The sequence below is a fragment of the Salvelinus namaycush genome, chromosome 38 (genome assembly GCF_016432855.1).
Source record: "Salvelinus namaycush isolate Seneca chromosome 38, SaNama_1.0, whole genome shotgun sequence".
Taxonomy (NCBI): Eukaryota; Metazoa; Chordata; class Actinopteri; order Salmoniformes; family Salmonidae; genus Salvelinus; species Salvelinus namaycush.
This window is the reverse complement of record NC_052344.1, coordinates 3164942-3222829: the sequence shown is the minus strand read 5'-3', so window position 1 is coordinate 3222829 and position 57888 is coordinate 3164942. Positions and strand designations below refer to the sequence as shown.

The following is a 57888-nucleotide window of genomic DNA, read 5'->3' as shown; positions in this document are numbered from 1 at the left end:
ATTGCCCTACCTGTTTAGCCAATATATATATATATATATATATTTTTTTTTGTTACCTGTTTTGCATGTTATTTTGGCATTAATACATGTCACATATCAGTTTGCAAACTATGTAAAAAAAATAAATGTATTGAGTTAATAAAGCTGCATACAAACATGGTCTCTTTTTTGCTTTCTTGTGTAAGGCAGCTCCAAAATGCAGGTGTTTAAGCCTAGCTCAGTGCTTTCTGTGGTAGAGGGGCAGCCAGAGAAAATATGTGTAGGAGTAGGTAATCTTCTCTAGTTGAGCCATGATTGGCTCAGTGTTCTGTCACTCATGCGGACACTATGTCACCGCATAATCTACAGGGAGAGCTAGAAAATTCAAGCCCCCTTGGGTGCTGTCATATATTTACTTTAGAAATTCCCATCCAAGAAGGCTCAAGGTCATTGGTCACAGATAAAATGACGCCAAATCACGTTATATCTACCGTAGTTTTGATTGGACTGATCATGCCAACATCATACTTTCAAAAGCTTACCTAGCAAGCTAGACAAGTAGTCATCATCATGAATCACGTCAACAATCTAGTGGAAAACCATTTTCAATCCAACATTGGAAATCGCAAATTCAACAATGAGTAGATTATAAGGAGTCAGTGGCTAACTGCAACGGTTGCAAAGCAATCTCTAGCCTGCTATTCAGTGGAGAGGGTGTGTGGTCCACGTCTGGGTTTAAAGGTCTCTTTTACAAGCTTAAAAGGATAAACATTCACACGCAACACCATGGGCCAGAAAAGGTTGAATACAATTGGCCATGCTGTCAATCCAGCATGACTTCTGTCGCGATCAAAACAACTAGAAACTCGGAACTGGGAAATCTCAGACTTCAGTGAGTTCAAGACAACTGGGAACTCAGGGAAAAAACGAGCTCTGACTAGGAAAATACATTTTGAACGGTCATCCAACTCGGAATTCCAGTTCGGGAACTCGGGCCTCTTTCTAGAGCTCCGACCTGAAAATCACTGACGTCATGATTCAACCTTGTTTTTTTCAGAGTTCCTAGTTGTCTTGAAAGCACCATAAATCCAGAGAATGCCAGACTTTGATGACAACATTTGCCCACAAGAAGGACCGTCGCGCAACCTTCCTGTTCAAGTGAGCACAGTGTAACAGTATAACTTTAAACCGTCCCCTCGCCCCGACCCGGGCGCGAACCAGGGACCCTCTGCACACATCAACAACAGTCACCCACGAAGCGTCGTTACCCATCGCTCCACAAAAGCAGAGCAAGGTGCAACACTACTTCTAGGTTTTAGAGCAAGTGACGTAACTGATTGAAACGCTAGTAGCGCGTACCCGCTAACTAGCTAGCCATTTCACATTCGTTACAACAGCACAACGATGAGTCCTAAAACGCCTTGTATACTGCTGCATAAATTATGTAATATGCCAGGGAGATATGTATACTGTAGCTAAGAAAGTAATACTAAGTGTAGTAAGATGTTAATAGCCCATGTGCCCCACCCTAATAATTTGGTCCCTTTCCCCCTCATAATTTAGCCTACTGTTCAGATTTGGTGGTGCATGTACAAGATTTACATGCTAAAATCGCCACTGATCACCGCCCTCTAGTGGCCCCAACAAATTAATGCATTTTCTTCTCATTATTTTGTTTAGGGACTCAGTGGCGATTTTAACATGGAAATCTTGGTGGGGTAAAGTCAACTTTTTTTCTTTTGGGATTACATGCCAGCAAAGCCACTGCACAACACTAAACAATACATTAATTGCACTATAACGGTGACAAACAGTGCATACAAACTGTTAGGGCCTACATAAAGCTGTCCCAACAGCAGAGCTTTCTTTTCAGCACCATGGAGTGAATCCTTACCACCGCTACACCTGGTTATCAGCAGAGACTTGTCTGGCAGCGACACAGTTCATTCAGCCTCATTTACTGCCTTTTTAAAAAGACATAGCTGATATGGCTGACTTGCTTAAACAAATGGGGCTTCTACTGATAATTGAGATGTACAAACTATGGCATAAGGGAACGACGAGCAGATGAGAGGCAATCCGTAATTTCGATTAAGACCTTAATGAGTGAGCTAAGACGGTCGTAGTCAATAACTATTTGTTCAGCACTTTTGAATGGGCCGTTCTTACATTTTGCCAAAAGGCACCTAAAGACTCTCAGACCATTAGAAACAAGGTTCTCTTGTCTGATGAAACCAAGATTGAACTTTGGCCTGAATGCCAAGCGTCATGTCTGGAGAAAACCTGGCAACCAACCCCACAGTAAAGCATGGTGGTGGCAGTATCATGAGGTGGGGATGTTGTTCAGCAGCAGGGACTGGGAGACTAGTCAGGATCGAGGGAAAGATGAACAGAGCAAAGTACAGAGAGATCCTTGATGAAAACCTGCTCCAGAGCGCTCAGGTTGGGGCGAAGGTTCACCTTCCAACAGGACAACGACCCTAAGCACACAGCCAAAACAACGCGGGAGTAGCTTCGGGACAAGTCTCTGAATGTCCTTGAGTGTCCTATGCATTAGAATCATCCACTTTGTCACATATGCATTATTTGAATCGAGCATTGACGACTAGCAGTTTTTTCCTTGAAGAGATTTACTTTGGTATTTTGGTAATGAGTAATGGTAATGCCCTTTATTTACTTCTCCAGGGTCAGATAAACTTGTGGATACCATTGTTATGTCTCTGCGTGCAGTTTGAAGGAAGTTGCTCACTAGCGTTAGCTTAATTGCTAGTTAGCATTGGCTCGCAAAACTACCTCTAACTTCCTTCAAACTGGACACAGATACATAATGGTATCTACTGAGTTTGCAATACTAAGTGTAGTAAGGTTTTAATAGCCCATGTGCCCCACCCTAATAATTTGATCCCTTTCCCCCTCATAATTTAGCCTACTGTTCAGACTTGGTGGTGCATGTACAAGATCTGACTCTGGGGAAGTAGATAAAGCCTCATTGGCAAAATCCTGAAGTATTCCTCTAACAAAAAAGCTTGACACGAGGGGGCCTCACACCTTTTAAGAAGGAGAAGAAGTCTAAAAGTAAAGTTTTTTTTAAATGTTCGCAAGTATGTTCCTGCTATGTTAGTTTCCCTGGCACCGTTTCCATATGCTAACGTTTTAGCATTTGTGGCAAAAATTCTATCTCAAATTTTATTTGTCACATTCGCCGAATACAACAGGTGTAGTAGACCTTACAGTCATGGGACCGATATTAGCATTTTTTACTCATCATGTCCAAATCATCCAAAACTATATAAAATGGATTGTGAAGCTCAATAAAATCACTTATAGATGATTTGAACATGATGCAAAAACAATTATAATATCGGTCCCATGACTTAAATGGGAAAGCATGTCATACCTTGTCCTTAGACTGCTTACATGGAAGTAAACCCAATATGACATTTTGTAATTTGGGTGAATTATCCCTTTAATATCTTTGACTGTGGGGGATGAAAAAATGATTGGCATCTGCAACAATTATTATTTGAAAAATTCAATGGATGTTTTGTGCATAAAATGATGATTAAAGTGTCTCCATGTCTATGGGAATTGTCTTCCTGGGCCGGACTATAGTTAAACTGCAATATCGAAAGTGTCCTCAACATCAGCAAGAGAAAGTAGCTGATCGTGAACTACAGGAAACGGACGAGCGAGCATGCCCCCATCCACATTCTTTGGAGCTACAGTGGAATGGGTCGAGAGCTTTAAGTTCCTCGGTATCCACATCACTAAGGAATTAACATGGTCCACACACACCCACACAGTTGTGAAGAGTGCACGACAGCACCTCTTCCCCCTCAAAAGAGTCTGAAAAGATTTGTCATGGGCCCTCAGATCCTCACAAAGTCCTACAGCTGCACCATTGAGAGCATCTTGACTGGCTGCATCAGGTCTTGGTACATCAACTGTAAGGCACCCGACTGCAAGGCTCTACAGAGGGTGATGAATACGGCCCAGTACATCACTGAGGCCAAGTTCCCTGCCATCCAGGACCTCTATACCAGGCAATGTCAGAGGAAGGCCCCAAAAAATTGCCAAAGCCATATGTTCTCTCTACCACCACATGGCAAGCGGTACCAATGCACCAAGTCTGAAAACAACAGGACCATGAACAGCTTCTACCCCCAAGCCAATAGACTGCTAAACAAGACTGCTAAATAGCTAATCAAATGGCTACCCGGACTGCCTGCATTGACCCCTTTTTGCACTAACTCTCTTGGACCCACTGGACTACCCAAACACTGACACACACACACACACACACACACACACACACACACACACACACACACACACACACACACACACACACACACACACACACACACACACACACACACACACACACACACGCATACTGATGCCACACACACACTCATACACGCACATTTTCACACTCACCACATATGCTGCGGCTACTGTCTTATCTATCCTGTTGCCTTGTCACTTTACCTCTACCTATACACTACCGGTCAAAAGTTTGAGAACACCGACTCATTCAAGGATTTTTCTGTATTTTTTTCTACATTGTATTTTCTACATTGTAGAATAATAGCAAAGGCATCAAAACTATGAAATAACACATATGGAATCATGTAGTAACCCAAAAAAGTGTTAAACAAATCCAAATCTATTTTATATTTCAGATTCTGCAAATAGCCACCCTTTGCCTTGATGACAGCTTTGCACACTTGGCATTCTCTCAACCAGCTTCACCTGAAATGCTTTTCAAACAGTCTTGAAGGAGTTCCCACATATGCTGAGCACTTGTTGGCTGCTTTTCTTTCACTCTGCAGTCCGACTCATCTCAAACCATCTCAATTTGGTTGAGGTCTGGGGATTGTGGAGGCCAGGTCATCTGATGCAGCACTCCATCACTCTCCTTCTTGGTAAAATAGCCCTTACACAGCCTGGAGGTGTGTTGGGTCATTGTCCTGTTGAAAAACAAATGATAGTCCCACTAAGCCCAAACCAGATGGGATGGCGTATTGCTGCCGAATGCTTTGGTAGCCATGATGGTTAAGTGTGCCTTGAATTCTAAATAAATCACAGACAGTCACCAGCTAAGCACCCCCACACCATCACACCTCCTCCTCCATGCTTACGGTGGGAAATACACATGCAGAGATCATCCGTTCACCCACACCGCGTCTCACAAAGACACGGAGGTTGGAACCAAAAATCTCCAATTTGGACTCCAGACCAAAGGACAAATTTCCACCTGTCTAATGTCCATTGCTCATGTTTCTTGGCCCAAGCAAGTCTCTTCTTCTTATTGGTGACCTTTAGTAGTGGTTTCTTTGCAGCAATTCGACCATGGCAGTCCTCATGAGAGCCAGTTTGAGCCAGTTTCATCATAGTGCTTGATGGTTTTTGCGACTGCACTTGAAGAAACTTTAAAAGTTCTTGACATTTTTCAGATTAATTGACCTTCATGTCCTAAAGTAATGATGGACTGTCGTTTCTCTTTGCTTATTTGAGCTTTTCTTGCCATAATATGGACTTGGTCTTTTACCAAATAGGGCTCTATCTTCTGTATACCCCCCTACCTTGTCACAACACAACTGATTGGCTCAAACGCATTAAAAAGGAAAGAAATCCCACAAATTCACTTTTAAGAAGGCACACCTGTTAATTGAAATACATTCCAGGTGACTACCTCATGAAGCTGGTTGAGAGAATGCCAAGAGTGTGTAAAGCTGTCATCAAGGCAATAGGTGGCTATTTGAAGAATCTCAAATATAAAATATATTTTGATTTGTTTAACACTGTTTTGGTTACTACATGATTCTATATGTGTTATTTCATAGTTTTGATGTCTTCATTATTATTCTACAATGTAGAAAATTGTAAAAAATAAAGCAAAACCCTTGAATGAGTAGGTGTTCGAAAACTTTTGTCCGGTAGTGTACATAGCTATCTCAATTAACTGTAAGTACTACTTAAGTTGTTTTTTAGGGTATCTGTACTTTACTTTACTATTTATATTTTTGAAAACTTTTACTTTACACCCAAAAGTACTGGTTACATTTTTTATGATTAACAGGACAAGAAAATGGTCACACACTTATCAGGAGAACATCCCTGGTCATCCTTGCCTCTGATCTGGCGGACTCACTAAACACATGCTTCGTTTGTAAATGATGTCTGAGTGTTGGAGCATGCCACTGGCTATGCATAAATAATAAAAGATTATACCGTCTGGTTTGCTTAATATAAGGAATTAGAAATTATTTATATTTTTGCTTTCATTTTTGATACTTAAGTATATTTTATCAATTACATTTACTGTTGATATTTAAAACCAAATACTTTAAAACTTTTACTCAAGTAGTATTTTACTGGGTGGCTTTCACTTTTTATTGAGTCATTTTTTATTAAGGTATCTTTACTTTTACTCAAGTATAACAATTGGGTACTTTTCCCACCACTGGTGGAAAGTGTGCTTCTAGACTAGAACCCTGGGGGCCTTAATCCTCTTTCTACCTCTACGTTTCATGTACAATCTGTGTGTGGCAAACCCATCTAAGGCAAGTCTACATGTTATTTTCAACATCATAGAGCTCTAAGAGCTTTCTTTGCACAAATTGTACCCCTCACACTCCTGATGCTCTAGATTTACACATGTCCCCTCAAAAAGTTCTGTAAATTTTACAATGTTATACTATTCAATGTAGCACGTTAAAATATGAGTCTTGATGATACCAATAAATACAGACAGGATGATCAATCATTTGGAGTCTAAATGTAATTAATCAAATATTATTCGAAAAAGTTGGTGGACACGTTTAAAATATTTGACAAAGTGCAAAATTATAGATGATTTCATTGTACCAGCAATGATCTTAAGTCTTGACCATTAACTTAGATCTGGGACTTTTATTTAGAAAATTACGTCAGCGTTCATGATACCGGAAGTATTTCTATATTTACAATGTTTTTTAAATACCTAAGGCCGCTTACTGCACGTTGCTAGTTAGTTGCAATATTGTAGCTATTAGCGCTCTTTCCTAGCTGGGAGAGAAGCCCTTTGCCTTCACTGAAACATCAATATCTTCGCTTAATTCCTTCTCTTTTTTTCATAAAATCTAGTTAACGGTGGTTGCGTTATCTTCAAACTATCTTGAATCGTTGGCTAGCTAATGTCTGTCAAGCTAACTTTGGTTCCATTGGAAGCTAACGTTAGCTATTCAGCACGAGCCAGAGTTTTAGCAATCTCATTCCACACATTAGCTAGCCAGTTGCAAGCTGTCATTTATATTCATTAACTAGCTCCATACTTTTGGTGATATTATTTAACAGTTTGTATTGTTTACTAGCTAGTCAGTCTGAAACAAAGGTGAGCATGGCAATGAGACAGACACCACTCACTTGCTCTGGCCACACAAGACCTGTGGTGGATCTAGCCTTCAGTGGAATCACCCCATACGGGTATTTTCTCATCAGTGCCTGCAAAGGTAAGACATATTTGCTAGATAGTCCTTGTTGTAATAGATAACCATAGATCATTGTTTAGAAAATATTGAATGTGAAGTAGAGGTAAACAAAGTTCCATCACACCTTTTCCTCAGGTGGGAGTCAGAATAGAGAGGGGAATTGAATAGATGTATTTTGAAAATGATCATCAGACTATTTCACTTATGTATGTGCTACAGTTGGAGGAACTGTAGTTGTCTAACCACTTGTGAATGTACTAACCACTTATGAATGTTCCTTCTTGTAGATGGCAAACCCATGTTGCGCCAGGGAGACACGGGGGACTGGATCGGAACGTTCCTGGGTCACAAGGGTGCTGTTTGGGGGGCCACTCTGAATAATGAAGCCACCAAGGCAGCCACTGCTGCTGCAGACTTCACTGCGTATGTATTTAGGCCTACAACATAGCCTGGCCATGACCATGTTATGACAACAATATAGAGAGCAATAGTAATGGTGTCTTTTTGTAATGGAGGCTAGCCCTTGATCATGACTCCATTACACATAGGAGTCATTGGACGAAGGCGTTTTGTTAAGAGCAGCCACGCTCAATCTGAACAGTAACACGTGTCGCTTGCAGTACAGTTTTGGAAGAACAGGGACCTTAACTTTCATATCAGCAAGAAATAGTTTTCAAAATACAAAAAGTTAAATTGATACACCTTGATAGGGTTAGTGTTGCTGCACGGCCATATCCCCATGTTACAGCGCTTGCTTATGGGAAACAGATGGAAGACAAGCAGCGACCACCTGTACTAATTGGCTATCTAGCATTCTCCAAACACTTGTGTGTAGATTAACTCGCCAGTTGTGGGCGCAGCTGTTGGCTGAAAACTGTAAGGAGAAGGCAGAATGCCGACTAGAGTTTGCGGGCTATAACGGAGGTTAACTTTGCCATGGCTCATTGGCCAACGCCTATGGGGAAATTTGTGTTTTTAGGTGGATAAACGCCGAAAATAAGGTCTGCGGTAAACAAGGGCTTATGAGATAATTATGAAGCATTTATGTAATCCAAACAAGTAAAAAGTTAGTGACTTGTTAGCAGCGTACTTATTTTGAGCACATAAGCTTTATAATTCATAAAGGTCATGGTAACTGACTGATATTATCTCCTAGAACAAAACATATAAGATCTCCTAAGCCTGTGTTAACCTTATTTTTGGCGTATATCCCAAACCCCCATTATTTTCCCCATTTAATTTCCCCCATAGGAATGGTGAACGAACCACAGGTAGAAAATGCCAACCAATTTCAGATTTTTAGGACTACAAGCTGGTGGGCTCTATAAGTCTCCTGAGTGGCCCAGTGGTCTAAGGCACTGCATCCCAGTGTTAAAGGCGTCACTACAGACACCCTGGTTCGAATCCAGGCTGTATCACAACTGGCAGTGATTGGGAGTCCCATAGCGCAGCGCACAATTGGCCCAACGTCGTCCGGGTTTGGTCGGTGTAGGCCGTTATTGTAAATAAGAATTTGTTCTTAACTGACCTAGTTAAATAAAGGTAAAAAATTATTAATAAATGTTGGCTACTGCACATACAGTATAGAACCAGGCTATAAATCCTATACTGTACTTCAGAACAGAATGAGTGTTAAATCTTCCAATTCTTCAATGAGAGATCTCCAAGATTTCTGACAATAGCTTATTACTCTCCTAGCCTAGGCACTAGTCTGTCTGCTTTAGCCAACTCATTTGTCGTTTCAACAACAGAGTTGGTGAAAGCAAACGCATGTCTGGCAGGTGGTAACTAGGCTACTGTATTATTTTTCTTGGCTGACATACTGATGATGACTATCTATTTGCTCTTCAGGAAGGTGTGGGATGCCGTGACTGGAGATGAGGTCCTCACGCTGGCACACAAGCACATTGTCAAGTCAGTCAATTTTACTCAGGTACTACAGTTACTTGGTACTGATTTGGGTTTTACTTTATGTGTCAAATGTATGAGATTGGGGACTTAAATGCTCCCTGTCATGACAGTGTAAACCTGTTTACATGTCTTGCGTATCTTTTTTGTTCCGATACATGGGACTTTCAAGTATTGGATATTTGAGTCAACTTCTTCCCCCCTCTATTTCTCTCTGACAGGATAGCAGTTGTCTGTTAACAGGAGGGAATGATAAGATAATACGCATCTACGACCTCAACCAACCGGAAGCAGGTTCGTACCAATGCAACCCCTCGTTTAATTGTTTGCGTCAACGTTTGGTTGGTTGTTTAGATATGTATTGTGTTTTGTTTCCCTCAGAACCGCAAGAGATTACAGGGCACACGTCTGCCATAAAGAAAGCCCTGTGGTGTAACAACGACACACAGATCCTCTCTGCCGCTGATGACAAAACCGTACGGTCAGTGCTCTTTGATCTACCTGGTTCTACATTTGTCATGGATATTATTATGATGCCAAAAGGCTGATAGGATGACCACACACCTTATATACTATTGGGAACATTTGGAGTGATTTCCAGTCATTTTCCTTTGCAGCAAAAAGTCTCTGCCCGCTATGAACACAGGAGGGCAGTGTGGCATTATCAACATTGAAAGGTCATTAATGTACTATGGTCATACGAGTCTGGCCGTCACTCTCGCTTCGATTTTTGCTGTCATTTCTTGATGACTTTTCAATCAAGAAGGTACTGTATCTATTGATCTAAAATGGGTATTGCTATATACGCACTCTGTTCCCTTGTGTAGACTGTGGGACAGGAATTCCACTGAGGTTGTGAAGCAGCTCTCCTTCGACATGTCAGTCAGCAGCATGGAGTACATCCCTGACGGAGAGGTTTTGGTCATCACCTATGGAAAGACCATCGCGTTCTACAATGCCCTCAGGTACAATACACAAAACCAAGGCATTGCCCTCAGGCATAGCTCGAGGTAGACATTGCCACTAACCACAGATCTAGGATAAGATTTTCCCACTCCCAAGCCTAGCCTAAACCATTAGGGGACTGATAAAATATCTGACCCTGTATCATTGGTTAGGGACTACTTCTACCTAATCCTCAGGGTCAGTCATAGCATACAGTATATGACATCCATTATAATTTGATTTCTCTCATATTTGATTGTGGTGGCTAGTGCTAAAGCTGTGTGTGTTTCCTTACTCTGATTTGTGTTTCTCCCTAGCCTTGACATGATCAAGACTGTGGATGCCCCTGCCTCCATTCACTCTGCCTCGCTGCATCCAGATAAGGACTTCTTTGTTGCCGGGGGAGACGACTTCAAGCTCTACAAATTTGACTACGGCACCAAGGAGGAGTTGGGTAAGCAGCAGCTTACACTACAAAAAACTTCACAAGGAGTCATATAAAATCACACCAATTTGCAGTGCCTTCAGAAAGTATTCAGACCTCTTGACTTTTTCCACATTTTGTTACTTTACAGCCTCATTCTAAAATTAATTAAATTGTTTCCCCCCATCAATCTACACAACAGCCCATAATGACAATAGCAAAAACAGGTTTTTATAAATTTTTGCACATTTATAAATAAATAAAAAAACACGTAAATACCCATTTACATAAGTATACCCTTCACTCAATACATTGTTGAAGCACCTTTGGCAGCGATTACAGCCTCGAGTATTCTTGGGTATGACGCTATAAGCTTGGCACACCTGTATTTGGGGAGTTTCTCCCATTTATTCTCTGCAGATCCTCTCAATCTCTGTCAGGTTGGATGGGGAGCGTTGCAGCACAGTTCAAGTCTGGGCTCTGGCTGGGCCACTCAAGGACATTTGAGACTTGTTCCGAAGCCACTCCTGCGTTGTTTTGGCTGTGTGCTTAGGGTCGTTGTCCTGTTGGAAGGTGACCCTTTGCCCCAGTATGATGTCCTGATCGCTCTGGAGCAGGTTTTTATCAAGGATCTCTCTGTACTTTTCTCCGTTCAACTTTCCCTCGATCTTGACTAGTCTCCCAGTCCCTGCAGCTGAAAAACATCCCCACAGCATGATGCTGTCACCACCATGCTTCACCGTAGGGATGGTGTCAGGTTTCCTATAGACGTGACGCTTGGCATTCAGGCCAAAGAGTTCAATCTTGGCTTCATCAGACCAGAGAATCTTGTTTCTCATGGTCTGAGAGTCCTTTTAGGTGTCTTTTGGCAAACTCCAAGCGGGCTGCCATGTGCCTTTTACTGAGCAGTGGCTTCCATCTGGCCACTCTACCATAAAGGCCTGATTGGTGCAGTGCTGCAGAGATGGGAGAACCTTCCAGAAGGACAACCATCTCGAGGAACTCTGGAGCTCTGTCAGAGTGACCATCAGGTTCTTGGTCACCTCCCTGACCAAGGCCCTTCTCAACCCGACTGCTCAGTTTGGCCGGGCGGCCAGCTCTAGGAAGAGTGTTGGTGGTTCCAAACTTCTTCCATTTAAGAATCATGGAGGCCAATGTAGTCTTGGGGACCTTCAATGCTGCAGAATGTTTTTGTTACCCTTCCCCAGATCTGTGCCTCGACACAATTCTGTTTTAAGTAAATAATGTATTTTTGTTTTATTTTTAATACATTTGCAAAATTTTCTACAAATCTGTTTTTGCTTTGTCATTGTGTGTAGATTGATGAGAAACAAGTAATGCATTTTAGAATAAGGCTGTAACGTAACAAAATGTGGAAAAAGTCAACGGGTCTGAATACTTTCCGAATGCGCTGTATATAAGAGAATGCTCACTCAATCCTAACCAACTCGCTGACATTGACCGTATACTGTTGGACGATAGTGGCTGCCTCACATGTATGGCTTTATAACCTGTGTGTGAACATGTTTAGGGTTAGGGTCATGTTTAACACTGCTGTGGCTCTCTCTCCACTCCTGTAGAGTCGTACAAGGGCCACTTTGGGCCAGTACACTGCGTGCGGTTCAGTCCAGACGGGGAGCTGTATGCCAGTGGCTCTGAGGACGGTACGCTCCGGCTGTGGCAGACTGCGGTCGGCAAAACCTATGGCCTGTGGAAGTGTGTTCTTCCTGGTGAGTTTTGACACTTAATTACAAATTAATAGGGATTCCTAGAAACTTTAGTATCTGAAATGACTGGGTAGGTATAAGTAATATGGCATGGTATTGGCCATGTGATGAGCGGTGCCTGGTTTCCTCCAGACGTGACAATTGGCATTAAGGCCTTAGAGTTCAATCTTGCTTTCATCGGTCTGAGAGTCCTTTAGGTGCCTTTTGACAAACTCCAAGTGGGCTGTCGTGCCTTTTACTGAGGAGTGGCTTCTGTCTGGCCACTTTACCATAAAGGCCTGATTTGGTGGCGTGCTGCAGAGATGGTTGTCCTTCTGGAAGGTTCTCCCATCTCCACAGAGGAACACTGGAGCTCTGTCAGAGTGACCATCTGGTTCTTGGTCGCCTCCCTAACTAAGGTCCTTCTCCCCTGATTGCTCAGTTTGGCCCGGGCGGCCAGCTCTAGGAAGAGTCTTGGTGGTTCCAAACCTCTTCCATTTAAGAATGATGCAGGCCACTGCGTTCTTGGGGACCTTCAATGCTGCAGAAATGTTTTGGTACCCTTCCCCAGATCTTTGCCTCGACACAATCCTGTCTCGGAGCTCTACGGTCAATCCTTTGACCTCTTTGCTTGGTTTTTACTCTGACATGCACTGTCAACTGTGGGATCTTATATAGACAGGTGTGCCTTTCCAAATCATGTCCAATCAATAGAATTTACCACAGGTGGACTCCAATCAAGTTGTAGCAACATCTCAAGGATAATTTTTTTTAATTTTAAAAATGTATTTCACTTTTATTTAACTAGGTAGGCCAGTTGAGAACAAGTTCCTATTTACAACTGCGACCTGGCCAAGATAAAGCAAAGCAGTGCGACAAACAACACAGAGTTACACATGGGATAAACAAAAGTACAGTCAATAACACAATAGAAAAATCTATATACAGTTGTGTGTAAATGGAGTAAGGAGGTAGGCAATAAATAGGCCATAGTAGCAAAGTAATTACAATTTAGCAAATTAACACTGGAGTGATAGATGTGCAGATGATGATGCGCAAGTAGAAATACTGGTGTGCAAAAGAGCAAAAAAGGTCAATAAAAACAATATGGGGATGAGGTAGATAGTTGGATGGGCTATTGACAGATGGGCTGTGTACAGCTGCAACGATCGGTGAGCTGCTCAGATAGCTGATGCTTAATGTCAGTGAGGGAAATGTAAGTCTCCAGCTTCATTGATTTTTGCAATTCGTTCCAGTCATTGGCAGCAGGGAACTGGAAGGAAAGGTGGTCAAAGGAGGTGTTGGCTTTGGGGATGACCAGTGAGATATACCTGCTGGATCGCGTGCTACGGGTGGGTGTTGTTATGGTGACCAGTGAGCTGAGATAAGGCGGAGCTTTACCTAGCAAAGAATTATAGATGACCTGGAGCCAGTGGTTCTGGCGACGAATATGTAGCGAGGGCCAGCCGACGAGAGCATACAGGTCGCAGTGGTGGGTGGTATATGGGGCTTTGGTGACAAAACGGATGGCACTGTGATAGACTGCATCCAGTTTGCTGAGTATCAATGGAAACAGGATGCACCTGAGCTCAATTTCGAGCTTCATAGCAAAGGGTCTGAATACTTATGTAAATATGGTATTTCTGTTAGTAAAAAAAAAAAAATGTTTTCGCTTTGTCATTATGGTATATTGTGTGTAGATTGATGACAAAATGTTTTAAATACATTTTAGAATAAGGTTGTAACGTAACAAAATGTGGAAAAAGTCAAGGGGTCTGAATACTTATCGGAAGGAGTACTGACTTCGTTAAGATGCTGGAAACCGAAATGGAACGAACCATGAATCTGTCACACTAATAGCTAGAGGCAAATGTCATTGAGTTGTCATGTTATTTTCCTCAACAGAGGAGCTGGTGTCTGAGAACTCTGACACAATATACTGCACTCCTGCTGCTCCTGAGATCAAGGCCTGAGACAGGGGAGGAGATTAAAGAAAGGTGAAGAGAAGAGCAGGGTGTTCCAGTCTCTTCAGAACACCAAGCCCCAGCAAGGACCTGAGCCCCTCCTCTTCACCGGGAACTGATCTGGAGTTGAGCTCCCGATTTACACACGTGTTCAGGCAGACCCAACACACAAATGTAGACACACAAAATGGGTTCTATTGGTAATTAGAACACACACACAGAGAGAGAGATTGGGCTCCAGCGAAAAGTAGTAGACCTGTGAGCATCAGGCTCATCGCTGCCTGCTTTCTCTGATCAGCTCAGTCTGTCCTCCCTCATCTGTCTGTCTGTTCAACACTGTGACCCCATTAGCAATTTTTGTTTAAAATGTATTGACTTTAGGGGCAATTTGGTTCTCTGTGATTTATTTTCATTTTCCAATAAGGGAATACACACATAGTTACAGGGGGGAGGGAAACTGATGCTATCTTTGAGAAATTATGTTAATTTTCTCAATGAAATTATCTTAAATTCAGTTAGTGGTATTTTGTCCATACTTGTACCCTAAACTAGTATATGGAGAAATGTTCTCTAACAGGTGAGAGAGTAAAATGACTTAAGTTGTTTGCTTTGTATTTTTGTCCTTGGTTGCAACTTTGCAGTTATGTAGTTTAAATAGAGACACATACATTATTTTATTTTTTATGCACAAAAAAAGCTTTTTGTTGCAGCAAGATAAGTTATTGTATCAATTAAAGGATAGTGCTTTGCAGTGCATTGTGCAAATGACTTGACTCACATACGTTTAAAATGTAAGTAGAGGGAAAATAGATCATTTCGGTAGCTCATGAACGCCTAAAATGTGCATGTACCCTCTACCAATGGCAAAGCCCGGTGTTACCTCTCTTGTCCAATAGTGTCTGCTTTCACAGGGCAGTGATTCACACACCCAGATGGTTCCATTCTCACGGCGTTTGTTCCTTCAATGTTGGCAGAGGGCCGGTGTCCTAGCAAGCTAGCACATATTGGTATAATAGTCCAAGACCACGTACTTTAAAGGGGAGGTCTGTCTTGTGTTTAGCGCTTTCACTTCTTCATTCTACTGAGAAGAGTTTTACAAAAGAGTCGCCACAACTAGTAAGCTAACGTGCTAAAATTGTTCCAGGAAGCATCAAGTTTGTGTACACGGGTAGTTTCGCAGATTTAATCCAACAAGAGGCGCTACTTAGCCAGTTAGCTAACATAGCCAGCTAAATACTTCATTTTGTTGTTACGGAGGCGGAGTTGCTTTTTCATAGCGAGGAACATGCCGGAATATCTGGAGGACCCATCGGTTCTCACCAAAGATAAACTCAAGAGCGAGCTTTTGGCCAACAATGTTGCTCTCCCGACCGGAGACCAGCGAAAGGACGTTTATGTGCAGCTGTATCTGAAAAACTTGACCGTGCAGAACAAGAAGATCTCATCTACAGACGCCTTCTCCAGCGACGAGGAGTTTCCAGTCCCCGTAGTCTTAAACAAAAGTCGCTCGGGCAGGGTGAGTTGTTTTTAAGATTTTTCTTTCTCGCGCGCGAATATAATATTTGTAACAGTGTTTCCAGTGTAAATGTCTGTAGGAAAGACGTTACTGTTTTGTAGGGTGTTTTAATCTCCCCTAAAAACTATCGATGTGATTTGGTCTTCTAGGTAATTACATTTTCTTTTTAAATGCATACAATTGATATCTCCCATCTTTTCAATTACAGCGAGTTCCATCTTGTGTTAAATATAGCCAACATGTGTTTGTTTTTGTATTGTATTACAAATCACCTGAAAGTTTCCCGCTTAAAATATCTGCCAGTGTCACTGCTGAATGCTTCCTTACGGAAACCATTCTCGCCACTCAATTGTGTGTAAATATCCATACTATTTGAATATGTCGAGATATGTAAGTAAACGTGGCCATACAAAGTCGAAATTGACTTTTGTAAATCAAGGTTTCGAGATACTAACTCGGTTTCGAGACAGTAGAACATAGTTCCTTCAGAAAGGTCTACACATGTTGTATTCGGCGCAGGTGGCAGTCTGATTTGATTACAGCTGTGAGTTTTTCTGACTATTAAGTCTCCAAGAGCTTTGAGCTCCAACATGCAGGACTAGTGAAATAAAATAATGAAAATGATAATAAAAACAATAGAAATAGCACTATATACATAACTGGCAGTAATGGATTAATAAATACATGTCCGTTGGGTTGGAGGCAGAGTAGACCCACGGGGTAGGGTGGAGTGACCATAGGGGGAGCAGCAGCATGATCATTTAAGTGAAATAAAAAACAAAAAGAAATATAAATATTAACAACTTCAACAATTGTTCATGTCATTGAGCAGCAGGAGAAAGAATGTCCACAGGGGGAGTAGCAGTGGGGGTTAATGTTCGTGGGGGGGGGGTAGCTGACTAGTGGTGGGTATTCAGCAGCCTGATGGTCTGAGGGTAGGCACTATTGGCCCATCTCTCAGTTTTTGCCATGATGCAGTCACTGTGTCTGAGTGATTGAAGCAGGGAGAACAGGGCGTGGCTTGTTGGCCTTCCTGCGACACCTGGTGTTGTAGGTGTCCTGTAGAGCAGGCAGTGTGAGTTCGGCTGCATGTATCACCCTCTGAATAGCCTTGCGGTCAGCGGCGGTGGAGTTCCCGTACCAGGCTGTGATACAGCCTGACAGTATGCTTTCGTTGGTGCTCCTGTAGAACACTGTGAGGGCCCCCGGGGACAGGCCACATTTCTTCAGCATCCTGAGGTTGAAGAGTCGCTGTTGTGCCGCCTTCACTACAGTGTCTGTGTGGTAAGACCATTTCAGCTTCTCTGAGATGTGTACGCCGAGAAATCTGAAGTTATTTACCATCTCCACTGCGGCCCCGTTGATGAGTATGTGAGCATGTCCAGCCTGGTTCCTCCTGAAGTCCACAATCAGCTCCTTTGTTTTGCTAACATTGAGGGACAGGTTGTTTACCTGGCGCCACGCCATCCCAGTGCCTACCTCCCTGTAGGCTGTCTTGTCGTTGTTGGTGATCAGGCCTTCTACTGATGCGTCTTGATGATGGAGTTGGAACTGTGAGGCCACGTAGTCGTGGGAATGCAGGAGAGAGGACTGAGGATGCACCCTTTTGGGGCCTCAGTGTCGGAGGTAATGTTGCTTACATTCATCACTTGGGGGCGGCCCGACAGGAAGTCCAGGACCCAGTTGCATAGGGAGGAGTTCAGACCCAGGGCTGTGTACTGAGATTATAGGGCACAGTCCGCGGGAAGCTAGAAGTTAAATAAAATTCCATTTCAATTTACTGTTGCCGGTGGGCAGGACGGTTGCTCATTATGAAGGGTGGAATTTGAGACTAAAGACAACAGACCCACGTTTGTAAAGTCTGTTTTAATAATACGTTATTTTAGAAATGTCTTATTTTCCCCGTCATAATGACCAACCATCCTGCCCACTGGCACAGTAAGTTGAAATTGAATTTTATTTAACTTCCTGCGGACTGATTTTGTGCAACCCAATACAATAGGAAGCAACGATGGTGTATGAAAATACACACGCTTTGCTAAAAGCAGCTAGTGTCATAAGTGGTGGAATCCATAGAAGGGATGGAACTGGACAGGAGAAGTTTTATGTTAGGGGGGAAAGCCTTGGTATGCAGAGAAGAGGAAAGGAACTTGAAGGAGTTTTGAGTGTGCTGGAAATGGCATAGGTATAGGTAATGGGATTGAAAGAAATCAAGGCTCCTGGTGTGGAGGATGGGGCTGTTTTCCTATGGGGTTTGGTCTCTTTATTGAGGAAATTCTTTCCCTGGAAGAGGAATGTGTGCACGGACTATCCCTGAACAGATGTGTGGTTAACTGTGTGTGATAAGTGGGGGTGTGTAGGCTAGTACTTTCATTAGATTTAAATGCTATCGCAGCAGTGCTCTTCCTGATGTTTTCATATAGTCACCTGACTCCCAATCATGTTTGTCTGTGTGTTTTTATAGCTTACCATGAAGCATTTGAGGCAAACATCCACTGGCACACAGAATATTAAACACACGTTTTCACTCATAACAGCTATCAAAATAAACCCTTTCGGATAAAAAAAAAAAAAAAAAAAGCGAAGTACTGTTTTTCTCCTACGGTTTAGTTCAACTGAGGTTGAATGGTTTGTCATTGGGAGTTTAGGAGTTTTTCGCTTGCAGCGGTCATCACGAGGACCACAGATATGAAAACTATCATGTCTGACATAACCATTCATAAAGGTGGTTAACCATATGCACATCATCATAATTCACAACCTAGCAATTTGTTATAGTCTACCCCCAAAAGCCACATAAAATGGTCAGTTTCAATATTACATCACCAAGCTGATTTCTGTGTGTAGAAACAACCACTTAGTTAGAAAGAGCATTTTGGACATCTAGGCGATCATGCGACTGAACTATATTGTTCTGCAATACATTGATGCAATCTGTATTCCATATAATTTAAACCTCTAGTCTACAAACCTTCTGCAAGTAGCCTAACACACACAACTTAAAGCACAGGTATGGTCTGGGCCTTGGGGCTAGCCATGAGCTCAGTGCCTTAATTTCCCTTTTAAAGTGTGTGGTCAGGGAGCGGATGAAAAGTGAGTGAACAAACGGGAAGTCTCTAACTTTTCTTTTCCCCACCCCTTATTTCTTCCTTGGAATGCTGTGATTATGAAATGTGCTCTGCTGGGCTGAGATCCAGCTCCAACTTTACTGAGGCCCACAGTAAGGAGTCTAATATAGGCTAGTGGGAGACTGATAGCTGCTAAATCCCCCTCTCTGTCTGTCTGAGATTCTTTCCCTCTCTCTCCTTACTACTCCCACTCCTTCAAATGTACTATGGATAAGAGAACCATGACAGAGTTCCAATGGAATGTGGCAAGAACCATAGAAATAGTTATAGAACTTCCTAATTCCTGTCACTTTTTTTGCTTGAATCATTGTGAGTCAGTCAGGCAGAGTATTCCCAACTCTTACACGTTAAACTGACCATGGCAGAGATGGTAAGGAATTGGATTTGTTATCGGCTGGGGAGTATGCCGAAACAAATTAGGCCGACGTGCATAATTTCATTAATTGTCTTACCATCAGTACCGTTTTTACATTGAGTTGAATCCAAAGCTCATAGGATGGTGCTATATTATCATGGCAGGTGTGTTTGCTTCAAACAAAAATATTCTAGACTGAAGAGCAAACGGAGTAGCTGCGTGGCCGGGGTCTCTGGACTTCCTGATAGCTAAAAATCCGTACCTTATGCGTATTTGCAACTTTATGCACAAGGCACAACAGGCTACTCTGGCAAATTTCAATGATGTGCGGTGTTGCATGGTCACTGAGAAGCTAAATAATAGTTGTATGTTATTTTATGGTTATTTTATGTTTTTCCCCGATGCAATGTGTAGACGGGGCTAGGCTCCATGTTATGCTGTCATGTAGGTTAAATGCAATTGGTTTACCCTACATTTGTCTGCGTCCTGCTTATGTTTGCTTCTGCAATATCACTGCTTCTTAACCTTTGTGCAAATAGCCTACAGATGTGTCTGTGTTACTGTCCCGCGCTCACTGGCGTTGGAAACTGAGGGCCCAGAATATTTTATACAATGTTTCAAGCGTCCGGATGGAAGTTAGTTGATGTTTCAAGTTTGTTGCAGACAGGCCATGTGTAGCCAATGTGATTTATAGGTTACTTTATTATTATCAGGATATTTTTTTTAACCTGCAGGCTGCAATGTTTTTATTTGTTGGCTTTATGTGGGCTATTTGTCTATAATTAGCAATGGCAATAGAAGTTCCTTTTTACATTGTACAATTTTAGATTTGGATAGAATTTTATTTAACCACATCAAAATCATTTTGAAGACGTTATTATGAATGAAATTAATCTGTTTCACAAATATTTGCATATGAAAATCATAACTGGCACACAGATTGGTAGAAATGGTAAGATATATTTGCATTCCACATGAAAGGTTGCCGACTCCTCGTGTAGTCTATTACCAGCAACTTCAGGAGAGTAATGGCAGAATCTGCGAAAGCCAGCAGGAAGAGAATAGTTGGGTCAGGTTATCTAGAACTCTGCCACCCTCTTGAGGCATTTGTCTTATCTCATCCAACCGTGAGCTTAAAGCATTAGACAAGCTCAATGCATGGAGTTGATTTTATTGAAACACTGGGTGTGTCTATGTATAGAAAAATACACTTTTTTAAAAATGTCAACCAAACAATTGGTCGAAAGAGCACTTTCGGTCGGCCAAGATTTTGTTTTTGTTGGGGACAACCTTTACATACGTGTGTGTGTACGTACACACAGTATATATACATATTTGTTCAAATAGACGCAGGGCTTTTATTCTAGCTGTTAAGAAATATGAGTCAGAGTAACACATGCGCAGAAAGTGATAGTTGTTTAGCTCTGCCGTAGAGGCGTCCTGGGGGCGGGGCGTTTGGTTGCACAGCCTAGGCCAAGGGGGAAAATACCCTTTGGCTGTGAGCAACTACAATCATCAACCTCTGTGGAGGAAGACTCACTAAAAACTAATAGTAGGTGACTGCCGGTAGGCCGCTATACCTTGTCCGATGACTCAAACTGAATTTTTCCACTGCTCTATCATTCGCTGTATACTTCAATCTGAGACTGCCATCATTGAAGTTGTTTGTGATAACATCAAAATGAGTTGTTATACAAAACAAAGTCATCAGCGATCGGATTGTCTCTAACTAATCAGAGTATAAAATCCAATTACAAATTTTCAAGCCGCCGCTTTACCCATGTGTGTTCTGGGTCTGGCCCAACCCATCAGTTTCTGGGACTAAACAGAATGGCTAGAATGTTTTTCCATTCTAGAAAAATACTTGTCAGCAGAGTGGATAAATTCTCTGCAGCCTGGTTGAAGGGGATTGAACCTGAGCCCTATACTACGAATCAGGTTTGAGGAGTTAACTTTGGTTAACTGGTTCCCTAAAAGTGGCTCACCTTTTTAGCCAGGTACATTTCTACGCCAAAAAATCCTTCCTAACTAACCTGCTCCAGGGCAGGCTAACTACATTTATCCTTAATGAAATGTCTGAGCCACGAGGTTGAGGACCAATGAAATCCGATACCCTTCCTCTAGCAAAGTTTGTCATCATCCCCTTCATTTGAGGAAGAGGACTAATTAAATATTTTATGAATTATACTGAACAGAAATATTAATGCAACATGCTCAAATTTAAAAGGTTTTACTGAGTTACAGTTCATATAAGGAAATCAGTCAATTGAAATAAATCATTAGGCCCTAATCTATGGATTTCACATGACTGGGCAGGGGTACAGCCATGGGTGGGCCTTGCAGGGCATAGGCCCACCCACTTGGCAGCCAGGCCCAGCCAATCAGAGTTAGTTTTCCCCCACAAAAGGGCTTTAGTACAGAGAGATACTCCTCAGCAACCCCCCATCCCCCTCAGACAATCCCGCAGGGGAAGAAGACAAATGTGGAGGTCCTAAGCTGGCGTGGTTAAATGTGGTCTGCGTTTGTGAAGCCTGTTGGACGTACTGCCAAATTCTCTAAAACGATGTTGGAGGCAGCTTATGGTAGAGAAATGAACATTCAATGCTCTGGCAACAGCTCTTGTGGACATTCCTGCAGTCAGCATGCCAATTGCACGCTCCCTCAACTTGAGACATCTGTGGCATTGTGCAGTTTTGTCACACAGCACATTTTAAAGTGGTCTTTTATTGTCTCCAGCACAAGGTGCACCTGTGTAAGGATCATGCTGTTTAATCAACTTCTAATCTTGGCAAATGAGACATGCTCACTAACAGGGATGTAAACAAATTCCTGCACAAAATGAAAGAAGCTTTTTTTGCATATGGAACATTCTGGCATTGTTTTTCAGCTCATGAAACATGGGACCAACACTTTACATGTTACATTGTATATTTTTGTTCAGTGTAAAAGAGACAAATACAAAAACATTTTTAATGTCTATCACATTACACATTCAGTAATGACAGTATTTGCTTTCCAAACAGTTTTTCGCTCTATTATATTCTGAATGTTGAGAAAGGCAAACTGCCAGCCGCAACCAACCATAGACATATAATCCATAGATGGCAGTTCCCATTCAAGACTAGCAGCCATTGCTAGTGTATCCATGAGTTTAACAGTCAACACCCTTCTATGGATTATATGTCTATGCCCACAACGCAACAAGCAGTTCCATAGATAGAAGGAAAAAGGTGTTTGTGCATTGATAAGCACACCAAAGATGGCATTAACAATAAGTAATAAAAATGCTTCGTAGTATACCGCTCTGTTTGCTCTCTGGTTGTTTACCACCTTTAATGGTTGAGTAGTTCAACCAGCGTGTAGCATGTGTACGCCAAAATGTGGAGAGTATTGTTATTTTATCTCTGAACGTCTAGAGGAGGAAATCCCTTCGTCCTCGGGAAAAGGCGGACACACTACATGCCCTCAGAACAGCCTCAATTCGTCGGGGCATGGAGTACAAGGTGTCAAAAGCATTCCACAGGTGACATCAATAAGGGATCAAATATTTCACCTGGATTCACCTGGTCAGTCTGTCATGGAAAGAACAGGTGTACTTAATGTTTTATACACTCAGTGTATATGATGCATGTCTTGCGTTAGGCAAACATATCTTTCTGATGATTCATCTGAGCGGAGACTTGTTTCTTTACGTGCAGTGTTGATCAATCATGATGGTTTAGGTCAGGAGAGGGCGTTAAACTAGCTCTGCTGATAATTAGTGTGTGATTAGAAACCTTTTTAAGGCGTTTAACATCTGTGGTGTTGCTTGCTGAAGCAGCCCAAGGAGCTGGGTAAAGAAAACACTAATCTAAAGATCAGTCAACTCTCTCTCACACATTCACACACTGCAGAGTTACAGAGAGGTTATTTGGACATTTCAGTTTGGATTTCAAATGTTAAACCCTGTAATGTTCAGTAGCACAAAATGGATTTCTTTGCTTTGATTCTTTGGATTTGTGTTTTGGCGAGCTCCAGCACAAATTGAATCCAACCTTTTTATTTGAAGTGCATTAAAAAATAACTCAAAGAAATATAATTACTAGAATGGGTGTGCCAATTCAAGTCATCCTTCTGTGATAGGTGGTAGGCTAATTATGTGACCTATAGATCTCAACACTTTTCATGTTGCATCAATCTGACCTCTGTGGTCCTTCTTTCACAGAAAGCCACGAGGAAAACGGACAAGCCTCGGCCTGAGGACTTGGATGTGACTGAGCTGACCAGTGAGGGCCTGAAGGACGAGCTGCTCAAGTATGGATTCAACGCAGGACCCATCGTGGGTGAGTCAGTCAGTCTGCTAGTACATTTGCCAGGGGCATTGTTTTTAGAAAACATTGGGTTCATTCTGTGTTATTGAGTCTATGATTGCCTGTTGGTTATATGGTAGGTGGAATATATATTTAATTGTGATGGGCTCTTGTATACCGACCATGTAAATAAAACTGCTACTTTGATCGAGACATAGAATGCCTTCTATATTTCTACAGATGGGAATTAAGAGTTGTATTGAATTTATTTTAATAATGGCCATTATTGTTGCAGTCTTCATTTGTTTATTAATAAAGTTGTGTTGAATTCATTTGAATAATGTCTGAGCTTTTGGCAGCCTCCACCCATAGACCGTATGAGAAGAGGGATTCATACAGTTTCATTGAATTTATTTGAATGTCTTGTCATGGCAGCCTCAACCCGTAAGCTGTATGAGAGAAGGCTCCAGAAGCTGTTGGACCATGGTCCTCCTGAGGCCGTTGCTCTACCGGTGGTCATCACTCAGGTAGACAGCAACCACAACGGCAACTCTGACTCATACCACTACAGCGACAAGGAGGAAGGTAAGAAACGTAACACTTAATCATCCTCTTAGACCAGGCTATTACAGATTCAAATCAGATTCATCTCGGCAGTTGACACATTACATTACACATTTTTTTTCCAGAGATGCCTACTTTCAAACCAAATTGGTCCTCTGGGATAATACAAATCATGCGATTTGATGGTTAATAGACTGACTGACAGAGCATGACATTGATGGAAATTGTGTGGTGTGTATGTGTTTAGAGATGACAACAGTCCCAGAGCCAGTCCCCGTGGTGGAGAGACCTGTCAGAAGCAGAGGGAAGACCCCAGTCACCACCAGGACCCGCAGCAGCCAGCACAACCGGGTGAGTCCCTCTTTCTATTTTGTGTTTATTTAATCAGTGGACAAAAGCACATCCTCACCCTAGGCCAACGTCATGGTTTTTATTCCTTCAAAGCTCGCCATACCGAATGTGTTGAAATATGCATGCTATTTAACTCATATCTCAAGTTGTGATTAGTAGACACAGTATAGGGTTGATTTTAAACCTGTCTCAAATATTAATTGAGAAAGAGGAAGTGTGTCCTTTGAGACTCCTAATAGAGGTGGGAATTACATTTGTGTGGAAAACAAAGCACCAAATGTCTGTTTGAAGGACCCTCTGTGTGTCTGTCTGCTGGGAGTTTGTGCAGCAGGTTTTGATTTCAGGACCGGCCAATTGACTTTGATTAGCTTGTTTTCTCTCTGCCACTGGGTGCCTCTAGTCCACTATTTTCTGTCTCTTTGACTCTCTCTCTCCCTATTTCATTCTTTCCTTGCAAGAACATAGTCATTATTTTCACAACTCCTATGCAAAACCTATCGTTTGAGTGGTTACTTTTCTCCTCCTTTTACTTTTCTCCTCCTTCTTTCCTGATACTTTGGGAGGTGTTGGTGCCATCTGGTGTCGAAATCCTGAACCTACCAGATGGTAACCTACTCAACTGAAGCTGCCTGTCTCATGTGGATATTATAACCACATTAACTTCTTACGGCTGAAATCCCGTTAACGGGATCGATATGACAACAGCCAGTGAAAGTGCAGGGCGCCAAATTCAAACAGAAATCTCATAATTACAATTCCTCAAACATACAAGTATTATACACCATTTTAAAGATAAACTTGGTGTTAATCCCACCACAGTGTCCGATTTCAAAAAGGCTTTACGACGAAAGCATACCATGCGATTATGTTAGGTCAGCACCTAGTCACAGAAAAACACAGCCATTTTTCCAGCCAAAGAAAGGAGTCACAAAAAGCAGAAATAGAGATATAATTCATCACTAACCTTTGATCTTCATCAGATGACACTCATAGGACTTCATGTTACACAATACATGTATGATTTGTTCGATAAAGTTCATATTTATATAAAAGAAATCTGTTTACATTGGCGCGTTATGTTCAGTAATGTTTTGCCTCCAAAACATCCGGTGATTTTGCAGAGAGCCACATCAATTTACAGAAATACTCATAATAAACATTGATAAAAGATACAAGTGTTATGCATGGAATTATAGATATACTTCTCCTTAATGCAACCGCTGTGTCAGATTTCAAAAAAGCTTTACCGAAAAAGCACACCATGCAATAATCTGAGTACAGCGCTCAGAGACCAAAACAAGCCATACAGATACCCGCCATGTTGTGGAGTCAACAGAAGTCAGAAATAGCATTTATAAATATTCACTTACCTTTGATGATCTTCATCAGAATGCACTCCCAGGAATCCCAGTTCCACAATAAATGTTTGTTTTGTTCTATAAAGTCCATAATAGATGTCCAAATACCTCCTTTTTGTTTGAGCATTTAGTTCACAAATCCAAATTCACGAGGCGCAGGCCAGACAAAAAGTCAAAAAGTTCCATTACAGTTCGTAGAAACATGTCAAACGATGTATAGAATCAATCTTTAGGGTGTTTTTATCATAAATCTTCAATAATATTCCAACCGGACAATTCCTTTGTCTTTAGAAATGAAAAGGAACGCAGCTACCTATAAGGGGCGCACGCCTGACTGAGCTCATGGCCTTCTGCCAGACCCCTTAGTCAAACAGCTCTTATTCTCTCCCCCTTCACAGTAGAAGCCTGAAGCAAGGTTCTAAAGACTGTTGACATCTAGTGGAAGCCTTAGGAAGTGAAATATGACCCCATAGACACTGTGTATTGGATAGGCAAAGAGTTGAAAACCTACAAACCTCAGATTTCCCACTTCATGGTTGGATTTTTTTCTCAGGTTTTTGCCTGCCATATGAGTTCTGTTATACTCACAGACATCATTCAAACAGTTTTAGAAACTTCAGAGTGTTTTCTATCCAAATCTACTAATAATATGCATATCTTAGCTTCTGGGCCTGAGTAGCAGGCAGTTTACTCTGGGCACCTTATTCATCCAAGCTACTCAATACTGCCCCCAGCCATAAGAATTTAAAGAGTTTGAGATTTTGGAAATTAAGCCCTGTATCTACTACCCCAAGTTAGCTGTTCCTGTGCATTTCCAGTCATGAGCTAACTAGTTAGTTTTGTCTCGCACCTTTTAACTTCTTACATACTGGACATAGACATCAGAATGGTATCCCAGAGTTCGTTTGAGTCTGGGGAAGTTGATGGGCTTCATTGGAAAAATATCAAACTATCCCTTTAAAGCATGTTTGTGGACTGCCAACTTCACTCACTGAAGTTGTGGACTTGGCTTTGTAAGGTGTGTTCGAGAAGAGGTGGAAGGTCTCAGGTGTTCTGAGAAGTATGTGTGTTTAGATCTATGCTCAGGAGGAGGAGGATGATGATCTTGAGGAAGAGCATCCTGTGTTGAATATAAAGAGCCCATTGAGGAGATCCTCTCATAGAGTCGACCAGATGGTCCCTGCAAGCGATGATTCTGTAATATACACTAAGCCTATCCATCTCACTAGGTTTGTGGTGCGATGGAGTAGTGTTTAGCTTGATAGTCACCTTTTTGTGGATAGTGTTAGTCATGTTATATATATTTAAGGTTTATTTGGAATTGTACACATCTGCAGCTAAAAGCTGCGTATAAGTAAGTAAATGAAATTAGATGTAGTATACAATTAGTTAAGCAGTCTCACAAAGTAAGGCTTAGACTGTCTTAATTCACTGGGTTCTCTACATCCACTATTTAATATATGTTTGGATTTGTTTGGGAAGCTACTCTCGTGTGGGTGGGTGTGTCCCCCCTTTCACCACATCACCTGCTGCCACGGTCTTCCTCAGCTATAGTGAGCAATGACCACTGCACAGGTGGCAGGTCTCGCCTTAAGCCTAGCTGCCTGATTGCCTCCATTATTAGGCCGCCTCCTCATCCTCCATCTGAGCTATCAGCTGGTGAGGTAGTTCTTCCCCCTCCCAGAGAGGCAAGGCACCTCTGCTTCTAGTGAATTTGTGATGTCCTGAGTAAACTTCCCTCTGATCCATTTGTCAGTCTTCCCTCTATTTAACTTCCTTTTGCCTCTCTCTCCCCCTCTGTCATGTTCCAGGAAGTCCCTAAGGAACCTAAGCCTATATTGGCAGACAAGCCAAGCTCTAAGCCCTCTCCCTTACTGCAGGGCCTAGCCCATGCCCAGTCCACTAGGACTATATATCACGTTGTCCTAACAGCCAGGGCTGAGTCTCCCTCACCCAGACTGACTCAGGTATCTAGGTTCCCAGCTCAGGCGGTGGGGTTCTTTGTGGTTACTTGTCACTCACTGTCGCTATGAATTGTTGTTGTGATCATGGCACGGATTGATATTGGAAGTTGTTTAATGGGTGTACATAGCTAATGATCACGTAGTTACAGTGGTGTCTCTTAGTTATAGTAAGATATGTGGGACTGTGCCATTTTGCATATATATTTTTCTTAATGCTGAACCTTAATGTTGAAGAGTCACCCACCCACCTGGCATTTTGGCTATTTAGTCAAGTACTCTAAAGTCTCTGTGTCTTACCCTCAGTCTGTCCCTGACCGAGACTTCCCCCTGAATGTGAATGCTGCTGCGCTCTGGGTCCCCAGAGCCAAACCCAGCGGCCCCCCCAGTCAAGACCCCCAGCCACAGTGTCCCTGAGGGCCACAGAGATCTGGAGAGCCCCTACTCCCTCACTCCCTGGCAGACCAGTAGGAAGGTGCTTTCCTTGCCCCCTCATTTATTCACTTACTGGGAGATAGAAACAGCCTTTTGGTCAATCACTGGGAACTAAAAATGATTTGTCACGTTAGAACAATGTATTGTTAGGCTACATTTTAACTTGTACATTTGTGCGTGGGTATTATTTATTAACTTTGTTGGTTTTGATGTGCTTCTCGCCTGTGCGACTTGACGTTAATGATGGAGACATAAGATGTAATCATAGTCGAGAGAGACTGCTTCTTCAGAACCGGGATGTCTGTCTTAAGATGGAATGGGTGTGGCATTAGGTTGAGTTCATTAGTCACATGTACAGGGATGCATATATAACTGCAGGGTACAGTGAAAATGTTATGCTCCGGGTAGGGGAAGAGTCAGTTGGCGAATGTCCATAGGGGTGCAGCAGGGGGGAGTGAGAAGTGAATGGAACTGTAATAAAAACCTATATTTATTTATTTACGACAATGATAAATGTGTGTGGGGGCAGGGTCAATGTTTGTTGGGGAGGTGAAGGAAGCGGGGAGAACAGGCTGTGGCTTGGGTTTTATCTTGGCCGTCCTGTGACACCGGGTGTTTTGTAGGTGTTCTGGAGGGCAGGCAGATGAAGTAGGGTGTCCAATCAAAAACACATATTTTGACTAATTGGTAGATTTATGTTAATTGTGTAGATGCTCCTCTAAGAAAACCAGTAGTCCAAACTCATGTCTCTGTCATAATCTGTTCAAAAGTTATTTTCATTTTTACCGTTGTAGGGTGGCCCAAATTAGGATGACTAAATCAATGTAGGCCAGAGACAAGAAGTGGTTAAAAACCAGGAAAATAGCATTGCTTCAGCTAGGCTGGTTGCTGTGCGAGAATTGAGGCTAAACTGACAGGTTCACCGTTGAACTCATCTTTCTTCTGAATCCAGAGGACATAAAACAATAAAGATAAGATGGATATCGATTTTGAGACATGACAGAATATTTCTCACAAAAACAAGCGTTTTCAATGCCTTTTACATTTAATTTAGCTTGGTTCATGCTAATTTAGCTTTTTGCGACTCAGAAACGTCTTTGCAGACTACCACCACAACATTCAAAAGTTCCTGTGAGAAAGCGGCACCGCTCTGTCAACAGCTTATGAAATCCAACTTTTTGCATATAGTGTTGGATGATATGTTCGAGAAAGACCCCACTGAACGATTCAGAACATGAAGAATCATATATTTGTCTTGGTAAAATGTATTTGATAAAATAAGGAAGTGAAAGTTCATCACTAAACCGTGTTTTCACCCACTCAGAATGGGTTGACACCCTAGAGGAAGCCAAATGAGGTGTGGCAAGAGAGACAGCGGAAACCAAAAAGGATCGAGGAAGTAGAGGGGGGCTGGTGGTAGAGGAACTATGGAAGGTATGCTCACCACTCTCTTCTATAGTTCTAGCTAGTCTCTAGTCTCCGTATTAAACAGGATGAGCTATATGTCGATGTTTGGTTCCAATGGGCATTCCTTTGACGCCAGCCTGATTTTGGTTAACTGAACATGGTTTGATCTACTTGGAACTGAGTTTGGATGGGTTTGGGAACAATGCCTACCTTGTGTAAACGGTGAGTGCAGCACAAAGCGAAACAACTTGACTGTTTCAATTCAGTGGACAAGTTTGACCTCTGGTGTACGGAGAACGTCCTGGAAGATTTCTCTGCCACCAAGACCAAAGACTTTTTCATCCACTTAAAAAATACATTTTCGTGACTTTGTTTCTTGTGTAATGTTTGTATCTGTCTTGTGTGTGTTGTTTATCTAATTCGAAAGCCACAACTTTTCTTTCCCTTTTGTGAACAAATAAATCCATTCTCTTCTATTCTACCTCTAGCTGTGCTGTGAGGAGGATGGTAGTCTTCCTCTCACTCTGACTGATTAGGCTCCCAGTCATGAGCCAACTTCCCTACTCAATACTGCTCTTTTAGAGGTTTGGGACATCTCTCTCACCTGCTGTAGTACTTGGGACATCACTCTGTATTGGGTGTTTTGTCTGATTTTCAATCTGTTCACAATTTCCTCAGTGCTCTGATCACTGGCTATTCGTTTTTGTCTCTCTCTTGCCGTCAGTCTCTCCTGGGTCTGTATGTATATCAACCAACCTCTTCTATAACTGATATTTCTAATCTGTATCTGTGGTCATCTCAGGAACCTGCACCAAGTGTCCATGCTCCAGTAGGACAGGGCATTAGACCCTTGAAACAATGGCCTCTGGTGGGTATATGATCATAATCACACTGTCCTCTTAGGATGCCCACAACTGTAATATTGCTCACTAGATTTGAAATGTACCTGTCTAAGAGATGGCCCAACTCTACGAGTATAGGATACTGATCCAGTTTGTTACTTACCCACTCCATATTAAAGGAGGTACCGCAGGAAGTCCGCCCGCTCCTAGTAGCCAAGCCTGCCTCACTACTTCATTTGTCTGGAAGTGACCCCTTTGCCTCCTTCACCGTCAGGTCTGTGAGCCATGTCTCACACACCCCCATCTCAAGTCCTGAAGGAACAACTGGAATCCCTATCATCTCTCTCTGCCAAGTTTGACACGCTGTCCAATCGCTTTACTCTGGTATACAGTCTTTGCACAACAGTTGTTCTCAAATAGAGTTCTGTTTTTCTCACAGTGGTTTGTTGTGGTGGCACCCGGAAATGGGAACTTTAAGGTGAATTTAATTGTGGTGGAGTGAAAGTGGTGTCACGTTTTTTCCTCACATGGTGTAATTGTAAACAAATGGGTGACAATTATGAATGGGGCTACTGTAGTGTGTGTGTGGCGCACAGCTGTCTGTCTGTACCAGTACAGCTGCTTAAGTGCCAGCTGAAGTGAGGGGAGTGAAAGAAGACTCTAAAGTCTTGTGCGTTCACATGGGAAGAGGACTGCAACAGGGCCACCTAGTGGTTCTTAGGTGTACACACACCCTCTCTAGCCTTTTCCAAAAATAATACCATATGTGAATGTGGCAGTGACTATGGAACAATGTCTCACCCTCACCTTCATCGCTCCATGTCAGCTTCAGCGTCTAAAGAAAGTGTACTAAAATGTGTGTTGCAGGTGGAGAAGATAGCAGCTGGTGAGCAGACACCCAGCAGGGCGGATGAGAAGGATGTCCTGAAGGAGATGTTCCCCTACGAGACCAACACTCCAACAGGAATCAAGTAAGACACACGCACGTTATTCTATCAACATAAACAACTTCAATAAAACATTGCTATATCTGGCAGACTGCCACCTACAGTCTTGTCATTCCTGTAAAGCGGTGTCCTGTAACTAATTTGTTAAGAGCTTGATAGTAATACTTGCCTGATGGCAACTCATGTGTGAAATGTCACCATGAAACTCAACTTTCTACCTTTCCTGTCCCTCTAGCGCCACCTGTCGACGGCCCATCCGAGGTGCAGCCGGCAGGCCCCTAAAGTCTGGTGACCTGTGGACAGATGAGACCCTCCTGCGTTCCGCCTCTAACTCTTCCTACACAGAGAGCCGCACCGCCACCGTCCACAGAGTCACCACCCTGCCCCCCTCTACCAGGCTGGTAACGTCAGTGGCGCCCCCTGCTGGCAAGGCCGTAGCACCACCCCGTGGCCTGCCTGTCTGGCTGAAGCTGCTGCTCCTCAGCGTTGTAGCTGGCTTCATATTCTTCGTCTACCAGACCATGGAGACCAACGCTATGGCGCCCTTTGGAGGGTCCTCAGATTCCACGCAGACCAGTGGCAGTTAGGTCCGCAAGTGAAGGCAGCATAATGTTACTGCCATCATTGTCATCGTCCCTCGCTTCCTTGGCATTCTTGTATTTTTTTTCCCTTCTCCTGTTTCTGTCACTTATAATTGGTTAAGTGGTCTGGTACAGTAGCCTAATCTTTGTCAACACCTCCTGGAGACGACAATGTCCAATATGACATATTGAACCTTGAAGATGACCACCGCTTCTCATTCTGAAATGACAATACCGTCTTCTGTTTGTTTGTCTGTCCTTTCCCCATCTGAGCCTGTGAGGCTGAGAGAAAGCCAGTCGCACCACTCATCTCCAGATAACGTACGTACACCGAAACCGTGGCCTCCAAATTATGTGAACTTGCTTTGTGGTCTTTTTGTTTTATGTCTCTGCACGGTGTAGTCGTATGATTGCATTTGCGTGAGTCTGTGAGAGAGAATTGCCTGTGTGCGTGTCTGTGTTTCACGCGGTTTGCTTTGTAATGCTGTCGCTGTAATCTAATGCCGTTATTAGCAAAAACAGTCAGGAAAAGACTGAAGGAATTTCAACCAATTGTAATAATTTTTTTCTTGATCGAACCATCTATACAGCGTACGCGTGTGTGAGACGGGGATTTTTAAAACTCATGCACACATATAGCTCTTATGCCCCTGCCCCGTTTTTTTAATTGAAATTGTCTGTGTAGCCAAATTAATAATGTATGTATTCATTGTAATAAATAATGGAATATCTTCTCAATAAAACTGTTATTGTAATATGTAAGGATAATTTGTCTTAGATTTTTATTTTACTTGAAACAATAATAAAGCACCATTAAAAACATTTTTTATTTTATTTTTTATATTAGCTGCAAGCAGCAATGAACGGAGTTCACAGCATGACAGAAAATAAACAAGATTTGTTGGATAACAGCAAGTGCTCGGTCATGTAGAAACAATCAGTGAAAGCATTACCAAGTTTCTCTCAATACCATAAGGAGGATGCAAGTGAAGTTTAGCCTAGTGCTGTAGGTTGGTTATCTTTGAGTGCAGCAGGTAATCATTACTTAATGTATTGAGTTTATATACCAATCCTGGGGTCAATTTGACTAATGGTTTATGTTAAGATTAAATATTTAGTTAAACATTTTCAGCATTAGTGTAAATATTTGTCTAAAGGATTTAAGTCTGTTGGTACATGCTTCAATACTCTCTGCTGTAATACTTTGACTGTACAAGCGGCAGGACTTCTGGTTTCTAATTTTCCAAAACAAAATCTCCACTTTTCACCACGTTCGGACCACATACTTGGGCAACAATATGTGATTATACTAATAAGGATATTTCACATTGTGTGTCTGCATAATTGAAATCGTACATTAATTTGCATTAGACCAAGTCCACTTGATCAATAGTTATTGCACTAGTATCCTATGGCGCCACTAGTGACAATGACATCTATAGTGCCACCAATTGGTCTGGTGCAGCCATCTAAGGTTGCAGAGACTTTATTTTTGCACAGCTTCTAAGGGATGTATACATAAGGTTTACATACCAAATTTCATTGCTCGATGTCCATCGGTTCAGTTCTTCCAGCCCTGGTGTGATGTGCTGTAGCGTGGCTGACAATGAATGCAGCAACTAATCATTCTCAAAGCCATTAGACTGATATAAGTCAATATAACATCTGGAGTGAATCTCATGCATGGTTCATGAGGGAAAAATTGCAGATTTTGAGCATTAGTGTTATATAGTTTCCTTGTTTGTTGATAATACCAATTCAATTAATCTCATTTTAGGGACTGATTTGTCAGTAACTGAGCTACCTTTTGACCAATCCCTTAGCTTTTCTCAAACTAAGTTAAGACGTTCCATGGGCTTACATTGCACGTTTGGTGTCATTTGGTCCTGTGGTTCATGAGAAGCATAGGAGCAAGAAGCTTTTGCATATTTTCGCATATTAGTGTATCTGTTGATATAGTGTGGACATCTTTGAATGCATCAATGTTATTTTCTCAAACTCTAGGGACTATTGTGATGAGTCCAAAGACCACATTTGGAGTGAATCTGACTTTGTCCATGAGAAGGAAGATTTTGTATGATTATTTTAAGCATTAGTGTTAAATAGTAAAAGAAGTTCATTATTAATAGCTTCCTTTTTTTTAAGATATCAATGCCAAACGTAACATGGTTCATCATGGTAATGTCTTTGATGACCCTAAAAAGTTTCAAGTTGAAAGGCCATTGTAGAGTGGATTTACAGAGGATTTAAATGGATACAAAGTCTGATTTCCTGATTTGATCAATAACAGCCATCTCTTACCCAGTCCCTTTAGTGGGCCTACATACCGAATTTGGTGATATTTGGACTGGACTTGTGTTATTTGGTGTTATATGGTTCAAAAGGTTTTCAAAAATGTCCAAAATGGAGGGAAATCTACCCTGACGGACCTTACGGGTCTTTGAGGTAAATTTGTTCAGCATGAAGATAAACACCTACATACAAAGTTTCAAGTCTAGCTCAAATGGGCGGCAGATATGAGGTTTTAAGTGAGACTGCTTATAACATCGCCACCTATAGGCCAATCTGTGTCATTATTTTTGACCAAGTTACTCATGGCCTGCCTCCGTACCAAATTATTAAAAAAGTTACCAATCTATGCTTGATTTACTTGACCATGTCAAGAAAATTAAAAAAATCTAAGAATAACAGTAGCTTTCTCTGTAAAACCCTAATTAAAATATAAATATAAGCTACTTATTTTAAGCTTGGGCTAAACTGAGGGGAAAGCCAGACTGAATAGGTGGAATTTTAGTCTGCTTTTGAATGTGGTGATGGAGTCAGAGTTGTGGGTGGCTGGGGAGGAGAGAGTTCCAGAATTTGGGGAGCTGTGATACTGAATGCCTGGTCCCCCAATCTTTGTTTTGGGGATGGTGAGTAGTCCTGTGTCAGGGGAGCGGAGGAGGTTGGAGAGGTATGAGGGGGCAAGGCTATGGAGGGCCTTATAGGTGACGAGTAAGATCTTGCAGGTAATGCATCATTTGACTGGGAGCCAGTGATGGTAGTGGGGGTGATGTGTTCCGAGGATTTGGTGTGTGAGAAGACCCTGGTAGCGGAGTTCTGGACGTACTGGAGCCGCAATAGTCCAGACTAGAGGTCTTCACGGGTCCACCCGAACCTGAAATACTTACTTTTCCTTGGGTTCAGGTCGGGTCCTGTTTGATTGGGGCGAAGGTTCACCTTCCAACAGAACAAGGACCCTAAGCACACAGCCGAGACAATGTAGGACTGGCTTTGGGACAATTCTCTGAATGTCCTTGAGTGGCCCAGCCATAGCTCGGACTTGAACCCGATCGAACATCTCTGGAGAGACCTGAAAATAGCTGTGCAGCGATGCTCTCCATTCAACCTGACAGAGCTTGAGAGGATCTGCAGAGAAGAATGGGAGAAACTCCCCAAATAAAGGTGTGCCAAGCTTGTAGCGTCATACCCAAGAAAACTTGAGGCTGTAATCGCTGCCAAAGGTGCTTCAACAACGTTTTGAGTAAAGGGTCTGAATACTTATGTAAATGCAATATTTCCGTTTTTTATTTTTAATACATTTGCATACATTTCTTAAAACCTGTGTTTTGCTTTGTCATTATGGGGTACTGTGTTTAGAATGATGAGGGGGAAAAAAACAATTTAATACATTTTAGAATAATGCTGTAACGTAACAAAAAATGTGGGAAAAGTCAAAGGGTCTGAAGTTTCCAAATACAATGTATGTAACCACAGCTCTGCATAGCCTGTAAGATATTTATTTTACACCAATAAGGTGAATTTATTGACTTATAGAAGGCCTAGCCAACATATTAAGGTCTGTTTGTCCGCGGGTTCATTTGGGTTCGGGCCCCCCCTTTAAAAAATTATCGGGCCCATACGGGTCCACAGTTTTGGACCAGAGAAGAGTACATACGTGATGGTGGAAGAAGCCAGATTTGGTGATATATTTTATGTGGGTCTCAAAGTAGAGAGTGGGACCAGGATGACACCCAGGTTTCTGACCACAGATGACGGGCAGATGGAACAGCCCTTGATGGACATTACGAGGTCTCCCACTTTCTTGAGGAGAGCCTTGGGAGCCAACAGCATGACCTGTTTTATTACTGTTGAGTTTGAGTAGATTGGATGTCATCCAGTTTTCATATCCTTGATATTTGATCAGAGACGGGGTACAGAGATGAGAGGTGGGTTTGGTGTGGATGTAAATCTGGGAGTTATCCGCATAGCAGTGGATGTTGAGACTATAGCGGCGGATGATCGGGCTCAGGGGAAGCATGTAGATAATGAAAAGCAGAGGTTCGAGGATGGAGCCTTGAGGCACTCCTTGGAGCAGCCTTTCCAAAATAGCTACAGTACTTTCTAGCTGCAGAGGGGGAGCTGAGCCTGCCCTTACAAAAAAAGATTGCAGTTTTGAAACTGCAGTCGACTGTGGTATTTTGGACGCGGTAATTGCAGAATAACAGCAGTGTAAAATTACTGCAGTAAAAAAAACTTATTTTGGACATAGTGTTATTTGCAACATACTGTACTGCAGTTCTACTGCACTCTGATGGCAAATTTTGTTTTGTAATGGTATCAATGATAAAATACAGGCCCCACTGAATACCCTCTACTTAGCCCAGAGTGGAAATCAGGAATAGTTTCACCTATTGCACTCATATAGGACCCTGATGCTAATTTTAACTTCACACAGACACCTACACACAGTCGGCCAGAAGCAGGGTTGAGCTGCCTACTGACTGCCCATTGCCAAATAATTGTTAAATATAGGTTGTAGTAGAGGCATGAAGGCATTCTCTGTGGTTTCTGCTTTCTGATTTGATATTTATTAAACTAGTCCAATCATTCAGAGGTCCACTTGATAAGAGCTTCACATGCTACTCGGAACTAGGACATTCTGATATTTCGGACTTGCTAACTGGTTGAACGTGGTATGTGTATAACTATAAAATAAAGGAGAGCTGCACACTCTAGGAGCTCAGATGCAAAAATGTAATGTCCAACGTTTCGACAGCCAAGTTGTCTTCATCAGGGTAGGATCAAACACTGCAGTATGACTCGTTTATATAGTGTCAAAAGACACAGGTGTCTGTAATCATGGCCAAGTGTGGCCTAATATCATTGGTTAATTATCAAATATTAAAATGGCATACAAAGAACAGCATACAAAAAAACAAATGGATATCATACGATCATAGATTCATTTTAGACTACACACGCTTACAAACAATTACAATGGCAAAGTCACGATAATCACAAGAAAAAACGTAGACTTTCAGGATCAAAGTCTACGTTGAGACCGAAGAGAGCAAGGGACTTTAAATTAAAGATCCAGGCAGCCTCTCGTTTTAACAATAAATTATCAAGGTCACCCCCTCTCCTAGGGAGGGTGACGTGTTCGATGCCAATATAACGCAGAGACGAAATCGAGTGGTTTGCTTTCAAAAAGTGGGCCGCAACTGGGTAAATCAAGTTTTTGAACCTAATGGAAACGGTATACGATGCTCTGAGATACGTACTTTTAATTCGCGCTTTGTTTTACCCACATAATTTTTACCACAAGGACAAGTTATAAGATAAATAACAGACTTGATTGGGATCTGTTTCCCTGTTTGTGGGTGTTTGAAGGATCTACATTTATAAGTGCCATTGCATTGAGCACAGCCATTACACTTTTAATTTCCATCCAGTAGGGGCGCAAATAGAGGTTGTTCAGGAATATCTTGGGGTGGTAAATCAGAGTGTACCAATTGGTCTCATATTTCTGCCCCGCGAGAATACGACCAAGGGAAGGTCAGAAAACACATTACCGAGACTATCATCGGATTGTAGAATGTGCCAATGTTTGTGAACAATTCCCTTAATTTGTTCAGAGCACGTAGAATAGCGGGTAGTTAGAACGCAAGAATGCGTCTTTTTCCGAGACTTACCTTGAAAAAGGTCATGTCTCTTTTTGTTTTGAATTTTCTCAATGGCAATATTAATCTGATAATTTTTATACCCCCTCTCCTTGAATTTACTTTGCGTCTCAGCCATATTTCTGTCAAAATCTGAATGTTTTTTGCAAATTCTTTTGATTCGACAGAATTGCCTGTAGGGCAAACAATTTGTCAAGGGAAGTGGGTGACAACTGTCAGTCCTCAACAAACTGTTACGATCAGTAGGGTTCCTGTAAAGATCAGTGTATAGAACATTATTTTCACACAAGGTCAGAAGATCAAGAAAACTGATTTGACGTGTATCAGATTGCATAGTAAATCTCAAATGTTCAGAACAGGAGTTAAGAAAAGCATGGAACGCCTGGAGCTGTTTTGCATCACCCCTCCATAGAACAGAAATATCATCAATATACCGTTTCCAAATAATGATGTTCGGCAAGAAAACATTTTTGAGAGGATTGAAAATAGACTTCTCCATGTAACCCACATACACATTAGCATAGTTAGGAGCCATGGGGGATCCCATAGCAGTACCCTTCGTCTGAATAAAGAAAAATAAAGAAATAAAGAAAACATGAAACATGAAATAGTTATGTGTGAGTACTATTTCAGCCAATGTTATAATGCATGATGCACTGGAAGGTAGTTCGTTAGGGTCACGTTGCAGAAGAAAATGTTCCATAGCTTCAATACCGCCCTCGTGTGGAATATTTGTGTATAACGACTCAACATCAAAAGTAACTAACAAGGTATTCTCAGGGAGAGGATCAAGAGATTCAATGATAGAGATCATACTGCTGGTGTCCTTTACAAAGGAGAGGAGCTGTTCTGCGAGTGATCTAATAAAAAAGTCAACAAAAGTAGATAGTGCATCTATGTCCGCTACAAAAGTATAGAAAGTGGCAATTTTAGGGTGTTGAATAGCCAAAAAGTCATGTTCTTTTTTGGTTATCTGACAAGAATTTAAATACCCATCTAGGACAGTAAAGATGGTATTCTGAAATGGGGAAGTGGGGTCACTTCTGAGTTTCTTGTAAAAGGTGTTGTCAAGTAGTTGTCTATGACACTCATTTACCTAATCTGTCCTATCCATGAGTACAACAGACCCACCCTTATCAGCAGGACGAATAATGGCTGACGTATCGGATTGTGAATCAAGCAAAGCTTGTTTTTCATCCTTAGGTAAATTATGGAAAGATTTGGACTCCTGTTTGTTCTTAAGGAGATGAGCAACATCTTTTTCAACAAGTCTGCAATATGTCTCGATAGAGTGATTGCGATTGGCTGGAGGTATAAAATAACTCTTGCTTCTAAAAGGAGTCGGAGTATGTGCAGGTGAGTAACCTACTGGTTCAATAGAAATGTTAGGATTATATGTGTATAACTATAACCATTTTCCTAGTTCCGACTAGCACGTGAATGCGGCAAAAGTCAAGACTGCCCTGACACTGTTGACGTGCAGGGATGGAAGACTGCCCTGCTCCACAGGCCTAGATTAATACCATGGACAAGAATAGACTGCCAAGGCACAGTAATCTACTTACTACCACCTCTCTCGCTCTCTCCCACAAACTCTCTCTCTGTATCTCTCTCTCTCTCTGTATCGCTCTCTCTCTGCCCCCCTCAATTCAATTCAAAGGACTTTATTGGCCTGGGAAACATATGTTTACATTACCTCTCTCTTTCCCCCTCACTCCCTGTCGTTATCTGACACACAAAGCACTCCATCATGTATCAACTGTTTAGTCTTCCATGTGGTTGGTTGCACTGTCACTTCTAAAACCAAATTTAAAGAGCATTCTAGCATTGTACTTCTAGGATAGCACTGAAGGCCTAGGAAAGTCCTGTTTCGTGATTGAACCCCGCATTTTGATTGATCGCACTGTCATTCCATATATCGTCCCCGATAGGACAGAACGCAGAAGGACTCTCCCACTTTTGTCGGTGATGTCAGGGAAGGACAAATTATTTTATCGCGAGGTCGTTCGGCCCCAGTGAGCCGCCGGTTGCAGTAGAGCGGAGGCGCCATTTTAAGACACCGAGAGAGTGAGTGGAGTACTATGAAATATCTAACGTAATTCGAATTTACAATGTTACAGTGGAAGGGAATATTAAGGCTTGTCTTTACTGTAATGCTGTGTTTAGGACGTTTAGAATGTTTTATGTTGCTAGCTTGTCTTGTGCAACTGTTCCACCTTGGGAAAGCTAGCTAATCAGTTGCTCACCAGCTAGTAGTAGTGAGCTTGCTAAATAATTTAGCTAGTTAACGTAATTTAGCTAACTAGCCAGAGACCGGAATAGCTCGTTAGTTAACACCAACAATAACATGATGGAATACGGTTTGCATTTCCATTCCATGTTATCTGGATGTCAAACTATAGCTATATACTCACGTGACATTCCAAGCCTGCTGTTAGTGTCAGCTGAGTTGTCTTACTGCTGATCGTGTTTCTATAGCAAGGTAGTGAGCTAGCTTGCTAACATTCGCTTTCATTCTACAGCCCGGTTTTGGACATCATGTATCCGACCACACTAACGCAGTTGTCTCGGGCTAATCCCTTCAACGCCCCGCTCTTCTCCCTCCAAGAAATCGAGGAGCCCAAACAGAGCCTCCCTGCAAATGGACAGAGCCGCAACCTCGCTGCCGCAGCAATCGCTGGTAAACCTATGTTCTGCATGCTAACTAGCTAACAAGTACAGTTAGCAAGTAGCTAACTAGCGAGCAAGTACGCAGCCAACTGAATCAATGATGATGAGACGAGATACCAATTTTATTAAGGTGTTATTTAATAGATATCAACATGTGTTATTTAATAGATAAGACTGTTGGTCAAACTTGTAACGCTATCTAGCCACGGTCATTAAATGTGGAATGTCAAAGACAAGCTAGGCCTTGTCTATGGAGGACATGGAAGGGCAAATGTAAACTTTGAAATATGCCGCAGGTATCTGAACTGAATTCATGTCTTCCCTCAATCGCTGTTTAAAACTAAGGTGAGGCCCCTGACTCAAAAGGGCAAAGTAGTAGTTAGGCGAATGTCTGTGTATTGCTTTCTAGCACACCAACCAGCTAATGATATGCGTCTGACCCTTAGACGGGTGCATTTAATTGGTTCTCAATTCGAATAAGTTTGACAAGTTTTGTCTAGATTTAGGATCACTTGAAATGCTATCCTTTTTGTAAAAGCATGGCCTTCAACCACCCATCAGTTATATTCTGACCATTGCAATATTATTGCTGTTTTTCATTGTTGCTTGAAAATGTTCTATGGAATATTTTTAGTTTTTACTGTTTAGCCAGCCTAGTTCTATAGGTGACATTAGCTATTATTGATCCACCATATTTTGGTCAGGCTTTTGGATAGTTTTAGAGCTTGCTGGCCAGTGTCCTCTTTTTATAGCCTAAACACTGCTGGTTGGTTGATTAGTTATACAGCTAGTCTGCTCTGCTAGTACAGTGCCTGTTGCACAACAGTCTGCCCTCACAGGGAGTAAATGTTCCACGTGTGCATGGCTCTTTGCACCTGTGACATAGGCCTATGCAGACTACATAGGACATGACACACAATTAAGCTCCACTTGCATTTGCCCATTAGCCTAGTGAAGATGCAGTTTGCTTTTACTTATTACCACTTTTCTAATGAACAACATCAAGTCCCCATTTTGAAAGTATTGCCTGACTCTTTCTTCAGAGGGAGACAGCTGTGAGTTCGGCTCACGGAAGTATTTACTCCTCTGTGGGTTTGGTGGCATCATCAGCTGTGGCACCACACATGCTGCCCTAGTGCCCCTCGATCTGGTCAAATGCAGAATGCAGGTCTGTCTAACCCTGTGGCCTGGTGCCACATGTTTTTGATGTTGTCTGAAATGCATTAATTTGCATGGGAGAATGGATGTTTCAAGCAGCCCGGTTTTGTGCAGTTGTGGTGGAATCTTTGTCATTGTTGTTCCTCACGTTTTATCCCACTTGATCACCTGATTAAAAAAAATATATATGTTTTCGAATGACCCACATCGCATGGTAAGTGTGTGATTCACAATCACCAGTGTTCCTGAACCGCCCTGCCTGCTACCATTCCCCTTTTCAATCCAAAGCTGAAGGACTTGTAGGTCACTGAAAGGTCAGGAGTGACAATGGGAAAATGTTTTCAGATTGTTCACCCTGCTATTTATAACATGGTCAAAGTGCAGCTATGCATTGCTAGACTTTAGCCTATAGCTTTATTAACTAGGTCCAGAGGCCCAAGTAATTTACACCTCAATGGAATTATTCCTAGCTTTAAATTGACTAAAGTATAAACGATTCATATATTTATGCAAGCTATATGTATTTTAGCTAACTATACAGCTCATGCTTCAACAATCATTTTCGAGTCAAGTTAGAATCCAACTTTAATTTTTTATTACAGATTTTTAACCCTGTGTTATGATTATTTCATCAAATGAGTAAAATAAATCCTGGGTATATAATAATCCATTTAAAATCACAAGCAGGTTTGAGGTCAGTTTCAATTCAGGAAGTACACTGTAAACTAATTCAAAAAATGTATCATAGAGAAGCATTGAGGTCAATTGGAATGTCAGTTTACTTCCTGAATTGAAATGGAATTTACCTGAACCCTGATTCACAAGTGTTTGAAATTTTAACTGGTTCATTCCCTGGTGTGTTATAATGTAATGGTGGCATGTTTGTTGGTGATTATTGTCCTGTGTTGCATGTGTCGTGACTGCATGTTGGGTATGTATTGTTGTGTTTTTTTGCTGTAGACTCTGCAGATGTGAGCTGTGAGTTTGGCTCAACAAAGTATTATGCCCTGTGTGGCTTTGGGGGTATCCTGAGCTGCGGCCTCACACACACAGCTGTTGTACCCCTCGACCTTGTCAAGTGCCGCATCCAGGTTTGTGGTACCCCCTGTAGTTGTCTGCTGTGTGAAGGCCTCCATAGCTCCTGTAAGGAAAGGTGCCCAATCCCAAATCTAACCCTAAGAAGTTAGTTTCAACTTTATTGTCTGAGGGATTGTTCAACAATTGTGGCCTTGCAGTCCAAATGTACCCTTAATTCCTATGCACTTGAATAGATGAAGAAAAAATTGGGTGGGAAAACTAGATTTGTGATTGGGTGGAAGATTCCTGTAGATTAGCAGACATTAGATACATCACTAGCTGTAAGTAGTAATGTTAATCTGGATAACCCCCTAGTTCACAACCTGAAACCTAGCTAGTTATTTTTTTAATTAACATGGCCTTGAAACCTTCGCTAAAATGACCTAGATTTCAGCCTATAGGGCTCTAATCTAATCTACCCCCATTGTTCCTTTGACTCTCTACTAATCAATTGTTTTTTCTTCCTTAGGTGGACCCTGACAAGTACAAGAGCATTGGCAAAGGCTTCTCCCTCACACTGAAGGAGGATGGAGCCCGAGGGCTGGCTAAGGGCTGGGCCCCTACCTTCATCGGCTACTCCATGCAGGGTCTCTGCAAATTTGGCTTCTATGAGATGTTCAAGATCTTCTACAGCGACATGCTTGGAGAGGTCAGTCAGGGGTAGGAACCAATGTGGGTAGAAACTAACACGGTTGGATTCCCTTGTTTACAGTGTTTTAAAGGGACTCGTTCACCCACCAAAAATCATAAATGACATGCTAGTTAGCAGGTGCTTTTATCCAAGTACAGTACAATGAGCGCTTACATTTACTAATCCCTGCGTGACTTTGAACCCATGACATTGGTCTTGCTAGCCCACACAGGACCACATCTGACTTTGCCCCCCTCTCATCTAACAGGAGAACACCTACCTGTGGAGGACATCCCTGTACCTGGCTGCGTCTGCCAGTGCAGAGTTCTTCGCTGATATTGCCCTGGCCCCCATGGAGGCGTGTAAAGTGCGTATCCAGACCTGCCCTGGCTACGCCAACAACCTCAGACAGTGTGCTCCCAAGATGTTCGCAGAGGAGGGAGTATGGGCGTGAGTAGATTTTGTGTTTGTGGTGGTCTATTTGTTTTGGAGACTGTATAACCCGTAAAAGTATTCAACCCTGGTCATAGACAGTTACGACGTGTGTATGCTTTTGCTCCTACACTAGGTGAAACAAATATGATACAACTTGTAGCCTTGATTACATTAATTGGGTGTTTCTTGGCTGGTATGGAACATAAGCCTACAAAAGTAATTCTTGCTCTGCATAGCTGATTTGTGAGGTTACCAAACAAACACGCTCCTTAGATCCACCTCTGGAGGGCAGTCCTGTGCTGGTGCTGTTGTCTCTGAGTGCTCCGGCTTGGAAGCCCTCAACAGCTTTTTGGCTGTACAGTTGGAGGTGCTTGAGTCATTGGCGTGTGAGAGCAGTCTACCTGCCTCCCAGCACCTCTGCTGCACTGGCAACCCTCAGTTCCACTGCCGGGACCCTACCAGTGCAGCTTTGCTGGGGGATGGACAATCACCTAGGCCCTAATGTTATTTTCCAGGTTTGCGCTGGGATAGTCTAACAGTTTGTTCATCTTCTTTATACTCTTGTCTGGTGAAAGTCAGTGCCTTGTTAGTGACCACCATATTGCTTTCACCTATGGTTTCTGATCAGAAGGTAGGAGAACTCTGATCTGCCTTTGTGGAACTGACATTCTTCCTTGTGTTTTTCTCTCCCCACCCCCCCTTTCTCTCAGGTTCTACAAGGGTGTGGTTCCCCTGTGGATGAGGCAGATCCCCTACACCATGATGAAGTTTGCCTGCTTTGAGAGGACTGTGGAGCTGCTCTACAAACATGTGGTGCCCAAACCCCGCGCTGAGTGCACAAAGGGCGAACAGCTGATTGTCACCTTCACTGCCGGCTACATCGGTGAGTATTAGTACCACAGGAAATAGGATGAAGGTGGCCCTAGGTCTAGTAGCTCACCTAGAGTCCGGTTTGTGTTGTCCTTGTAATAACTAAGGTTAGGATTGGGGGAAGCGTAATATGATCCTAGATCTGTGCCCAATTGCAACTTCTACCCAGAGAAACCTGGGTCGTATTCATTAGTGCACACCATAGCAAAATGTTTTGCAACAGAAAATGAAAACAAGCATTTCTTATTGCGCATGTACAGGTAGTTGTCCCTCCCTGTTTCAATCAGTTTTCTTCCATTTGGTGACTAGTAAAGATGACCCAGGCTTCTGTTTGATGGTATATAGTGGGCCTATATAGGATTGTGTGCTGAGCATTTGTCTGTCCCCTGCAGCTGGTGTGTTCTGTGCCATCGTGTCCCACCCAGCGGACTCAGTGGTGTCTGTACTGAACAAGGAGAGTGGCAGCACTGCCGCCCAAGTGCTCAAGAAGCTCGGACCTAAAGGTGAGTGGACAACCTTAGGGCTTGTCTTACTTAGGAAATGCATCCTTCCTCAAAGTTATCACTAAAGTGATTCGTGAAACTGATTTGGTACCTCAGGTTACTTTATCCAACCAAATCCTCTTAGATTACTGGGAGAGGGGGGTAGGTGGGTGTGATTTATTTAATGTCCCAATTCCAACAACACGCTCCTTAGATCAAACTCTGGAGGGCGCTCCTGTGCTGTTGCTGTATAGTCAGTCTACTGAATTGTTTTTTTTGTTTTTTTCTCTTGCATATATAACTGTCCAACATTGGGTGTTTGGCCCGCTCAAAGAAACAACAAAGCAGATGTAATTTATTTATACACTTCCCCTAAACATCCCTTCTCCCATTCTCTCCCGCTCTAAGGTGTGTGGAAGGGCCTGGTTGCCCGTATCATCATGATCGGTACCCTGACCGCCCTGCAGTGGTTCATCTACGACTCCGTGAAGGTCTACTTCCGCCTGCCCCGTCCCCCTCCCCCCGAGATGCCAGAGTCCCTCAAGAAGAAGCTGGGGCTCACTGAGTAAAAAAATAAACAAAAGCCCACCTACACTCCAACCCCTTCACTACATCTCCGGGACCCCCTCTCAACTCACACCTCACCACCCTGGCTGCAGCACACAGCTCTGTTTTCTATATTTATGTTCCTAAAGCAGCTCCTCTCCAGGCACAGGGCTGTTCCTTCCATGTATATTTAAGGGAAAGAGAGACCGGAAGGGAGGGATCCATGTTTGTTCCCCCTCTGCACTGAGGTTTAGGAGAATATGTACTGTAGAAACATGGTCTGGTTTTATTGAATCATGTCATTAGTTATGTGGAAATGATATATAATTATTTTAAATAAATGAATCCCTCTAAAACATGTCCGGTTTTAATTTCTTGGAAGTTTTCCACTGCAATTAAAATAATTTGGGTATTGGGGTACTTAAGCAATAAGGCACGAGGGGGTGTGGTATATGGCCAATATACCACGGCTAAGGATACGACAACCCTTAGCCGTGGTATTAGCCATATCACAAACCCCAAAAGTGCCTTATTGTTATTATAAATGGGTTACCAGCGCAATTAGAGCAGTGAAAATAAATGTTTTGTCACACCTGTGGTATACGGTCTGATACATGTTTTTACTGCTCTAATTACGCTGGTAACCAGTTTATAATAGCAATAAGGCACCTCGGATTTATGGTATATGGCTGATATACCACGGCTAAGGGCTGTGTCCAGGCACTCCGAAATGCGTCGTGCATAAGAACAGCCCTTAGCCGTGGTATTTTGACCATATACCACACCCCCTCGTGCCTTATTGCTTAAATATACCATGGATATCAGCATTCAGGGATTGAATCACCCAGTTTATAATATACATTTTAAGCTGCCTGACTGTTTCAGGGTGGTGTCATAGTACAATTAGAAACAATAAGGGCTGTGTTTCGTGTAGACTTACCCTGGCGTGACGTTTTGTTAACTGTAAACCTCTAGGAGAAGGTGACTTGTCAATATATTCGCCTTTATTTACCCCCCCGAAATGCTAATGTTATCAAGAACTATAAATGCCATGATCTGGACGAGACTGCAGAATTGAGGCAAAGGTAAGCATCGCTGGATTTACTATCTAATGTTAGCTAAATGTAGTAATTCATAAATTGGCTACATTTCTTTAAATGGACAATTCTGTGAATTGTCTTGCGCAAGTTTTAAATTGACACAATACCTGTTAGCAAAGGTGTCAGCTAGAGATTACGTGCAGGAGCTTGCAGGGATTTGTAGTCTTGCATGATGTCTACTTTGATGCTAATTAGCATTTTTGGATCTGAGTAAATAGAGCTGATTATATTGATAAAAGTAACCTTGTCCGGGAGACGTTTACTGTACATGGTTATCAAAACGCCACGCTAGGGTAAGCCTACAGGATGAAACACAGGGAATTTTAGAAACACTTAAAATAAGGGCTAAGGGGAAAATGAATGGTAGAAAAGTATTGGAACCATTTCCTTGTTTGACCGCTAGGTTTTGTGGGTATTATGACACCTCTGTGGGGCTCTATACCCTCAGAAATAGAAACAGGTGCAGGATTTGTTTCTGTTCTCTACATGAACACTAGAGGGAGCTATATACTATGTACAGCGTTTGTCAGAATGGCACCCTATTCCTTTGTTAAACACAATTATTGTCCCTAGTGATGCACTTATCTGATGACTGTCTCTTGATAGGGGATCACCCCATTTATAAAAAATGCATCCTATTAGAACAACAAAGTTGCCTGCGTCATTCTGTCTTGTAAAATGGAGGCCTGAGCAAGGAGCATTGATAGTATGTGATTTGAGTGCAGGGCTAGGAGGTGAGCAGAACTGGCAAAGGCTCTGGGGAATCTAATGGACTAGTGAATCTCACATGCAGCACAATGAACCCAAGAGGCATCACATCGATGGCCTCCCACTGTTAATAGGACGGAATTGTGACTCAGTAACCATGTCATTATAATCCATTTGGTTGCTCTTAATAATGGGGTTTTCACATTTCCCTTCCCTGAAAGCAGCAGATACACAATAGAAGCGATGTTTCCAGGAAATGAAATGTGGGTTGTGTTTGCGTACCTGGAGCTCAGGTCTGCTGAGGTTGGGGGGGGGGGTGGTCATGGGATATGGATTCCCATTCTCTGTGACCCCTTGGTGACCTCTGTATAACCTGGTAACCATTGTGTGCTTTCAAAAGGTAATTACTCAGATGTTCTCTGCTGCTACTGCTGTTTGAAAAAAGACATGGTTTATTTCAAGTGTGGTGGGGGGGGGGTGTTGCTGATCATTTCAGAAATGTGAAATTCAGAAATGTCTGTACAGATATTGATATCATGGTATGATTTATTCATTCAGTCAGTAATTTTGTCATTTCTTATCTATATTACTTGTGGTGTTATGTAGCCTAATGTATCATGTCTACACGTTTTGTTTCATCCATTAGTCCTGGGAAGTACATAGAAAGTCTAACTACCACCTCAAGCAACATAACATTCCAGAGATGCTCAGTACTGCTATAGATAACTAGCTATCCATTCAAGTTGGATTAGTCGTATGTACAGGATACATAACAAAATATAAGAACATAACGTAATGGCTCAGTAAAATAGAATAAACAAACATTTCCTCAAATTAACATCATCTTGGTGCGTAAACTCTAAAAGAATAGCTGCTGAGGGGGACAAGCTCGGTTTGCTATTTTTACCCTGGTCCCTAATATACATCACTGTGGACTACTGAGGTGGCGACAGCTGCAACCCATCAGTGGCAGTTCTCCCAATCCCCAGAGAGACAGGCCTGCCAATGTTTTTCCACTTCTATCTTTCATGTTATTTTAATACTGCAACTGAAGATAAAACTGAAGACCCAATGCGGAACTGAAGACTACTACTATAAGGTAGCACTTTGGAAAAACATTTGAAAAACAAGATATTGGAAATAGTCTAAGCCTGCCCTGGTGATATTGGAACTATTTTCTATCAGGCACTTATTGTTGTCTCTTCATGATTTTACAGCACCACATCTGACCACAGCACAGGAAACAGTTCATATCAACGTCCTTTCTCCTCTGTGTGTGCGCATGTGTGAACGTGTGTGCGGTCATGCAGAAGTGTGTGTGTGTGTGTGTGTGTCCACTCCATTGTGTTTCTGCCCTTGTGTGGGTTTGTGGAGGTCACTCTGAAACAGTAGCCTGTGTTCCTGTGTCACAAAAGCTGGGTCGATTTAAGGGGTGGGCTGAGCACGCCGAAATTACACCGTCTTGTGTAGCCGAAATTACACCGTGTTCCCTATGTAGTGAGGCCATGGCCTCATGGGCCTTTGTCATGTTTAGTATGAAGGTTAATAGCAAACAATGAGCTATTGTTTGGGAAACTTGAGGTAAAACTTGAGGTGTATCATGTGACTACTGTTTTTCTTATTGACTTAAGAATATCACACATGATGATATATATAGTTGTGTGATACACATTCCGGGACTGTGTCCAAGAAAGAGATCAGTTGTCCAAAGTGTGAATGCAAAAATAATTGTCCTTTATTACATTGAAAACATCGATATTAACCATGCACAGTTAGAGAACAAATGAAATCACGTCTGTTTATCTATTGTGTTTTGAAGGGTCCGTTTTGACTCGTGTCCTTTATTAGAAGGAACAATGGCTATCATTGTACGAATTGGATTATGCTGGGCCCGTTACGTGAATGGGAAAAAACTGTGAAGGAGGAGTCCCCTTCTCAAATTGAACAGTAATCTCGGTCATGTTGTCAATGAGTCAGCATGGTGCATCATCCAGAAACATACATCTCTTTTCCATAAAATATATGTTTGAATTTTCAAATTAGTTTTCATTGGGAAGGCAGATAAAGTGTTTTTATCAAAAGCAATCACTTTTGCATGTGATAACACAGAATCCTGCTCATTACTCCAAAGGGATACATCGGGATTTTTGCAATGAGGCCCTTTACCTACTTCCCCAGATTTAGATGAATTTGTGGATACCATTTTAATGTCTTTGCGTGCAGTTTGAAGGAAGTTGCTAACTGGCTATAGCGCAATTGCTAACTAGCATTTGCGCAATGTCTGGAAGTCTACGGGTATCTGCTAGACTTCCAGTCATTGTACTAATGCTAGTTAGCATTGGCTCAAAAAACAACCTCCAACATCCTTCATACTGGACACAGAGACGTATCCACAAGTTCATCATTGCCAAAATTCCGAAGTATCCCTTTAATTATGTGATTTTTGTTTTAAGGCTCCTGGCTCATGCCTGGAGGCAGCCCGATTCCAAAACGAATGCAATCAACTTTCACCCTTTGCAAAACACGCTTACTCCAGCACCCAGGCCAGATTAATTGAATCCCGTCATTGCTCAAAAGCATTTAGGAGTGTGATTGGTCACATGCTAGCTCCTTCTAATTATCCATGTATCTGATTGGTCAGGGATTACAAACCGGGTTAGAGCCCTGAATGCTGATTGGCTGAAAGCTGTGGTATATCAGAATGTATACCATGGGTATGACAAAGTACTATTACTGTTCTAATTATGTTGGTAACCAGTTTATAATACCAAGAAGGCATCTCAGGGGTTTGTGGTATATGGCCAATATACCACGGCTAAGGGCTGTATCCAGGCACTCTGTGTTGTGTCGTGAATAAGAACAACCCCTAGACGTAGTATATTGGCAATATACCACATTCCCTCAGGCCTTATTGCTTAATTATAATGTGGTTGTGACACAGTGAGGTCAAGAGTAGTACCCTTGAAAATCAAATGATGTGTAAACATTGGCACTCAACCCAATACTTGACATGGCATATGAATACAGCATTGACAGTAATAATAACTAAAAACCAGAGTTCTGTTATTATGCACAATTTATAGCTGAGTTTGTTATAGGCCTACACCTGGTCACCACTATTGGTCTTGAATCTAATTGGTTCTACTCTGATAAATGAGCGCACATAGGATGCAAAGTCTAGTTAAGTCTACACATTCACTGCAGTGCCAATCCATTACACGTATGATGGCCTGTCACTAAGCAACTGCAGTGCATGTCAGTGGCACAAGGTCATCACTGATAATGTTGCTGGGTAAACAGCATAAGGAGTCAGCCCAGTAATTTTCCAACATACAAACACTAGATAGCACAGGGTTGAGCGTTTGCTTGGCTACATACAGTAATGTCTATGTGAGTGTGTGTAGTACAGTGTTTCCTAACTCCAGTCCTGGAGTACTCCCAACACAACACATGATTGTTGTAACACTGGACAAACTCATCTGATTCAACTCATGGAAGGCTTGATTAGATTACAAGTTGAATCAGGTGTGCTTGTCTGGGGCTACAACAAAAATGTGTACTGATGAGGGTAATCGAGGACTGGAGTTGGGAAACACTGGTCTAGTAGTGATTGGTACCATACAGAGGTTGGCCATTTCTGTCACATGTCCCGTTCCCATTAAATTCATTACACATATTTTGAGGGATACATTTAAACCAAATCTCTTCATCTCAAGTGCCTCACATTACAGCAAGCATCGCTACTGCTCATGACCTTCTTGTAAATGGTGTGACTGGACTGTTCGCGTGTGTCATTGTGTCCTGTGGTCACATGTACCCAATGTGTGTGATGATAAGGATATCTGACAGGGAGAGAGGGAGGTGTAGGGATAGAGAGAGACAGATAGCTTGCTGCACCACACCACATGCTCCCTGCTTGCATGTTCACCAAACTATGCCCTTGCTGCAGCTGACTGGAAGTCCTTAGCAGGATCAGTGTCCTCTCACCTCATTGGCTGAGAAAGTAGGAGCGACTTAAACCCCATTGGGTGCCATGGCTTCATGTGTGAGATTCATAGGATTGCAGCAACATCAGGAGAGGAGGGAGGGAGAATAGACATCTAATACAGTATGTGATACATGAGTTTACCCCCTCAGTTAAATGAATCTATTGGACGACAGTGGAATAGATATAACAGAGTGGAATGGAACACAGGGAAATGGAACGCCGAAACCTTAGTAGGTTTACCATAGGCCTATGTTAATATACGTCATCATAAAAATGCATAACATGATTTAAATACATTTTTTTTATCCACCCAAAATCCTGGGATCACTAACACATGACAAATGGGAGGACAAACAATGTAGCACTGAGCCAAAGTATACATCCTAGAGGCAGGGTGTGGTCTGTATAGGAGACAGCCAGTGTCTATTGTCTTTCCACTGTCTGGATTCATTGACATCATCACCCCTCTCTCCAGTTGACCTGTTGCAGTAGTTACAATAGGAGACCCTTTATATATTACATCATCGTACTATGGCCTTTACCCATAGGCCGTCATTGTAAATAAGAATTTGTTCTTAACTGACTTAAAATAAAGGTTAAATACATTTTAAAAAATAGAACCCATTACACTGCGAGGGAATGACAAAGATTGACTGTATGTCACTTTTTTTTTTTTAAGTCAAATTAAAAAAAGTTTATAACCGGGCTACCTTAACATTTTTAAGTACAATTTGGATTTTGTGTTGAGTTAACGCAATCTAAAGTTACCTAAACCTAGTAAAGTAAGTGGAACTGACAACTTGGATTTAATAACTTGAGTGAACTTGATACTTTTAGTCAAATCAATGTGCTTCAACAGATTTTTTTTTTGTTGTTCTAACAAAGCTACTCAAGTTGTTTTGACAAATTATGAAGTGGAGAGGAAGTATTGGATAGTCAGAAGAACATAACTTTTTGTTTTATCTTACCAAAGTTTGCATCCTGGCTGCCTTAAAATGTGAAGTTATATCAACTTCCTATACAGTTGAAACTACTTAGAAAATGTAACATTTCAGAACTGACCAAATCTTTGGAATGATTTCACCAAGATTTCAGTAGGGAACATTAACCTGTCTCTTGCTCATGTGTGAGATTTTTAATCAGCTCCAAAGCTAGCAGTGCACTCTATACTAATGTCAAACAGTCCACTTAACTACAACGGTTTTCTCTGTAACGGTTACAGAAACGTTTTAATTGTTACTTTTTACATGTGGTGGTTTATCTACCTTTGTTGAATGCACTAACTGAAGTCACTCTGGATAATAGCGTCTGCTAAATGGCCAACACGTAAATGTACATTTACAGTTGTAAGGCATGCTGGGTATTATTCTAATGAGCTCACCCCCCAAAAAATCAGTTGAAGTCATATGAAGGTCCCACAGTTGACAATGCATGTCAGAGCAAAAACCAAGCCACGAGGTCGAAGGAATTGTCCGTAGAGCTCCGAGACAGGATTGTGTCGAGGCACAGATCTGGGGAAGGGTACTAAAACATTTCTGCTGTATTGAAGGTCACCAAGAACACAGTGGCCTCCATCATTCTTAAATGGAAGAAGTTTGCAAGGGCCTTGGTCAGGGAGGTGACCAACAACCCAATGATCACTGAGATAGCTCTAGAGTTCCTCTGTGGAGATGGGAGAACCTCCCAGAAGGACAACCATCTCTGCAGAACTCCACCAATCACAGGCCTTTATGGTAGAGTGGCCAGACGGAAGTCACTCCTCAGTAAAAGTCACATGACAGTCCGCTTGGAGTTTACCAAAAAGCACCAAAGGACTCTCAGACCATGAGAAAAATATTCTCTGATCTGATGAAACCAAGATTGAACTCTTTGGCCTGAATGCCAAGCATCACGTCTGGAGGAAACCTGGCACCATCCCTACGGTGAAGCATGGTGGTGGCAGTATCATACAGTGGGGAAGTTTTTCAGTGGTAGGGACTGGCAGACTAGTCAGGTTGAGGCAAAGATGAACGGAACAAAGTACAGAGAGATCCTTTATTTTTACATCAATGTAAGTACAAATATTTTACCATATCCCAACCACCCTCCCTACATACAACACATCCACCCAACCCCCCTAGTCCCTACCCTACCTCACTTCGGTCCTAGAAAACCAATTCTACAGAGATTTCACAACAAATAAACAATCAAGAATATGGGGGGGATATACAAACATCTCAATACAGATTAAAAATACAAAAACATAAATAAGTGATCAGTAAACCTTAGACAAACTTGCTTGGACTGGATAACTTGCTTGGACTGGATGCCCAGCTCGGACGCCAGGGTAACATCCATGAGACTCACATCGGCCCCCCCAGAGTCGATGAGTACCTGGAGAGACTTGGACTGGTCGCCCCAAATCAGGGTGACATGGAGAGGGGGGCGAGTAAGGGGAAAATAACAATGATCTTTAAGACCCACCAGTGTACTCACTCCAACGAATGAGCTAGGTCTCTTGATAAGACAGGTAAACACAAAATGACCGGCAGTACCACAATACAGACTCTGGGTCTCAAGTCTGCGTACGCGTTCGGCTGGAGACAGCCTAGCCCTGCATCGGCAGTCTCTGGAGGCTCTTGGAGGGACTCGGGTAAGCCTGGATCCTCTCTGGGACATAGACGCCGGGGACTTCCGGAGTTCAGCTGCAAGGTGGGATCCCTGAGTGAGCTGCTGCTCAAAAATGAGGGCGCACTGGGAGAGAAAGGCCCAGCAGGTTCTGGAATCTCCATCGTAGCGCTCCGGGGGAGGTAAGCGAGGTTCCCGGGAAACCCGGGTGACGGAGCTGCTACCAGCCGGGTTACAGAGGGGCTGGGAGGTTACTGTCATGGTAGGCTGCCTAGTAGGCAACCCACAGAATTGCTCCAGCAATACGTCCAAGGCTAGGTCGTGACGTTCAGCCACGGCCTGGAACCCTTCCATCAGACCGTGAAGCAATTCATGCCTACCAATGGTGGCTCCTTGGGAGGAGACGGCGTTGCGGAGCTGGTCCAAGTCTGCTGGGTCAGTCATGGCCAGTTCTTACTATCAGGTATCAAGGTAAGGCCCAAGTGCAGACTGTGTAAATTAAAAATGTTTATTGTAACAGGGGCAGGCAAATGACAGGTCAAGGCAGGCAGGGGTTGATAATCCAGAGGTGGAGCAAAGGTACAGGATGGCAGGCAGGCTCAGGGACAGGCAGAGGGGTCAAAAACCAGGAGGACAAGAAAAAGAGAGGCTGGGAAAAGACAGGCGCTGACAGGACAAACGCTGGTAAGCTTGACGAACTGGCACAGACAGACAGAAAACACAGGTATAAATACCCAGAGGATAATTGGGGAAGATGGGCGACACCTGGATGGGGTGGAGACAAGCAGAGGTCAAACAGATCAGGGTGTTACAGACATGACATCTATCACACTCATCATTTACATGTGGATGTCAGACAATCTGGATTTGTAAAAATGCACCCTATGTAAAACCTTAAATTGTATGAGACCAAGACGAGCACAAGATGTAGTGGAGCGTACTTCATTATTCGCCTCATCCCACCGCTCCTGTGTAAATTCAACACCCATTTCCCGTTCCCAAGCAGATTTCATTTTGTTGGTGGAGTGTTCGTCCAATGACAAAATACACAGATCTGAGAAATGACTGCTTTCTGTCGAGGTAATATGCCATCCCAGGGTTGGCAAGGGGGTGGAGCTGGGAAGACAGAAAATTGGGAGGAGATACAATGCCTAATTTGAAGGTAACGGAAAAAGTGAGATGGAGGCAAAGAGTATTTAGAGGCCAGGTTGGGAAAACTAGAAGTCTTGGAAGCACTTAATATCTTTCCTTGTCCAGTAAGAGAGAGCATTATCTATTAGAGAAGTGGGGAATAAGTGATTCTTATCGATAGGACCCATAGTAGATGCAGCGGAGAATTTAAAATGCTATCGAAACTGGTACCAAATCTTAAGTGTGGAAAGTGCTACAGGATTGCGAGTATAGCAAGAGGGGGATGTCGCTCGTCAGATGTGGCGGGGCTTGCAAACCATTACAGACTACAAAGGGATGCACAGCCGAGAGCTGCCCAGTGACATGAGCCTACCAGACGAGTTAAACTACTTCTATGCTAGCTTCAAGGCAAATAACACTGAAACATGCATGAGAGCACCAGCTGTTCCGGAAGACTGTGTGATCACGCTCTCCGCAGCCGATGTGAGTAAGACCTTTAAACAGGTCAACATTCACAAGGCTGCAGGACCAGACGGATTACCAGGACGTGTACTGCGAGCATGCGCTGACCAACTAGCAAGTGTCTTCACTGACATTTTCAACCTCTCCCTGTCCGAGTCTGTAATACCAACATGTTTTAAGCAGACCACCATAGTGCCTGTGCCAAAGAACACTAAGGTAACCTGTCTAAATGACTACCCACTCGTAGCACTCACGTCTGTAGCCATGAAGTGCTTTGAAAGACTGGTCATGGCTCACATCAACATCATTATCCCAGAAACCCTAGACCCACCCCAATTTGCATACCGCCCCAACCGATCCACAAATTATGCAATCTCTATTGCACTCCACACTGCCCTTTCCCACATGGACAAAAGGAACACCTAGAGTATGTGAGAATGCTATTCATTGACTACAGCTCAGCATTCAACACCATAGTGCCCTCAAAGCTCATCAATAAGCTAAGAACCCTGGGACTAAACACCTCCCTCTGCAACTGGATCCTGGACTTCCTGACGGGCCACCCCCAGATGGTAAGGGTAGGTAACAACACATCTGCCACGCTGATCCTTAACGCAGGGGCCCCTCAGGGGTGCGTGCTCAGTCCTCTCCTGTACTCCTGTTCACTCATGACTGCACGGCCAGGCACGACTCCAACACCATCATTAAGTTTGCAGATGACACAACAATGGTAGGCCTGATCACCGACAACGATGAGACAGCCTATAGGGAGGAGGTCAGAGACCTGGCCATGTGGTGCCAGGACAACAACCTCTCCCTTAACATGATCAAGACAAAGGAGATGATTGTGGACTACAGGAAAAAGAGGACCGAGCACGCCCCCATTCTCATCAACGGGGCTGCAGCGGAGCAGGTTGAGAGCTTCAAGTTCCTTGGTGTCCACATCACCAACAAACTAACATGGTCCAAACACACCAAGACAGTTGTGAAGAGGGCACGACAAAACCTATTCCCCCTGAGGAGACTGAAAAGATTTGGCATGGGTCTTCAGATCCTCAAAAGGTTCTACAGCGGCACCATTGAGAGCATCCTGACTGGTTGCATCACCGCCTGGTATGGCAACTGCTCGGCCTCCGACCGCAAGGCATTACAAAGGGTAGTGCGTATGGCCCAGTACATCACTGGGGCCAAGCTTCCTGCCATCCAGGACCTCTATACCAGGCGGTGTCAGAGGAATGCCCTACAAATTGTCAAAGACTCCAGCCACCCTAGTCATAGACTGTTCCCTCTGCTACCGCACGGCATGCGGTATGGGAGCGCCAAGTCTAGGTCCATGAGGCTTCTAAACAGCTCCTACCCCCAAGCCATAAGACTCCTGAACAGTAAGTAAGCATTTCACTGTAAGGTCTACACCTGTTTTATTCAGCGCATGTGACTAATAAAATTTGATTTGAGAGAAGAGCAGAGTAAAGCAGGAAGAGAAGCAGAAATACAAGAATGTGCCTCTAGGTGGCACCATGGGGTATCTGGAGCATGTAACCAGAATGACAATTTCTGAAAGTTACCTGCACAGTAATAGTATAAAAAGTTAGGTTGTGCCAGCCCTCCACTAAACTTGCATCTCTGAAGTAAAGATCTACTGACTCTGGGTACCTTTAATCCCCAGATAAATGTGTTAACAGTCTGATTGATTGACTTTAAAAATACACTTTGGTAAAAACAATGGGATAGATTGAAATAGATAAAGGAATTTGGGTAAACTGTTAATTTTTACAGCATTAATCCTTCTTATTAGGGTAAGCTACCCCATCTCTGAAAATCTGTTTTCATTTGCGCAAGAAGGGGAGAAAAGTTTGCGGAAAAAAGAGCATGTAATGAACGAGTTACGTTCACTCCAAGGTATTTGAAACCAGAGCGGCTAAGCTGAAAGGGCAAGTCTGTCTGCT

General features: G+C 42.6%; 3 protein-coding genes and 1 non-coding gene across 8 annotated transcripts; all 4 read left to right on the top strand.

Moving 5' to 3' along the window:
• Positions 1–6960: 6960 nt before the first annotated feature.
• LOC120031933 (serine-threonine kinase receptor-associated protein-like) lies at positions 6961–15155 on the top strand. Its single transcript, XM_038977791.1, has 9 exons — positions 6961–7475; positions 7742–7877; positions 9306–9387; positions 9584–9656; positions 9744–9843; positions 10190–10327; positions 10625–10761; positions 12312–12461; positions 14343–15155. The coding sequence occupies exons 1-9, from the start codon at positions 7364–7366 to the stop codon at positions 14408–14410; spliced, it is 996 nt and encodes a 331-aa protein (XP_038833719.1). The 5' UTR covers positions 6961–7363; the 3' UTR covers positions 14411–15155.
• A 195-nt stretch (positions 15156–15350) lies between these two features.
• Positions 15351–32903, top strand: LOC120032015 (lamina-associated polypeptide 2, isoforms beta/gamma-like). Its single transcript, XM_038977921.1, has 6 exons — positions 15351–15917; positions 23605–23722; positions 24125–24274; positions 24501–24604; positions 31475–31578; positions 31790–32903. The coding sequence occupies exons 1-6, from the start codon at positions 15687–15689 to the stop codon at positions 32139–32141; spliced, it is 1059 nt and encodes a 352-aa protein (XP_038833849.1). The 5' UTR covers positions 15351–15686; the 3' UTR covers positions 32142–32903.
• Positions 32904–40083: 7180 nt separating this feature from the next.
• Positions 40084–46306, top strand: LOC120031957 (phosphate carrier protein, mitochondrial-like). 5 transcript variants are annotated; one of them, XM_038977826.1, is made up of 8 exons: positions 40084–40144; positions 40600–40757; positions 42866–42996; positions 43452–43631; positions 43882–44063; positions 44759–44931; positions 45311–45421; positions 45809–46306. In XM_038977826.1, exons 2-8 carry the CDS (start codon positions 40616–40618, stop codon positions 45967–45969), a joined length of 1080 nt encoding a protein of 359 aa, XP_038833754.1. In that variant the 5' UTR covers positions 40084–40144; positions 40600–40615; the 3' UTR covers positions 45970–46306. The 5 variants fall into 5 exon arrangements, with proteins under 5 accessions (XP_038833754.1, XP_038833753.1, XP_038833752.1 ...); XM_038977825.1 differs by lacking the exon at positions 42866–42996 and adding an exon at positions 41791–41915 and having other exon boundaries at positions 40122–40172; XM_038977824.1 differs by having other exon boundaries at positions 40125–40172.
• On the top strand, positions 44308–44536 carry LOC120032353. The gene has a single exon (XR_005473815.1). It is a non-coding gene; the product is annotated as a small nucleolar RNA SNORA53 (small nucleolar RNA).
• Positions 46307–57888: the final 11582 nt, after the last annotated feature.

Excerpts from the sequence above, each read along its gene's own strand:
- LOC120032015 (XM_038977921.1), top strand. The coding sequence starts at position 15,687 with ATGCCGGAATATCTGGAGGACCCATCGGTTCTCACCAAAGATAAACTC. Across the intron at positions 15,918-23,604 it reads ACAAAAGTCGCTCGGGCAGG|AAAGCCACGAGGAAAACGGA; the intron begins GTGAGTTGTTTT and ends CTTCTTTCACAG. Across the intron at positions 23,723-24,124 it reads CAACGCAGGACCCATCGTGG|CCTCAACCCGTAAGCTGTAT; the intron begins GTGAGTCAGTCA and ends TTGTCATGGCAG.
- LOC120031933 (XM_038977791.1), top strand. The coding sequence starts at position 7,364 with ATGGCAATGAGACAGACACCACTCACTTGCTCTGGCCACACAAGACCT. Across the intron at positions 7,476-7,741 it reads TCTCATCAGTGCCTGCAAAG|ATGGCAAACCCATGTTGCGC; the intron begins GTAAGACATATT and ends TCCTTCTTGTAG. Across the intron at positions 10,762-12,311 it reads CGGCACCAAGGAGGAGTTGG|AGTCGTACAAGGGCCACTTT; the intron begins GTAAGCAGCAGC and ends CCACTCCTGTAG.
- LOC120031957 (XM_038977824.1), top strand. Across the intron at positions 44,932-45,310 it reads CTTCACTGCCGGCTACATCG|CTGGTGTGTTCTGTGCCATC; the intron begins GTGAGTATTAGT and ends TGTCCCCTGCAG. Across the intron at positions 45,422-45,808 it reads CAAGAAGCTCGGACCTAAAG|GTGTGTGGAAGGGCCTGGTT; the intron begins GTGAGTGGACAA and ends TCCCGCTCTAAG.